At 39.5% G+C, this 72,089-nt stretch overlaps 2 protein-coding genes across 3 annotated transcripts; one reads left to right on the top strand and one right to left on the bottom strand.

Annotated features, from left to right (window-relative positions):
• The first annotated feature begins 24,856 nt into the window (after positions 1–24,856).
• On the top strand, positions 24,857–38,196 carry neil3 (nei-like DNA glycosylase 3). Its single transcript, XM_041944162.1, has 10 exons — positions 24,857–25,022; positions 25,115–25,224; positions 26,581–26,715; positions 27,108–27,321; positions 28,283–28,357; positions 29,456–29,622; positions 31,254–31,417; positions 32,926–33,349; positions 33,661–33,841; positions 34,492–38,196. Exons 1-10 carry the CDS (start codon positions 24,918–24,920, stop codon positions 34,672–34,674), a joined length of 1,758 nt encoding a protein of 585 aa, XP_041800096.1. The 5' UTR covers positions 24,857–24,917; the 3' UTR covers positions 34,675–38,196.
• aga (aspartylglucosaminidase) lies at positions 33,628–49,738 on the bottom strand. 2 transcript variants are annotated; one of them, XM_041944163.1, is made up of 9 exons: positions 49,441–49,738; positions 46,308–46,494; positions 43,328–43,440; positions 41,832–41,944; positions 39,974–40,082; positions 39,469–39,544; positions 38,935–39,042; positions 36,804–36,937; positions 33,628–35,183 (listed from the first exon to the last, which is right to left on the bottom strand). In XM_041944163.1, exons 1-9 carry the CDS (start codon positions 49,547–49,549, stop codon positions 35,089–35,091), a joined length of 1,044 nt encoding a protein of 347 aa, XP_041800097.1. In that variant the 5' UTR covers positions 49,550–49,738; the 3' UTR covers positions 33,628–35,088. The 2 variants fall into 2 exon arrangements, with proteins under 2 accessions (XP_041800097.1, XP_041800098.1); XM_041944164.1 differs by having other exon boundaries at positions 33,630–35,183; positions 46,308–46,461.
• Between the last annotated feature and the right edge of the window lie 22,351 nt (positions 49,739–72,089).

Raw genomic sequence — 72,089 nt, 5'->3', positions numbered from 1 at the left:
TATTGTTTAAATGAGCGCTCTTTCCACCAAATGCATCTGAGACTTCTGAGAGTGTTTACTGATGTTCTGCTATGTCTGCAAACACTCCCTGATAGTGAGTGTTGAAAATCCACCAAGTATTGGCGCCAAGTTTCTCCCCTGATCTCTGGACATGGTGTGAACATTAAGGCTGAGCAACATAAAAACTAAATTAAATTAGTAATGATTACGACAAGATGCTTTGACTTTGTTTTAAATATATGGCAGTCCTATTGTACTCAAGCTGCTTAAAGTAGATATTCTGAATCAAACATGAACTAAGAATTTCTTCTTGCCATCTCACGTTTCTCTGGAAACTTTTTTTAAAATGCTGAAATATAAATGAAATCGAAAACTGTGTCTGCAGTTACTGCAATTCATGTTGCAATTAATGAAACAATTGCATCATGTTTTTTGTCCTTAATGCGGTGCAGCTGTGGCAGCTATCCAGTAGAGACGATCATGTCAGTAGACTGACGCCTGCCCCGTGTGGCAGGAGATCTTCTGTTTTCCAGTGAAGACGTTTGTCCCAACCTGTTGAGAGATTTACAATCAGGATTTCAATATTCAGCATGTTGCAAGAGAATAACCTTTGATGTCACAATGACGAAACACAGCCCTCAATCGAAAGCTTTGCTCTGGTTTTCCGCTTCCCTTTTCTCTTGAGACGATTTGGCATTTACTTCTTCACTTCACGGTTTCTTATACTGTATCAACCGCTGAAGTTTTCTTAATAAAAATGTCTTTGAAGTCTGACTCAGATAAGATCAAACATTCCAATATAAAACTGTTGCAGAATTATTAAATGCAGAAAATATAAAAAAAAGAAAAACTATCCACTCGCTCTTTGTCTGAAATGGCATCAAAGCCTTCTCGCTCCCTCAGGTGTTGGCGTGAATGGGTAACAGCAGCATGATGGGACTTGTGCGTCAGTGACCGCCCGCTGCTGTCTGACAAAAGTCACGTGACCCCAACAAGTAAAGTTCTTACAATCAGAGTGAGTCTCAGTAGTGGCGGTGCAATTAATCAACAGGTTTGAAGAGCTTGAGGTTAATGAATGCCACAAAAACAAACAGCCAATCTGTCCAATGACACAAAAGCTAAGTGGTTGTTTCTGTAGCAACGCAGTTGCTCCGTGCTGAGCCACCCAGCAGTCTGTAGAAACATTCAACAGGGGCTCAGCATCGTCGTCAAGCTCTGGATAACAGCAGATAAAAATAGGTTTGTGTAGCAACACAGGACTCCATGTTTAATATTTCCACGGACGTAGTTGTTAAATAGATTCATAATAGTGGCTGAAATTGTACTTTGGCGTTGTCAGATCCTTTAAACAGAGTCTAGGCCTTCTGTTCAAAGAACAAGAACTGACTTCACTTCACGTCTAACTCTGATTTTTGCCCAGCTTGCACACTGTACATGCACTGCATGAAGCTGACAGGGCGTAGAGGCTGTTTTCATCCGAAAAGCACAGTGTGCCAACTAACTGCAGCTTAAATGAGGCTGTTTTTATTGGCTTCTTAGTGCTTGGCTCATGGAGAGTTTAGCTTGTGCAGGCATAGCCCGCAGTGTCTTAAATAGCTTGTGAGGTCCTGACTTCGCTTTCAACTTCACTAGTGAGTGAGTCGCTTTGTAATTATTTCAACCGCCAAACGATTATTTACATTCCATCTAATTGATAAAAGCTTCACCTCCACATGTGTTTGGGGTTTTTTACAACACTTCGTGATGCACGAGGTGCTACTAGCTCATACCAATGAACCCAAGTCATAGATCTACTGAATATGACTGTGGCATAAATGTGATGGGAGTTTTCATTTAGGAAGACCAAGGCTCCGCTACCTCATTTACAACTTAATGATTCAGTGGTAGGAGTCTGTATTTAATGAGAAAATAACTTGAGGGTAGCGTAAGTCAGATGCTGTCACTTTATGTGTAAAAGATGTGAACGGTGCGTTTACTATGCAGCACACACTCATCTCACAACACTCAGAGTACAGAAAGCCCTCCAGAAAAGTCCCCTGTAGACATTTCTGATGTGGAGTTGCCCAGAGGCAAAGAACATCAAACCTTTTCACCTTGCCGACGCATGACACTTGGGTCTATGTGATGATTATCGAGGATGAAGCCTGATGATGATGCTTCTGTACACTTTGTGGATATCTGGGACAAAGACAATACCTGCGCTTAAAAGCGTTTTACACCGTTTTGGCAAAGCGAGGTTTGCTGATCCTGCCGTCAGCATCAACTGTCACCATCACCATTATAGAGGTGCTCAATCAAAATATCAATAGGTTTACTTCAAGTGACAGATAGAAGGGAAAAGACAAGAAGGAATAAAATACAAGAGCAGAAAATTCCTTAAAAAAAAGTCTTTATTTCTATTAAAAGGGACGAGAAAGTGTGAAAGATCTGCATTTAATCAGTAAATAGGTTTTGTCAGTATATTTTTTAATTACTTACAATTCCAGATTGTCACAATTGTCCCAGCTTTGTGTTTTGTTAATATAATAATATAATATGATCAATATTGTTAACACATCTTCCCATCTTACTAAAGAAAGGATGATACAAGGTGAAGGAAACAATGAGAGAGGTCAAAAAAAAAGAAAAGAAAAGAAAAAGAAATAATTGCAGAAGTGATGAGGGGAACTTGTGTTTATGTAAGATTAAAACAGTGAGTGGCTGATGCAGCAGACCTGCTGTTCCACTCGTCAACATGCGCCACCTACAGACAGGAAAAGTAAGTGCAGCAGCTTTACTGCAGACCTGCAAATTGTTTGGTTTTTAACTAAATTGTTTAATTCTCCTCAAGCATTTTTTAGTTTTGAAGAGAACAAACAGGCCACTACTGTTTCCATTCTGATCCTATTGATGTATAATGGTGCAATGATGAAGTGTAATTCATCTACTGTTGCAGTGTTTGCTTAGACTTGAATGTAAATACACGGCACAGAGAGGCCCGAGACACATCCAGCCAAACCACATATTTCTTAAATGACTTTAACAATTCTGTGTTAGGATATGGATATAAATGCTTTATTACTTATTTCCTCATAAATGTCTAACATCTGCTTATATAAATGTCTGCCTTGAAAAAGAGCCAAATCTCCGTTCTCAGCAACAGAAATGTGAAATGCATTTGTGACCAGTCGAGCCTGAGGAAACTGTTACCCTAAGTGTTTTTACATGGAGACATCAGGAATCAACTGTCACGGTGGTACCGCATAGTCTAATGCATAAACCAGGGTCAAATATTATCATGGGTGAATATGTTTAACATTTTATGACGTAATTTTATGATGTAGTCATATAACCTTAAGTTAAATAACTTCCAGGCACTGCAGGGAGCTGTAGGGAGCTGTAGGGAGATACTGCATATAGAGCAGTTAAGAAGAATAAAGGCTACCACATCATTGTTCAACACCAGCCTTCTCGTTCCCACTGTTTGCATTTGTTTCCGAGGTTTCTGATGCTGTCAATCAGCCCATTTTGCTTGAGAAGAAGCTTTCCAAGGGTTTTGCCTCCTTTACTTACAGCAGATTTAGACACTTCCTTCATGGAAGCACTCAAACTATTCTTGTGGATGATTTAGACTTTATTGTCCCAGAGGAAGATTTGTTTTCACAGTCAATTCAACACAGAAACACACAGATATGGATACGGCAGAGAGTACGCAGAGTCTAAAAAAATACTTCATGCATCCCACCACACAACATCGTCAGTCTGTTCAATGCTGGGATGGCAGCAGGGACAAAACCCGTGTCCGAGAGTTTGGGTGTGAAGATGGTGCTTCACTAGTGTGCTATCATTAGCTCGTCCTATTGCAGTCTGGCCTTTGTTTCCCTATCTGATGCTGCAACTGCTGCAAGTTTGATGCAAAATTCATGTTAAACAAAGAGATCATAAACTTAAAATTCACATTGTACTCCTGCATTGGAACACTGCTTGTTTCTTCATAAAGATATATTGTACATTACAGGGCCAGGCTATCCAACACAGCTGACACCAGTTCACAAAAGCACCATGCACCAACAATAGATTGGGAGACATTTGATTTCAAGTACCTCGGACTGCAACTGGAATAAAGCTGAACACAACTTGAATTTACTCATTCCACTTCTTCACTCCTCTTACTTTCTGATGTTTTAAAAAATATCCTGGCCTGAATTTTTATGTCTAACGATGTGTTTGACTGAATCATCTTTCTTGTGATCTTGTTTATGTAACTTTATCATAGGTTTCGCTTTCAAAATAAATACAGGTTTTCAGCAGCTGTGGGAAAAATAACACAAAACAACAAGCCGCAGGACACGCTGCCCGTCATAAACCGCTTCACCGAGAAAAAAATAAACCAGCCGATATCTAGTGCAGCCAGAGAGAGAGAAGGTGAAATGAATTCTAAGATCAAGATACTTAATTTATATAAGATACTTAAAAATTAGATTATAGGACCGTTTGCTGCCTTCTGGGGAAAGAGAAGTTTCTTTTACTGCTGTGAAAACTTGAACCTGAATGGTGCTGCAAGTGGTGGTTTCCTAAGATAACCCACTAAGAGGTCCTCCATCCCCACGGAGACGGAGAGGTGGCAGTGCTGTGTGTGAGCAGTCAGGATCATCCACAGAGGGCAAAGCCAGACAGGCAGCAGTCACCTGCCAGGACCAGTCTCTCCAGGCATCACTCGGGTCAGCCAGGCACAATGAAGACCTGTGTGCTACCCAGTAACCACGGTAACACTTTACTGTAACTCCCAATGTTTAGTATGTATAAGTAGTCTATAAACCTTTAATACATAAGTGGTTAATAACTAACCCTGTCTCCTAGAGATTATGTTTATATACAACTAATTAGCCTTCATAATTACATTGTGCTGACAAACATAATCGCTGGATTATGTTCGGACTCGTTTGTTTGAGCTGGAGCTGGAGTCTCGGGGAGGAGGACGGGGTGGATGGTGGACGCACAGGGTGCAGGACTGAGGCACCAGAATCCAGGGTCCAGACTGGTTGGCCAGGGTTAAGGAAAGACTGTCATTGCTGCAGACTTTTTTTTTCTGTACTAAAACACACAATGACCTTTCACTAACATTTACCGAGTGCTGTCAGTTCCTCAACATAACCATGTTTAGTGAAAGAATGCTGTCGTCACTATGAGTGGAATACGTAGTCAGTAAACACAAGTTTGATATCAAAATTGTTGCGACTTGACAGACCTCATTATGTTAATACAGAATGTAATTGCTGTACATTATACCGTGTTATAAACCATTTATTCATTCAGTTTTGTATTTTGGAAACACAGAATGGTTAGCAATTAGCTACTCCTGGATTAAAATTAAGTGAGTCATATGTGTACGTGTAAACCTGATTAAAATCCTTATAATTATTAATGCAGTTTGATTCTAAGGTGACGCCCACTGTGGGTAGAGATTATTAGATTTTATTTTGTCATAGCCAGAAAGGTCAGGGTGATGTTGCACTTTTTCTTGTGTAAATATGCTGTAATTTGGTTGATTGTTTAACTATTTTGCATTCAAAAGTGAATCCTGTATGTGGTGAACCTAGACTGATGATAGAGCAGAGTTGATGTAAAAATGAACTCTGTGGGAGGAAGTATGCAGGGATTGGTGGTCTGCCACTGCTGGCACCGACTCAGAGTGTTTCCACTGGAGATGCCAAATGGTTGCAGGCTGTGCCAAGAGAAAGATGGATCAAAGCGACGGGCCGTGGTATTCCCATGTCTCTCATCACAGAAGGTAGACTCTGAAGGGGAACCTGGGAAAATCCGGAGGTGGGAACGGTTTCTGATTTGCTCTCTGAGCGGAGCTTCGACTCACCCGTGCTGCAAACCTCTGCGGTGCGTTTTCATTTAGATCAAAGGGCCCAACCCCAATTCCAAGCATGCAAACACAGTGAAACATCTGCAGCACAATCCGTGATATTTCCCCTGAGGATTTTCCAACTGGACATATTAAAACAAACTCCTTCTTGCTGTCAGCCACACCCCTGACCACTGGAGCTCTGACCGCTCTGTGTCCACATCTGTGCTGGTTTCAGAGGAAAATACCCAAGAATGGTCTTCTTAATCGTGAGAAAATGAGCACAGATTGTGCGATCTAGTTCTCTCCACCTCAACTGCAGTAGATAAAACACTGCAGCTCACTGACATATTTACAGCAACGGCAGGATGGGAAAAGTCACTTCTTCCAGTCAACATTACAAACACTTGTTTCTCATGCATATCAAGTGGCATTTTTTTATATACTTGAGGGATGATCTACCATATGCCGTCATGTGTTAAGATATTAACCAGATATTAAAACCACTAAATCTACACACAAAACATCTGCAATTATGTCACCCATCTGGCAAATTTCATTTATATATATTCGGAAAAAGATGATTTAATCACTCAATATGAGAGTGAATCATTTTTAATTGACATTTCTGTTCTGTATAAACCCCAGATGCACTATTAAAGGTCCAGTGTGTCAGATTTAGTGGCATCTAATGGTGAGGTTGCAGATTGCAACCAAATTAATGCTCCTCCCCTCAACCTTCCCGTATGGCAAAAATGTAAAATGCTCTCATTAGAGTCAGTGTTTGGTTTGTCCATTCTGGGCCACTGTAGAAACATGGCGGCGCAACATGGTGGCCTCAGGGGAAGAGGTCCCGCTTCCTCTGTAGGTATAAACAGCTCATTCTAGGGTACAGAAAATTCTTGTTTTCAGGTGATTATACAAAAATAACTGTGAATATTAAATGACATGTCTGCCAATAGATAGCCATAAATCCAACACACTGGTCCTTTAACACTCACTTCACTTGACAAGACAGAGGAGTCTATGTCACACCTGTAATTTCAATAGAAAAAAAACATCAGCACTTCAGTTCATATTAGTTTTGAGCATTTACACAAATCTATGAAGATATCTGTGCACTGAATCATCAGTCATCTGCTGCATAAAAGTACCTTCCTTGTCCTTGATCAGTTGAAATCAACTGGCAGGGATGATGCAACAGCCTGCACGTCTGTTCAAAGGCCCCCCCTCCCGCTTTCTTGGAGACTGTGTTGCTATGGAAATAGGCATCCTGGCTAGCACACAGGAGAGAGCGCCTCTATAAGCAGAGTAACTGCATGCAAACATCTCCCTCAGGCAACACATGAACGAGTCTGAAAAGCTGCCCGAGGGCATGGTGCTTGAAAGCGGGTCGTAATGCCGTCATATGTGGCAGGATTAACTTGTGAATGGCTCATATGCTGACTGCAGTGAAAGGGAAATTCTTTCATCTCTGTCCCTCTCTCTCACACATACTACATACAAACGACAGAGGGTGGTGAATGAAGTAGAATTGCGTGGACAACAAATGAGATTAAATCTAACCATCAACAGGTTTTCTCACTAAATTTGAACATTGCTCCATTTGAACATTGCATGCTATTGCGTGCAAAATCATGCACAGTGCGACTTGTGTGAATCTCTAAATTCAAGGCAACAAGTAAAAGATAAAATGAGTTAATCATTAAGAGTGGAAACTAGAGAATGCATTCTCTAAAGGAAATGCAATGTGACCGCTGGAAGCTAGCATTCATTGTTTGAAAAGCCTTGAGTGAAGCAGCAGCTAAAACAGACTGAAAATGTTTCGACACATTAACATCTGGCAGAGATAAACTGTCAGAGCTGTCTAACAGTTTATCACAGTGAGTTACGCATGTGTCTGCGACCATGACTGGAAAAAGTGAAATCAGACTCAAAATAAATATACTGTTTGTCCTATTTTCTCTGACAGACGGCTTTGTTACATGTAGACAGGGCGAAAGACATGCAGGAAAAACTGCCCCTATGCAACAAAACACTTGAGCTCAAGGTTCAATGAGCCTTCAGAGCATTCAGTTGCACCTCATGGGCGTCTTCAGCTGGCTCAGGTGTCGTGAACAAGAACTTCAGTAACAGCAAGTGGTTTCTGCTATTTCACTGGGAGCGACATCGTGAACGCCGTCTGCCTCCCTGAACTATCCCAAGAGGTCAAGAATGAGCTTCTGGGCTCTTTAGTTTAGGAATTTCAGTGAAGATCAGAGTCAAAATGATATCTGGCATAAGGTCGCGCTTTTGCGTCATATCACCTTTACATCCTCTTGTTGCTATAACTTCCGGGGAAACACAGGAAACACCAGATGATATGTTAGAGACGTAGGAAGAAGTTGGACAAAGTGCATAAAACATTAATACATTTCTTCTGAAGTCCCATCAGACAGAGTTTCATCAGCGATGGCGGTTGTTTAACAATGAAGACAACAACTCCCATGATCCCACGCTACCTCTTGTTGTCATCAAAAGACATCTTTTGTCTGTTTTGATTCAGAGACCCCAAACAACAGACATCACATGTGCATTCAAATGGCAAACAGCCATAAAGAGCAAAAAGGCAAAGGTGTTACTGGTGCTGATACCAGTTAACTGGTTTTATTTCAGTGTACCTCAGATTCAGGGTCTGTTTCAGGGACCCCTGTTTGCCAGTATGGCAGACAGAAAACTGGCTTGGTGATTTAAAGAGAGTGGGATTATGTTTTTCAGACTGCAGCTCTGGTCTGAGACTACACAACTGGTTGCCTGGCAACCGCACTGGCAGCTCCCGGAGCTGAAGTCTGTTCGGCTAAACCTTCCTGCACAGTGGGTTTCAACAGGAGGCCTTCCAAACACAAGTCAGACGTTTAATTTAAACAACTTAGATGAACATGATGTCAGTCTGGATTTTTAAAAGGCCATTAAGAGCCGACACACACACACACACACACACACACACACACACACACACACACACACACACGGATATTTAACTGGTGGTATGATGCTGCTGCAGCAAATAAGCTTTATGTAGATTCTCCATATTACCAGCAGTAGTAATACAGCCGAATTTATTCATGAAGACAGACATTTATAAAAGTCTTTGTGTTGATGTTTAGTTTAGCTAGCTTGCTTGGCAATGTTATATTGATGATACTGGTGGTCCCGTTGGGACGCTGTGCAAAACAAATAAAGCAGAATTTGATAATTTGCTCATCTTTTTTCCATATACTCAATTGAAAACAGCACAAACACAATATATTTAATGTTTGACCTCATCAGCTTCATTGATTTTTGTAAATATCTGCTTATTCTGAATTTGATGCAGCAACATGTTTCAAACAAGTTGGGACAGGAGCAACAAAAGACTGGGAAAGTTGTGGAACGCTCCAAAAACACCTGTTTGGAACATTCCACAGGTAAACAGGTTGATTTTTAACAGGTGATAGTATCATGATTGGGTATGAAAGGAGCATCCTGGAAAGGCTCAGTGGTTCACAAGCGAGGATGGATGGACGTTCACCACCACTTCAACCACCACTCATGGTTGGACAAAGGATTTTCTACATGGACTCAGGAACACTTCAGGAAATTGTTGTCAGTAAACAGTTCATTTGTAAATTATTACAATCAGTTTTTATGCATGTTTTACACAGAGGCCAACTTTTTTGGAGTCAGAGTTGAAATGAAATCTGTGCCCTTGCACTCGAGTCACATTTAGGCAACTTCTGACTTGTTGCTAGCCATGTGAACTAGCATGTAGCAATATAGCCTAAATATGGTAGAAAACAGATTTTATGAAGTAGTTTGTTGTTGATCCATATTTCATCACCCGCCACTGCATCATTTTTATGTATGTTTAAATCACTTAAGTGTCACATTTTACTAGAGCACTTTAAAACTCTGCTGTCAGGAAATGAGATCATATACTGAGTAGGTACAGTTTTTGACCCACATTGTGCTCTGCTGTCGAGTTCTATGCAGTTATTCTATTTTCTTCAAAGAAAATAAATGCACAAGTGAGTGTATGTCTTTATTGTTTCCATTTTGTAGCTTTGAGAAATGTCAAAATACAGACTGTGTAGTTTTGATTAGAGTAGTGCCAGACAGTATTATCAATTAATACGTATTATATGTGCTATATATTATATTTAAACAGGCCTGCATGGCAGGGGCTAAAAGGTCTAAAGATGATACATGCAAGGCAACTGTTCTCTCAAGTGCCACTTCAATGCACCTGGTGACACAGGATGCATCTGGTCCCATCTCTGACCTCTACTTTTCCTTTCATTTATCACAGTGCTTTTTCTTTTGATGTGAGGCCATTGCTCAGAGATAATGACACCATGCTTCAAGTTTAGTTTATAATATGAGGGGTGTATTTTTTTTTTTTCCTGCACTTGGCTCTGACATTATACACTATTGTGCTTGTGGGTGAGTGTTGAGACCTGGAAAATCTGCCCATTAAAATGCCCGCAGATATTTCAGGCCTCGTTAAAGACCTGCCGTCTGGTCAGAAGATGAATTCCGCCCACACCTTCCTCTTCTCTGTGTTTTCCTCTTTCTCTCTTTGTAATCATGCTCTCTCAGAGGTTTGATAATATGAAAGTGGATTGATAGTTCAAAGGGGCTCAGGATGCTACATCATTTCTCTGTGACCGTACGTGAGCAGAGTAGCAGTGTTTCCTCTCATTTAAGACTCTGTATACTGTTTATCTGCTTCTATCTGGCTTCATTCATTATCATTATGATTCATTTTTCATTTCTCTCACCACCTTTCTCCTTTTTGTTTCTTTCAATTTCTTGAATTAATGTGGTAGACTCTGTGTTGCACCAGTGTCACAATGTCCCCAGACTCAGCAATAAATGTGACAAGTAAAATATTAAAGAAAGAACAAAAACTGGTTTAAAAGAGTTAAAATGCTGCTTTTTATTTAGATAAAATGGTTAGCTGACAGCTGTCCAGTCATAAGTGTCATGTCATATATGATTGGAAAGCACTCGTTAAAAAAAACAACAACAACAAAAAAAATGACTAAAATACTCAAGCTGCGATGTGAAGATGTAATTACACACCACAGAACAAAAGTGAATAATCCTTACCACTAGCAGGACAGGAAAATAAATGGTTTGGCCTGAGAGTAGTGCCAGAAGATGCCTTATCTTCTGTACAAAGGCCATTTTAGACTTTATAATTCTAAGCTCAGTTTTTATCTGTGTATGCTGTAAGCCTGTATGTTAATGCTGATGTTACTATGCTACTTTTACATTGTATTAAGTCTCTGGCATCTCTAAATGCCGGTTACTTGAGGTTCTTCACCTTCAAACTGATATTTATTGCTAAAACACAGTTTGGTGTAAAATTACATTAAAGTTGGTAAATCAAACTTTTTACCCTCATGTATAAAGGGTATAGGGTAATTTCCAAGTACTAACTATTTCCAAATACTGCAGACACATTTTAAAATGACTATGACCCTGCCCACAAGAATATTTTTATATTGTAAGAACAAGTTAGCTTCAATAAACAGAAGAATGAAAACCTCTAGTACTATGAAGTATTTTAATAGATAATTCAAATGGAAGAGAGGAAAAAGAAAAAAAGGCAAATGACTGTGGGAGGAAGACTAAGATGAAGTTCTACCATCTGTGTTGGTGGCAGGAGTCGCACTGGGAAAGCACCTGTGTGAGACAGAGCCCATTATAGAGCCGTTACAAGGCCATTTCCACAGGGGGAAGACCACAAGTGGCCAATTAGATAATTACTGCATCCTTTGTCTCCATGTCTTCCCTTCTGCTTCTTGTTCTCTATCTCCAGCGCAGAACTGAAATTTTAAGCTTGAGCAAGAAACGCTTTAAAGGTCTCTGCTATTGGCCCAGCTGGATGCACAGGAAAAGCACAAGGGTTAAGGGTAGGAGAGGGAGAATGTCATTTGTCTTTGTCAGCACACCACAGGACTTGTTTACTCTCTTAACCCAAGTCATTACTACTGCAGACTGTGGAGAATAATTATGCCTGGATGCATCTAGATTGTAGCATGCACTCGGAACTGGCCATTTGTGGAACTAAATTACACTTTTCTCTTAATTTCAAGCATAGCCTCTTTCTCTTATTTATTTTAGTTTTCGTTTCAGTTCTAGATCTTTAACTTACTGTATGTTACAGTATGTTTAGATTCAGTGCCAAAGGCGGAAATAGTTTGACCTGGGTGTGGCGGTCAGGGTGGTGGTTGGACAATGTTTGACTTCTACGCTATATTTTGGTTTGAACAGTCATATTTAAACCTGCAATGACTGATGGTTTTTTTGGCCACTTGGGGGCAGCAGAAGCAAGTTGTGAGCACAGAGCTTACACAGACAGCTGCTTATTTACACATCCAGCAGTGGAGGAACATCATCATTCAGTTGGAGTGGCCACCTTATGAATGCAAGTCCAGCGTTCACTCTCTTTTAGCTCTGTTTTTGGTCTACACCAACTCCTGAGGGAAATATGAGGCTCTTTAGCTGCTAAATGTTGCACTTCTAGTCTCTAACGTCTGCCTGCTGTTTGGTACTGAGCATGGAGGGTTTTGGGAGCTTTTTTAAGCAGCGGCCACGTACACCTGCAAACAACGATGCAACAGCATTGAGGGTGAATAAAAAACAGAAAATGTACTAAACAATGAATGGAAACTTGCTATAAAAACTCAATGCAAAACAGACTCTCTGCAGGTTAATCACCACAAGAGACCACTTTCACATTGCCACATTAGTTTCACTTTTTCATTTGATGTATCATTAGAATGAAAATGTGAATTATAGCCTCTTCAAGGTAATACACAGCGCCATTAATTACACTTTGACCAAGAAGGGTTGCAGCTATAGCTCATGTTGAAGCTGACGAGCAAACTGAAAAACTCAAACTTTTAATACTTTAGTTTCATTTCATGTTTTGTGTGTTAAAACCACGGACAGTGAGGGATGTTATCGTCCCAAAGCAATGATCCTCACTGAAACAGACCAATTAAAATTCACACTGACACTGAGCACACCAGCTTCCCTGTCTGGCGAGTGAGGAGGTGTATCAAAGAATAATAGAAGATGAGGCTTGTTTTCCCTCATCTTCCCTTCCCTTCTGGGCCCCGTGACACTCAGTGATAAATAATAGAACTCAAATGCAGCCTGAGGCAGCCGAGAACACAGCAGCTCCCCAAAAATCAAGGCCTGAGATCAAAGGATTAGCTGTGGAAATCTATGCACAGGGCGAAGTAATGACCGTGCGCTTCGGTTGTGTGTACGTGTGGGAGTGTGTTTATCTCGGATCTGTGTAAGTGAGAGACAGAGAGACAAACAGAATTAAAAAGGCAAATGGTAGTTGTACCTGTCGCACTAATTGAGCCGCGACTGATTTGATTGTGTTGTTGTCGTCAGCCTGTTATCATATTATACTTAAATGAGATAGAGGCTGATAATGTTCTTGCATGGCTTTTGTCCACGTGCGAGGAGGGTGGAGTTTGTGTGTGTGTAACACATGCCTCATATTCACAAATGCTAATCAACTTAATCAACAAGTTAACATTATTCAAAGAAGAGGCTGCAGCCGTGCTAACGGCTCTGTGAGGCTGTACAGGTGCTTGCTCACATAAGCATGCTAGCAACACGTCAAAGTTCAGAGGGTCATTTTGTTCATCAGGTCTTTCCATGCTCACCATCTTAGCTTAGTGTTAGCATGCTAACTTTTGCACTAAACACAAACTACAGTTGAGGCTGATAGGAAAAATTCAATTTTGCATCTGGACACAAACCGAACACATTTCATAGCAATCCCTCCAATGGTTGTCAAGATATTTCACTCAGAACCACAAGTGCAGGCCTGCTACTGAGACAAGCAGAAGAGTCTGGGTAGACAAGACCAAAGTCCTCAAGGGACCAGCTGGACCACGAATGTCTGTACATAACTTCATGGCATTCCTTTCAATCTTCAGTCTGCAGCAAAGTGGTGGCCCAACCAGCAGACAAACATAGCCACGCCAGAAATTCATTTTTTAGCATTGTAGAAGTAAGTGAAGTGCATCTCATGAAAATATTAACAGTCTTCAGCAACTCATGTCACGCTGAAATGAGTCCGGCATCCTACATGTGACGTTTTGTATGTTCCCTTTAAGTCTAAGAATGCTCATTGAGGAAAATACTCAGGAGAAGATAAGAAGAGACAATGAAACAATAAATCACTGCTGCAATACAGTAGCAAGCTGTCCCAGCGTAGTGTGCAAAATAATTTACCTCCTGTGTCCAGGCTGAGCCTTGGTGCACTGTGAGGCAAACACAATTGTACTGTTTGTGTAATTGTATTCTGTATGTGTTTGCTCAAAGTCAGACATTTAACACTATATATATATATATGAAATAACTCTGATTCAGTTTGCTCCATTTTCACTGTGAGCTGCAAGCACATGTTAGCTTTGCAACCGACGGGTGACGTTCCTGCTGACCATTTCCACTTTTTCAGGATAATTCAGTTTACGTGTTCCGTTAAGTGGGAGGTTTTTTTTGTTTTTTTTTTGACCCTACAGGTTTCAAGCCTCTGGTGGGCCTGCCAAGGTACAAGCTGAGTCATCTTTGTGCTAAACAGTAAAATAGGATGACATAAAATACGAATAGGGATATCATCGGGTGGGAGGTTTTTCAGACGGTGACTCGTGTGGTTGTGAATGACAGCTGGAAGTCTGCTGTAAGCGTCTGTGATGTCAAATCGCAGATGGTCCTCAACATAAAGGAAACTGCTTTAGAATACACAGCTTTATTATGTAGAGAGTCTCTTCTGAATTGTGCCTGGATCATATACTTTGTTGTTATTAATTATGAATTATCAAGGGCTGAGGGCTGAAACATCTTTCGCATCAGAGCTTCTTATGGCAGGTTCAGGCTGGATAATGAAGGAGAACAAAACGCTCATTCAGACTGAATGTGAACCAGGCTGAAGTAGAGCTGGAGTTGAGAGAAAGTCTCAAAATATGCACTTAATTCCGCTGCAACATTCCTTTTGTAGTATCTGCTTCAAAAGAAATGTTTCAAAGAGCGTGTGAGTACCACAAACTGCATGAAATGAGGATTCAGGGCACCACATCAGTTATGCATATATGATCAAATCAATATCCAGTGCAGCGTCAGTCCCTCTTTTAAGAACTGGTTTGACTGAATGTCGAGCAGGACTCGTGTTCGGCAAGTTGCTTTAAACCACTAACCTGAGCTCCTGCAAGTGCAAAAAATGTCAGTGAGTTCATTGAGACCAAACCTTCTGTTCTGTTGTTTCTGCATGTCAGCGCTTTCATTAATAAAGATGTGAATAACAGCTCCTCATCAGTTATCACCAAGACAGATTTATGTGCATGTCTGTGCTCTGTGAATAAATTAACTCCTATTATGACGGGTACAGTAATCAGAATTTGTTACAGAGATTTAGGGATCCACCGACACGAGAATGTAGCCCGTTTAAAGTACATTTCAAGTTGGAGGTACTGTTTGTTTCTGCTCGAATGATTGGGATGATACTGTGCTGAAGTGCAGTTAAGAGATATTTAATCATATTACAATGCAGTATATTTATCTGACAAGCCTTGCTTTGCCTTCATTACATGCCACATGTAAGGCTCCATCCAATATTTTCTATTAATCTATCTATTTTCTCATCTTTAGACAGACAGAAATGGCTTAAAACTGTCATGACCGTGTATTAAAACCCCCAGATCGTCTCTCCAGCCTCCTAGGAAATGTTGCGTTAATCATTCAGTGTCATTTGGCAGAGGCTGGTTTGTTTGGAATTAATAAACAGGGAGCTCTGCAAAATTATCTGTGAGACAAGATGCAATTACGAATCGTATTTTCCCTCAAATCAAGCGGGAGGCATGTTCAGAATTTCTGCTAAAAAAAAAATAAAAATGCATCTCCCTTTTGACATTTTTTAAATAGGCTTGTTTTTCAGACATTAGTGCTGATTGATTGAGGAAAAAGTTTTAAGATTTAATCAGGAGCAATCTAATCTTTGGCTGCATTTACTGTTTACAGTCTACATAATTATAACTATTTTATTAGCCAATTGTAATAAATCTACAGGAATTAAACTTGGCAACACATAGTGTTAAAACACACATATGAATATGGATGTAACCTTACTATTACTCAGTGTCACACAAGGTGGAAAAATAGAAAAATGGAAATGGGACTATTTTATCTTGATGGAGTGCACACATTAAAATAAAGACGAATATTAGAGCATGGAACTGTATTTTTGACCTTTGGGAGCAAAATAAATTAATGGTGTCTCAATTGGGAACATTACATGAATGAAACAGCAAAGACCCTGAGCAAAAGGCTGAATGAACACTGGAAGCAAACAGCTGCTGCTTCCTCATCAAATTCAGAATTCAAGTCAAGGTTCTTGTGATCGCTTACAGAGCTTCGCATGGTCAGACACCTACAGCTACTGCTCAGTCGGTCCGGAAGGTCTTCTGATCAGTGCTGGTTGGATGCTCCAGGCTTCAAACTAAAGGAAACTGAGCTTTTGAGGTTGTGGCTCCTAAACTTTTCTCTCTCTTCTGTTCGCCTTCATGTCACTTTTGAATTTATTTCTACTCTGTGGTGTTTTTACTCTTTGTATCCTTCTCAAGCCTCTGTCTGCTGCCTATTTTTTGCCCCTTGGCAGCATTTTGTGTAGTGCTGGAAGACACTAAATAAATAACATCACTTAGATCATAGAGGTGACTCATACCAAACACAACAAACCATCGCTGAACTGAGGCATATTACAACCTCTCCCCCCTGCAACTACTTGTTGTCACATGACTGCGACTGCTGAAAGAAGACTGGAAGATGCAGTTAAAAGATCTCAAAGCTAGTTAGTGGACCCTTGGCTTAAATTGTTTTGTTCAAGTTCTTTCATTCACCACACTGGCAAATTAAAATGTCTGTTTAAAGCATCTGTTTGTTCCATCCTGGCATCATCATGGATTGATGCTCAAAAGATCAATACAATTACGACAAGTGATTGAATCAACATTGTTCAAATAGAGTGTGGCCGATCAGAAAGAACAATAATACTACCTGGAATTCCTCTTTTTTTTTTTGCCTCTTGGCAGCTCCGAGGTCAGTGTCACCTGCAGAACAGGACCCTGGCCATGGCTTGCCTACTTAACACCCCCTGAAAATGCTGTATTTGCTGGCCTCCAGTTTGATAGCTCTTCATCTTGCTGCAGTGAAGTACAGGCCGACTTCAGGACCAGCAGATATCGCTGATGGATGTGCTTACATCCCTGACCTCAGCTAACCACACCTATCAGTGGCCCTGGGGGTGGTCAGAGGCCAGAGATCCTGGGCTGGTCTGACAACATTATGCTCACTGAGATAGCTTCATGTCCATTACTCCAAGTGCCATCATTTACATCAAATTAAATGCGCTATTATCATATTACTCTAACAGCACACTATGCACTGTATGGGGGTAATAGAGATTACAGTATTGATGTCAGTTGAAAATTAAGTTTTCCTTCTGACAGCAGCGTTTGGATGAGCTCAAAGAGCTGCACGTCTAATGCAGCTGCTCTGATGCCTGATGCTGCACCAATTCTCCCAGTGACAAGCGAAGCCTGGTGAGAGTGGTGGGGAAGAAATCACTGGTTTTGTCCAATTCCTTCCAGAGGAGAGCGCCACTGATGAAGAAGGGAACGCTGCCACCTAGGGGAGAAATATGGTAACGCCAGACTGTAGCTTTTCCTTGCAGCCATTTTGTTCTGAATGAATTCATCTCTATCGTGTCAAAAGCCAGCAGCTAACTTGGCTTTTGTGTCTCGCTATTGACGGAGCTCCAGGGGGTCTGTGTATCTGCTGCTTTAGCCTTTCTGACAACAATTTGCCCCTTTGGCTGCCTCTGGCACGTGTGTGTGAGTGTTTCTGTGATGTGTGTGCTGTTTTGTTGCAGCGACCGGCTTCACACTAAAAGAATGAGGGTTAGTTGTTGCCTGCTTTCCAGGTCATCCCGTGGTGACTTCACACGCTTCCCCCGCCCTGTTCAGCTGGCCTCTCTATCTCCCAGCAGGCCTCCGAGTCTGAAAGGTGCTGCGTGTAAGCTGAGTGCTGGGATGTGGTTTGATGTGGTGAACTGGGCCGGCGGAAGCAGCTCACTGCAAAAAATGATCATCTTAACAAGTCTTTTTTTAAGTTTTCTTGAAAAAATGCTGTCCTGAGATGATTTCTCTTTATTCTGCAGCAATTTAAATCACAGTAAAGACTCTGACCGCATTATTTAGGTTGCATTGACTTTAAATTGCAGCAGAAACCAGTCAAATTATTTCTCGCCTCTGGTTTCTTAGTAATTTATTACTTTTACAAAACAAATCAAAAATGATAAGAGTCAAAAGTTGGTATGGGATTTAAAGATAAATGGACGTCTTATGTAATGAGTAACATGACTTCTGTCATTCACACAGATGAAACAGAGCTCTTCAGGATGTCTCCAGCTGAGAGGCCAAACAAGAGGGACTTTCTTACGAAAGTATTGAGGGACTGAGGGTGTGTTCAGGATGGAGCGCTGGAGTAGAGGGAGTCGCTCCATGTTTTTTCCTCACAGAATGTGTGCTACCATTCACAACCCTTATCCGGTGAAAACACTGGCGGAACAATATCCTCCAGGCACGATGACACAATGAACACATTATATATGATGTGCATTTAATACCCCCTGCAGATTAGGCTGTAGGAGCTGCAGTCGATGGAAAAAATGGACTGCACTTTGAGGGGACTTTTGAGGATGGAAATATTTTTAAAGATAACAGGAGAAGTCGATAACATGATGTTCAGACACAGAACGTCGTTTGTGTTGCGGGACTTTTACGCCTTTCTATCTCCATCACATTCTACATTTTCATTTAAAATTATCCTCTACTAGTTACATTTCATTCACCTTAAATTTCCAGATTGCCACCATCACTGGCAGCGTCCAGTGACAGTAATGTGAATGTATGCAGTGCCACTGCACTACAGGATGTTCCTGGAATTATAAAGTATTGTTAAGATGTGCGAGATGTGAACCAGGGAGAAAAGCCAGAAGTTATATTTCCTGAATATCAGAAACATCCTTTCCACATTATAAATACTGTAGATTATTCACATTTGGATGGTGGCAAATGAGACACTTTAAAAATAGCATTATTAGCAGTCATCAGTTCCTGCCAAGCCGGTGGAGACAGACATTGAAATGTGACCCTGGCGCCGCAAGTACTTTTGAAATCCCAGTTGCATAGCAACGCATCTCCATCTGCAGTTAAGCTTCCCTCCACCAAAGAAACAACTGTCATTTCTGCTTTACAGGCACTTTCATACATAAAACTTTCCCAGAGAAAAACATAAACACCATTCAGTTTGAAGATTTCTGTTTCCACATATATTTATAACTGTAGCTAGTGTGGAAACAGTACATCTGTGTTGCTTTTATTTTATGATTATGAGAAACTAACAATCAGTTTTTTCTCTTTACAGTCCGTAGCAAGTCAGTATTTTAAAAGGAATATTCAATCCCCTCACATCAAGGTAACTTGACAAGTGATTTTTATTTAGTTTACAAATATTTTGCTATACGGCAGAAATAAGAGAATAAATCCTTTGACAGTAATACAAATCACATAGTTGAAATTCCAACATACCTTATAGTGTTCAACAAATTAATAATGCACTGTGAGTCAATAGGCAGCTCATTGCTTTATGCTCCACTTCCCAGCAGTTGAATAGGTTCTTGATTCTCATTTAACAAATGAAATCTTATTCCACTTCAGACCTCATGAAGTATTCATCAAACAGCCACCACAGACAGAGCTGCAGCTTATGAACCAGGTGTGTTATACGTTGTAATATCCTCCCACACAATCTGCATGTACACACGCAAACATCCCATGAATACAGACACATGTGAAGTATGTAGCCATATATGTTTGTGAGAAGTGCATACTGTAGGGGTGTGTCCACAGATAGAGACATATACAGGTGTGTCAGAGTTGCACAGTGACTAACAATTAGGAGACTATTAGGAGGATGAGAAGATGTTTACAAGTCTCAAGACAGTTTGATTCATCTGCTAGGAGTCCCTTAATGGTTCAATGAAGTTTGTGGATTGGAGTTGCTGTGCGAGCTTGTGCTTTAATTCATAGTACCCTTAAGATAAGAGTTATTTGTTGTAAGAAAATCACGATTTCGTCCAAACGTCCGGAAGCCAGGCTTTAAGGTTCCCTTCAGGTATGTCCACACACATGAAGAGCTCAGCAGCCAGCAGTAGCAGAGCTGCTGCACTGGGCACAGTGAACGATTGCCAGATGAGATTTTGTGTAGTTACTCAAATCTTTTACATAAGCACATCGGTCAAATGGCCGGCCGAAATTGGTACTTACTTCTTCAAAAGGTCATTCATTTGTTTGAATCAAACCGAATCAAACATCTTTCATCCAACTGTAACCAAAAAGTGAACTCGGAGGAGACACAACAGGTGAATTAGGAAAAATTTCCTAAGTCACAGACATCACCAATAAACTTCCCCAATTGATTTCTTACATTAAGACAATTATTTTTTGCATTACAAGTTTTAGGTTTTTTTTCTTGAATAAGCAAATAATTTCTGATCTAATGAAATATGCTAATATGCATAATTTCCAGAACTGAAGTCTGAACAATGGATAAAGCCAGGATGAAAATTCTTGATTCATTTTGTTGACATATTATAAAGGTTTTTACAGAGGAAATGTTAGATATTATTTGTATTCCTTCATAAATCAAAAAAATACTGTTAACAGCCATAAAGCGATCGATTTTCACCTCCTTCGGATGAATAAAATGATACATAAATGAGGCTATCAATGATATATGAACAAACCCTTTTGTGAAATCCTTCAGAATATAGAATGGAATAAAACTGGAGAGTAAAATTCCATACAAAAATAAGTGTCACCATGAAACTTTCCCAGTTGATGACTTACATTAAGACAGTTATTTCTTTTGTATTACAAGTATTCTGAAATGCTATGTTTGAACATGCAAATGGTACCTTCTGTATTAAATATGCACTAAATTGCATAACAGAAATCTGAATTTAAATGAACACGTGTATTTTTGACATTTTCTCTCCTCTAATCTAAAAAAAGCTTAAAATTGACCAGTGTATAAACAATGTTTTCACTTTTAGTGTCTCCCCTCAACTCAAACTGCCCAATACTTTTCTGTGAGGGTTCTGACATTTTGCACTGTGATAATCACACAGATGTTTGACAGCAGACATTTAAAGTCTTCTCAGGTGGACAAATTACAGTTGCTGAATTTTTGGAATCACCACTGCACCCCTAAAATGCCTGGATGTAATAGCTATTTATATAAGGTAAGACCATTTCCAATATTTATGCAGCAATGATTGCATGCAATAGTCACTGAAGGTATGATTATCCAATCAGAGAAAACAACAGCACGTCAGTAGTTGCACATGATTATTGTTGTACATTTAGGTCAGTATATATTATGTTCATGTCATCATCATGTCATCAAATAAGTTAAACAAGTTGTTGCAGAAGTATAAGAGAGTGTGATTCCAGGTGTACAATACTTCACTCAGCACACAGGTCCTCACACACATGCATGCACACCCCTGTTTGTACATGCAGCAGGTAAAGTTGTCCAAATCCACATTCTGAGGATCCACTTTGGTTTTTTGCTGTGCGCCACACCTGAGAGAACGGGGCATTTATCTTGACACAACTTGACACCCCTCCCCCCAGTGCTCATCAGTTTGCCAGCCGCGCCTGGATGATCATCTAGATCCTGGAATACTGCACTTCTGTAGCTGAACTTTTTCCATTTTAGCTGACAAACTGCAGGCCCTGTGTTGCTCGCTCCATCGAGTCTGCGGTTGGGTTTAGTCGCAGAGGTTTCACCGAGTAAAAATCCCTTTTAGGATGTTTAAGAGCCTATAGTTTGCCCTTTCCTGTACCCAGTCAACGTACATGTCACTGTCTTGATCTTGTAGCAACACAAAATGAAGACAGGGTTTTCTTGGTGAGGGCTGGTCTGGGGCCACATCAACAACGAAAAGTGTCATAGTTCAAACTGTTGCACAAAGCAACGCAGGAACAACAGCAACACACTGTCAGTGCAAAGGGAGCATGGAGGATGTACAGCAGACAGGAGGGTGAAAATATCACAGCAAATTAGCTGTGAAGAAGTGTTTATGCTTGAAAAACATGGTGAACGGCGCAGTGTCATACATATATTATGTTGCACAGCAGTTGCCTATTGGATGTAGGGAGTTCAATGCAGTGAACCAGTTTACCACAAAGTGATTAAAATGAATAGAGTGGAATACAGTAAAAGAAAAAGTATGAAAGGTGGTATTGAAGCGTGAGTCTGTCCTTAGCTGCTCATTCAATGTAAGTTGAATAGACAGAAACATAGCAAGCATTGGGTCCAACATTACAAAATAAGATGTTTATCTGTAAGTTAGTTGCTGTACTTACCCACTTTTCTGTTTGCTTGTGCTTGATTATTTTCTCAGCAGTGTCATGTAACCTTCACGTTTATCCCACGTTTTAACCTTTGACCAGACATTGTTCTACCCTTCACTGCAAACACAATGTAGAACTTCACAGACTGTAAGTGCTCTAAAAGTTGCACAGATATGAACATGGAATATATGTATTAATACATCTGTCTGTCGTCTTTTTGGTCATTGCGGTCATTTTCAAAAATAATCTTATGTCATAGAAATAATCCAAATACAATAAACAGCAGTATACAACTAAAATGGACTAAATGGTAAGTGTGTGTTATTTGCTGAAGTGAATGCAAGACAGTGCTTTAATTCAGTATGACTGTACATGCAGTACATGAATCCTTTATCTTGTCCTCTGCTCTATTAGCTAACATGCAGCTAATGCTGCTTTTTTAAAAATCTTTAAGTTGTTTAAAGTCTTTTTGTCATCAGAAATCTGGCTTTTCATGTACTGTCCTGAAAAGGAAAAACATTAAAACTGAGCCTCAACCATTTGAGCCTCATCAGATGACATGGCGTGGAGCTTGTCCTTGAATCTTTCATATGTCTCATTCCACGGGGGGAACAGAACTCTGCAGACACATAGGGGAACATTTCTTTCTTTTATTCTGGGATACTGCAGGCCCCAAGGCAGGAGAGGGGACCGCAAGAGGGCAGAATCCGTTTTTTAGCAACTTGGATTGAATTACATTGTAAGTCCTTGGGTGAGACCCAGCTTCAAGTGCCCCACTTCCCTTGGAGCCAATGAGAGAGAGAGCAGCTTCATACTTTAATACACATTATTGCTGAGTGCTGCCTTTTTTGAAGAGGGCATGGCTGCACACTTGGCTGGAGAGCGTGGAGTCTATCTATTTTTATCTGGGCCCACAGACGGGTTTCTGGATGGTAAAACTGCAGAGCAAACAAGTTGCTGCAATTACGCAAGCAAGCCATGCAGAAAATCTTTTGACAATAATGCAAATTATAATTCCTATGATTTTTTTTCAGCCAGATGGGACACCTTAAATGAACATGGGAAAGTAAGGAAGGAAGTATGATTAGGCCACAAGGCTCACATCTGGCAGTTAAATTCAACCTGGGATGGTGGTATAATGGATGGAGTTAGGGGGACATTTCAAAGACATTTTGAAGTCAACAAGTTAAATGAAAGTCAAAATTTGGTTCAGTACCTACTTACAGTACTCTTTAGCTCTTGAGTTTCAACTACTATGTTATCATATGATCACTGTATGTGTGTGTGTGTGTGTGTGTGGATTAGTGATGCTAAAAATAAAGTATGTATTTCAATTTAAACTTAAAAACAAAAGCATGTTGAAAATGTCATCTATCTATCTATCTATCTATCTATCTATCTATCTATCTATCTATCTATCTATCTATCTATCTATCTATCTATCTATCTGTCTTTATACTGAAACAAAAAAACTCATTATATTTCAGGTTACATCACAAACATGTCTTTGTGTGGGCTGCAGGATTAACAATGGTACTCTAGCGCCCTCAAGTGGAGGATAAAGGAAATTACCCATACCCACAAATATGCGACAGATCATTTACAACAAAAGCACATCATGGGGAATAGCATTTGGTTTAATCAAGAAGGATAAATTAAAATTGAGAAATGATGCATGACATTTGAAAATAGCATGTGGGTGGCTTTTGTCTGAATCAAAAAATAGAGCTATAAAATCACCATTTAGGCATTTATTTTCACTATAAAAGAATAAAAATGGACAAATACAAAGCTAAATGGTAAATTCAGCATTCAACCAGCATCAAGAGCAAACGTGCAGACATGGATTAAAATGAATAATATCCAAGTAAAAAAAGTGCAGTCATTCTCAAATATAAAATCGGTTTTGTTTGTTGTTGGAGTAAGCTTTGAAATGTCTGAAATATGAAAAAATCTAATTGAATTAGAGTGCCAGATCTTTAGAAAACATCACAATTTAAAATACTTTAAAAGACTGGGAAAGAGTTGATAACAGCTGGTATCTACAAATTTGGTTTACATGTTATTTTGGACTGAAACCTGAGCTACAAAATAAATGAAATAAAGATATTATTTGATTATAAGGCATTTACTGAATTTTTTAATTCATGTATATGTTTTGATCTTTTCCTCCCTATGATTTTAGTTTCTACTAAAATTAATTTAAAAAAAAGTAATACATAGGTCTACAGTAGTCTACGTACAGTACATTGGCAATTTACATAATAAAAGCATTTATAAGCCATCTGTGCATTAAGTATTGCAGTGTTACTAGTTGCTTAATTTCCAATAAAATCACGTTGAAAAAAAAACATATTTTTTAAAAATATCGACCACTTTCACTGAAGATAATCGGGTTAATGCACCTTGAGTTTGCTCTTATTCGAGCAGCGCCTATTTCCGGATACAAACCGTACCACGCATGCGCAAACTTAAACCGTGTGGCGGGTAATCGAGACGACAACAAACTGTGTTGTAAGCTAGTAGAGTGCTTTTAAAGTCTGAATTAGAGGATGGTTGAAGGTCCAGGCTGCACATTAAACGGAGAGAAAATCCATTCGAAAGTCCAGAAAGGACAGAAATTAAAAGAGACCAGAGGCAGTTTGATAACTTCGGCGGTAAGTTATGTTGTTATTCTGCGTAGCATGTTATCGTCAAGCTAACGTAACCCGTTGCTGCTACGTGCTAACCTGTGTGCGTTTGTTTACAGAAAAACAGCTCCAAGGAAAATGTCTTCCACAGTCTTTGTGGTTGTCAGTACACCGGTGTTGACACTTTGGGAAAGGAGCTCTTCATGTACTTCGGTGTAAGAGCCTTGAGGTAAGTCAGCCAGTATGTGCAGTCACCATATCTCCAAGTAACTCCTGTCTTAGCCAATGCTAACGGGGGCTTTGGGGTTACGCCAAACGCTGTTACCTGTTAAATTATGTGGCCTGAGTGGGAATTTCAGTTATATTGGAACTGCGGCGTTTTCTATAATACTTAGTCAAATGTTATTTTGACTGCTGTTCTAAACACCGTGTCTTCATCATATTTAGGGTCGCTCATTTTGATAGCTGTCATTTCGGTGTACGAAAATCTTCGACCCGTCAGCTTTAGTGACGTTTGAGGATCAGTTGCATTATATTGAGAGGTGATGTGTTACAGCGTTTCTGCAGCCCAGACATGTCACAGCACACTACAGCTAGTCTAAGCAAAAATAAGGTCAAAATCACAAAAAGTATTAAAGTATGATTATGATTAAAAATATTTGCAGTGGCAATATAGCTGAAAATTCAAATCTGATGCAATACCTGTTAATACTTTAAGCATTTGTAAATATTTGTTCTCAATCTTTTCACTTAATTTGACTTTAATTAAATGTTAAATTTGTGTTTTGTTGTGGTGAAGGAGCATATTGGAAAAAAAGGCCAAAAAAACCCAAATGACCCTTACACTTATTTTCATTGATCACTGTAAGAAGGGGTGACCAATATTGATAAAGTTCTCTGTCTCTATATGTAGATAGAAGTAGATGAGAACTACAGTCTCTTGAAACTCAATTGAGAAACTGCTTATGAACAAAATAACTAGACAGGATTTTCTGTTTTTGACCAATCTAGTGAATCAAATACCCAGTAAATCCAAACACATTGTTTTGAATGAATATCATGAATGCAGAAAATGCAAAAACATAGCATGGTCAAAATTCAGTCATTGATTTGCAGCAAAATGGTCAAATACAGCCAGAGATATTACAAGGAATAACTGCAACTGCAAAACAGTGTCATGCAGCTATAATTTTAAACAGTTGACAAATTTGTGCTCTCTTCATCAGTACCAAATCATAATTTAACTATATTTAGAGTTAGTTGTTTTAATCTTTAAAAACAACAACAAATCAATCAGTCCTCTTTATAACACTGATTAATATATATATAGCTGTATTGGTGTGAGCAAGCAGGTAGGGATGTTAGTGCCTTGCGTGAGAGCACCTCAGCAGTTTGTGTGGCTATTGATAGGCACACACAAGCTATTGCTAAGTTGGAGCCTGTGACATTTCTATTACACAATGGAGTCTCCAACCACCAGGCACCCCTTCTGTCATTTTTCTGTCAAGTCTTATATAAAGTCAGACATACTATCTTTAAATTTGTCTTTTCTTTCCTTATTTCTTTTATGCTCACATCCTTTTAGAGTCCACTTTGGTATGAATGGATCAATGCGTATAAACCCTGCTGAGAGGAAGGATAGGACTGGCTCCATACCAGCACTGGAAATCCACCTGAGTAACGACATTGTGTGCTTCTTTGACAGCACTGTGGAAATAAGGTAACGGGGACACCAGCATAGCCTAGATAGATTGAGGTGACAGAAGTTCACCTTGGGGTATGAGTCTCATTCAGTGAGTATGTCCTACATTAGGCTGTGTCTGAAGACAGTGGCTATTGTTGCATGAAAAACAGTCTTTCTGGCTTGACATTTGTCCTGTTCATTGACTGAAAGGTCCTGGTGTACTGTTCAGTAGCCTGACAGACACTTATTTCTACTGTCTGAAAATTTCACCTATGCTATCCTATCTCATAACAAACAAACTGAAATAAAATATATATATTAAAAAAACTATTTTGAAATGTATAATTTCAAGAAGCACCAGTTGACCTTGTGGCAGCAGCCATATATTTTCTGAATTCTTCCAGTACTATAAAATTGTGTGCTTGCAGGTTGACAGAGGACTGTGAGCAAAGGGTGAGGGCTATGGAGAGTCAGGATGTGTGCTCACCCAAGTTCAGCTTCTCCCGCTCTGAGGAGGCAGTGAGAAGCCAAAGTAGCAGGATGCTCTGTGACGTTCTCCTAGACCAGGCCGTCATGCCAGGAGTCGGCAACATCATTAAAAACGAAGCACTGTTTGACTCGGGCCTCCACCCAGCCGTGAAGGTATGGAAAAGATGATGGATTGTGTTCAGCACAGGAACAAAAAAGGGGGTAAAAATGCAAGAAAACTCTTGCAGAAAAAGTTTAAGCCCTTGTATTATGGAGTGATGCACTGCAATGAGGAGGGTGAAACAAGGGAAAGACAAACAAGCGCATTGCGGCACATATATGCCTTCCCCTCGGTGTACTTTGGAAATGGAAATGATTTTCATTTATTTTTATGAATGTTTTTGTCTGCATTGAGAGTCAAACAGGGGTTTCCCTCTGATTTATAATATATTATGCATTACATAACACCATTCAACTACTTTCTATTTCTGATATGAGAACCATATTACATGAAATGTGAAAAATCCAACCCATAACATCGCTCTTAGGGAGTATTTTCATTAAGAAAACTATAGAAGAAAAATGTGATTTTAGAGTGACCTATTCACTGCCAGTAAGAGACACTTTGCAGCATGAATACTTCTATTACTCAGTTATTACCGGGGGCTCTGCTCTGCTCCCCTTAGAAAGTATTAGATGGGGTATAAGAATATAGCACATTGGACCAAAACATTAATCTAGGACTTTTGGCCCCTTCTTTTGGGACCACTGATTTTTTTTATGAGCCTTTCCTCCATTATCGAGCCCCTAGGTGTCCTGAAAGAGCTACAAGTGGTGTGTGTTTGTGTGCTTTAGATCCTTTTTTACACAGTCTGCACCAGAGTCAGGTCCTTGTTTCCTGGACTGCAAGTGTTGGGAAAAACATTGTATGTCATTTTTCTCCACTGCATTTTATATCCAGTCCACATCCAGTTTTACAGTCATGTCAGGCATTTTTATTGTTTATTTGCTTGTATTATTGATTTGCTGACTGTGAAGCGCCCTTCATCTCTGTTTTGAAATGAAGAGCTATACAAATAAGGTGTATTCACTCCCTGGCTGTGAACTATAACTAACTGTGCTGCTTCTTTCTTAGGTTCAGCAACTGACAGACGAGCAGATCCACCACTTGGTGAAGATGACGCGTGATTTCACTCTCCTGTTTTACAAGGTAACACGTTTGTACATCAATATAAAAAGCATATTTATTTAAAATAGCTTTGGTAGCAATCCTAGATTTATATGTACTAGGGCTAGGGATGGCAAATTTTATTTTCAATTCCGATTTGGGCTACTAGCAATTAGAAAACAACATAATCGAGATAAAACAGTCATTGGGCCACTTTCCATTTGGGAGCAATGCTGTCTTGTTATAAAACCAGCACACCCCTTTCCTTTATACCAGTGCGCTTTTGCCCCTCCTTAAAAGTCCAAACTCACTGTCAGCCAGGCTGTGGCAAGATGACGGAAAGGGAGCCTTTGGTCAACAAGAAAGGTAAAACCAATTTGGCTTTAGACAGGAAGATATGATATGGCACACAGGTGCGCACAACAAAAGCGTGCGCGCGCGTGCACACACACACACATATACACTCTTACATACACAGTTAACTTATGTTGGGAGAGTAGGCAGGGACAGTCGTTACGCACTGTGGCAGTCCCAAAACCTGGAATAAGTTAGTCAGTTTGCAGCGAATATATAGGCTATCTACAGCGATGACTGTGTACGTAACATGCCCAGAGCTGACTGTGTGTTGCTTGTCGCAAAGAGTGTCTAATACTGACTGAGTTAGAGAAAACTCAGGGAATGGTGAGGCCCATGATGCTGCCATTTATTGATTCTTTTATTTTTTAGTTGAATTATATTTGAATTTTGAGGAAATCCAGTGTTAAAAAGACTTTCTTTCAAAAAAGTTCAGTATGTGTGATGTTTCCAAAGTCAGTGAGTAATTGTGTTAAATCATCGTGATCTTAATGTTGAGCAAAGTAATTGTGATTATGATGTTTGCCGTAAACAAGCAGGCCAGACTTGTATTTGTGGGTATTTCGCTGACACCTCATTTAGACTGACTTGCAATAATGAATTAACTTAAAATCCTGCATTGCTCTGGAAGGCGAGTGAAAGTCAATGCTCCACTGCCTAGAGAATAGATAAAACAAATATTCCTGTTCATGCATAATAGACAAGTAAGAAAGGTGAATGTTTTTTCTTGTTCTCTTCATCCACATCTTTTTATTCACCCTTGTTTGCCTTCCTCATCTCGATCAGTGTCGCAAATCTGGCTCTCCTCTCTACAAACATTACAAAGTCTACAAGCGTCCCCAGTGTGGCCAGTGCTTTCATGTCATCACAGTCTGTCGTCTAGGAGACAACGGCAGGATGACTTACTTCTGCGAGAGCTGTCAGAAAGGAGATCCCAGCAAGGTTGATATCAGGTAGAAACCCTCATAGACATTTGCCACTTTGACTGAAAAGATAATGTCTTGCATTCTTGTCAGGACTGTTTCAATCTTTGTTTGGCTGTTGCTCAGAAATGTTTAATTCCAATAACGTCCCAGCACCTGAAGTAAGATAAAAGACTAAAACAAACACTTTTTGCTTTGCCCCTTTTCCAGTAAAGGGATACCACAATTCTATTCTACTTACTATGGATATTGATTATATATTCATTAAATAATTACTAGTTCCAGTGTAGGATAAAACATTTTTGTAGGGCTTTGATTCTTCTAAATAAAATAGATTTTAATAGATGAAGTTCTTTGTTCTCTATATTTAATAGTAATTATTATTAGTGAAGCAGTCATTGGTAGTGATTGGTATTGGTATTCTTTGTTGTCAGGCTCCCTCCAACAATGCTCAAACAGTATGAATAACAAAATCGTGTAAGTAAAAATTAGAATCTAAGACTAACACCACAAAGCAACATTTTAAAGCTAGGTGTAATTTTTCAAAACCTAGTCTTTGCAGAAAGTTCCAAAGCCTTTTAGATAATACGTTTAAATTTATAGAGGCCATCTTTGCAGGCAGATGGGCTTGGCAGGGAGTGGGAAGTGTTATGGGGGAAAATTAATGCGCATATAAGGCTGTGTTTGCCAGACAGGGCACAGGCTCAACACCTCCTGGGTTGTGTTTGAGCAAAGCTTTGTGAAGGGTTAGAGCCTAAAGCCCTTACAATGCATTACACAGCTGATAAAGCAATCTGTGAGGAAAGTTTCCTTAAAGCCACTGCTACTTTCCTCCTCCATGACTGTTGGCATTGCAGATTTGCCTTCTTGTCAAACATAGTGGAGCTTCATGTCAGAGTGCCAACGTGTATGCTTAGAGCAATTATATGAAACACACTGCATATCTTCATCCTCTGCCTGAACTGCAAATGTTTGTCTAGTTAAAGTTTTCTCTTTTCCTGTATTTGCTATAATCGGGTTACAATAATAGCTGCTGAATAATTCATATATATTGCTCATTTTGCACTTGCAGTTCCAAGACTAATTGCTTGTAATATAAGTAATTAAGTAAATTTATGTTATTTGTTCTCACATTATAAATTATGATATTATATATTAAGTATTTCTCATCTTAAAGCATAAACTGTAAAGTAATAAAATGAAATAGTAATTTATGTAATATTTCTGTGAATGGAAGTTTTCTAGGATGTTTTTAAGGGAAGTTAAGCTCAGGAAATTTGGACGTTTTGCTCATTGTGTTTGTGTCATTTGTTCAACAAACCTTCAATACAATGTTAAATGAGTCAACTCATTTAATTAAGTAAGGGTTGTTTCTACTTTCTACTGTGACACGGCCAATAAAGCCTGAGCAAATCACCCCTATATTTCCATTTTATTCCTGTTCTTTCCCATACATTCTTGTTAATTCCCATACAGAGTTTCCACCTTGAACATGGCCATAATTTTCTAACCCTAGTGTGCACAAAGGGAAACTGAGTTCTATTTCTACACAGTAACATTATTTCTGCCTCAGTGCACATGTTTTATTAATTAGTAAGCCTGTTTTAGCAACAAAAGTTCATTAGGATCACCATTGTCACTGTTGTGTTTCCATTATTCAGTAAGCTTCCAGTCAGAAACAGCCTGATTGGCTGGGCCTACAATGAGAGAACCAATGATAATGTGGCTAAGAAGGAGGAAGAGGACTGGACCTGTCAACTCTGCACACTCATCAACCAGCCAGCAGCCAAAGCCTGTGATGCATGCCTCACTCCAAGACCTGAGGGTGAGCGGAATGTTTTTTTACAATCACTGAATTTAATGGGGCGTCAGAATGTCCTTGTTAGCAAGAGATAAAATAATAGTAGCTGTAGTTTTGCTCTTTAGATGAACGATACCATGTACTATCGACGATTAAGTACTTCTGAGCAAGGCACCAAACAGCAAGCTGTTGAGGAGACATTGCTGACTTGTGTGTGTCAGTGTGTGTGTGTCAGTGTGTGTGTGTCAGTGTGTGTGTGTCAGTGTGTGTGTGTGTGTGTTTGTGTGTGTGTTGTGCTAGTAATGAGCGTGTTTCTCGGTTGGCCTTTTTTCTTGACTATCTTGAGATAAATTACGGCAATAGTGAACTGTTGTTGAAAGAAATGTCCTTGCGATCTCTCTGTTGCAACCACCAGACTGCAGTTGAATGGTCTGCTATGTATTTGCTGTATTTAATAGTTTTTATTTTTTTAGGATTATGTTCCCAAATGTGAAATAAAATCACATTTTTTATGATAGCTGTTTGGACAGCTGTATGAGAATCGCTGAAGCCTACAGTTTTCCCAAGGTTCAGTTTATGCTGACGATTTTGTGACGATCATATGTCAGCATTACATTATGGCATTGATTCCTGCACTTACATAATGTTCTCATTACAGAGAATTTGGACAAGACAGAAACGTGCATTTTCAGGCATCTGGATACGTTTGTAGTACCTTTCAAAGTATTTGAGATTTGAAATGAATTGAAACTGCTTTGTAGAGATCATTTTTCACTTAGACATTTGTTTTTTTTCTGTTGATTAATGGACAAAAAAAACCCAATCCCCTCTTTATTCTACTATAAAAAAAACCTTTTACAGAGCCTGTACTTGTAACCACCTGAGATTTAACGGTGTTGTTCTGAACCATGCAAAATGGGAATAAATACAAATCCAGTCGACCTACCAATGTACACCTGCATTTTTATACTGCTAAGTGTGAGTGTTAGATGATCTTGTCCTTTAAAATCTGTGGAAATGAATGATGATTTATTTCTCTAGGGAAGGTTGATAATGCACACATTCTTTTTCAGTACCCTCATGATTTGCATTTGTACTCTCATCTTGTACTTTGACCACTGAGCTGCTCCACTAAAACAGCTGGGGGTTAAGTGCCTTGCTCAAGGGTACTGTACACTAATGGTAGTTTTTGAGGAATGGAACAGTAATACTTATTCACTCCCAGGTAATGACCTTTATGTCAGACATTGTAGTTCACCATTACTGAAAACATGTACTTGTTTTCAAAGTTGTATTATATAGGGGCTCATTTTACAGAATTTTGCATGAGGGCATCTTCAGCACAGCTGATTGTTTGGCATTTTATTTGACGACACAGCGCAGCAGTCTGGTGCTTACTGGTAAATTTTATGGCAAACCAACCACTTAAAGCTAACAACAAGCTGAATTTTATGAGAGCAGCCAGTGCATCAGAATAAGCTGCAGCTGCTGAACATGAAATGAGTTTTCTCACCCTGGCTCCATCTCCACAGCCCACAAAGACAACATTAGCGCTGAAGCATCACCCTTCACTGCTGACTTGATTGACTTGATTAAATACCCCTGCACTGCCTTCAAGAAGCCACAAGAGGAGCTCAAAGTCAACTGGAGGTCTGCATTTGGGACTTCCACCCTTGTTTTCTCTGACTTGAGCAAGAAGCCAAAGCCTGTAAACTCCCCACTCTGCCCAGCCGGCAGTCATTTGAATTCCTTGGCGGCAGAGCGAGGTTTATATAAATACAGTGTCTGCCAAGGGACAACAAGCCCCAATTATGCCTCTGGTGGCTGGCAGAGGCAAAGTGCCGAGCTCTCCAATGGGGAATCACTGGCCTCCTACAGTCACCCATCCAAGAAAATGAGAATTGATCACAGTCCCTTTCCCAGTAACAATGCTCAAAATGGAACCCCCAACTCATGGTGAGTGAATTGCTCGCTTGGCTATTCATGACTAAGTTTATAATAAGAGAAGTTTTTTGCAACTTCATGGAGATAAGTGGGATAAAAAAGCATCTGACTGTGGAATTTTTAATGCAGCATTGTTAAAAAAGCTCAGATTGACGAATAGCATAGTAGGATACCATGCAGATGCGACTGGTCCTAACACATATCACCACACACGGGTGAAGAGAGGTTGTTTGCTCACTAATAAGGGTTGATGTGACAGGTATACTTGTGCTTTATTTTCAATTTATTTCAAACTAATAAGACTGTTTCTTCGGCTCTGTCAGTACACGGAAAATAGATGCGACAAGCCGCAGCTCCTCCATTTCTTCCAATCCCAGTGCTCCATGTTGTGCATCCCATCGTCGTCCAACTGTCCTCAGAGTGGTCCACAAGGAGGGGGAGAATAAGGGACGACAGTTCTACGCCTGCTCACTTCCCAGAGAGACTAAATGTAACTTCTTTGAGGTAAAAATGATCTCTTTTCTCTTGAATATCTTTAGTTTTAGCCTTTGGTTTTAAACATTGTAGTATGTTAGCATCAACTGTAAATGCATGAAATAAAAGTTTAAAAATACAACCCTGATTCCAAAAAAAGTTGGGATGCTCATTAAAACATTAACACAGAATGCAATTACCATCATGATACTATCACTTGTTACCAATGAGGCCGTTTACCTGTGGGCTCTACCAAACAGGTGTTTTTGGAGCATTCCACAGCTTTCCGAATCTTTTGTTGCTCCTGTCCCAACATGTTTGAAATGTGTTGCTGCATCAAATTCAGAATATGTATTTGTAGAATGCATTTCTAAAAATCAAAGAAGCTGATGAGGTAAAACATTAAATACATTGTCTTTGTGCTACTTTCAATTGAGTATAAAAGATAAGGTATAACTTTATTTATCCCTCACCAGGGAAATGATGTTGTTACAGACAGCAGTAATAGCAAGAATAAAGAAGATGTAGAAAAAAGGAATACAAAATAAAAATGAACTACATGTATACACACACACACAGGGATTAGCAAGTTATCACATTCTGTTTTATGTTTTACACAACATCTCAACCTTTTGGAATCTCATTTGTAAGTTAATAAAACCTTATTCTCTCTGTTGCAGTGGGCTGACTTGCACTTCCCTTTTTGTCACCATGGGAAACGCTGTTTAATGAGGACGGTCCTGAAACTAGGACCCAACAACGGCCGGAATTTCTACACCTGCAGCTTTCAAAAGGGTAAACAGTGTGACTTTTTCCAGTGGGCAGACAATGGACCAGGGGTGTCCAGCCTCCCTGGTTGTTAATGTGTTTTTGCAATGCATCACTTCCAAGTGAAACCCGATGCCTATATGTTCACATAAATCAAAATAGAACGGGACCCAATAACTCTAACCTTCATGATATTTGCACAACGTACTGAACCACACATGTAATGGAGAATGTCTTTCAGATCACACCACTTGTTTGTACAAAAACATTGTACCTAATCAAATGTCTAGTTGCATTTTATTTGTATCCTGTCCTATCAGTGCCCATCTGTTAAAGAAGTATGAAAAATGTGATAATCTAGACAAGTTAAAGCAGCAAAAAGTAAAATTTTGTGAGTTTCACATGAGTTTTTAATTACATTTTATTTCTGAATTAAAACCAAAATCATCAACATAAAAACAGTATTAATTTATTGACGTATATAAGAGGTGCACACAAACATACACCATTTAAAAGCAGTCCACAGACTTCAGGAGTGGTGTATCCGAGTTTGATACCATGTAGTGGAACTGGGAGAAGCCAGGGACTTTGCTACAGGCTGCACCTTCAAAGAGCAAAACATTATGTTACAGGTCAAACGAAGTTTGTATCACCTTTGCATTAAGGCCCTATTTAATGCTAGTATTAAATGATATCAGTATGATCTGTATAAAGATCTGCCATTCAAATACTAACAAGCCTAATCACATGCACTGTATTACACCTGTTCATCTACATGTTTTACTATCTGCATCACGTGCTGATGTAATTATTCATACACACTGTAAAGTGGGCAATAAGTGTGGAAGTGGCAACACAAACATTTTAGTTGTGGGGTGAATAGATAAAATAAAAATACGGGGTGTTGAGTGTTGAGTATTAAAAGTTGAAAGGGTTATCTTAAAGGTAATCTGTGTTTTAGACTATTAGGAGCACTGTGAATCACTTTTTGAGTCAACCCCCCCCCCCTTTGTCTCCTGCACATTGCACACACCTTCTTTCTCATTCAACTGACCTACAGGTGGCAGTAACTCGCCAAGATGTGCAGCAATGTGTAAACAAATGCAGTGAATAAGATAGCAAGCTGTTGAACATGGCTGTAAACAATGCAGGGTTTAAAATGCCTGAACATTCAGCTTTGCACATGTTTTGTGAGGAAAGAAATGCAATCAAACATGTTTGTTAGACCTCAAGTATACACACAATGCACTCGTAACAGTGGACGTAAACCAAACTTTCGTCTGTTTCCAAGAACACTCCACAGGGCACCTTCATGAGTTTTTTGACAGACGCAAGCGGAGTGGCATGGCACTTTAGCTGCCACACTGTTGTCATGAGAACAAAACAATTACCAGGTAGAACAGATTGTGCTGGGGTTCCAGTGAAGACTGGATGTCAAACTTCAGATTAGAAGACAGTTTAATGAAACTGGGGTATTATCTGTACAGTTAAAATTATGTTGACACATTTACCATTAATCTACATAAATCTTTGGCCATCTAGTTTCAAACCTTTTGAAGGCTGTACTGTATGTTGCGCACTTGTCTCCTCAGGTTGTGTGAAAACCTTTTAAAGCAAATTCAAATTAATTACATCAAGTCTGACTTGACTTGCACTTATACTTATTGTCATAGTGCCAGTCCACATGAAATGCCCCCCCATTTAAGAGATTGTTAAATGTAAAATATTTTGTTGATGGCATTACAGTAGCAAGACCACACAGAAAATTGGTTATTTGTATATACATAATTGGAAGTCAGGACTAGTTTGGGTCAGTTTTAAAGCCGATGTCCTACAAGCATGTGAAAATCTAATAATATTCTAATATTTTTAATTCTAATTACATTCTAATGATGGCCATTTAAAAAGAAGCAGTAAACTGTTATGATTACAGCAACCAGTTATTTGTACATATTGATATTTTATCTGTTCAGGCATAATTTACACTGGATTCTCTCATTTTTTTACTGAAAATTACAATAAGGAAGTATAAATGCATAGTATGTAATAGCTTTCAGGCAAATACAAATACTCATAGAAACTGAAAGAAAAAGCTATTAAAAAAAGACTGCCCTTATCAATATGTCCATGTGTATACATCTGCTTGTCAGCATTTCTCTGCATGTGTGTGTGTAACTTGGTTGCATTTGGCATAACAAAGGCAGGTGTGAACCTTAACACTCACCATAATGGCCTGTTGTGTTAGCACAGATGATGGCTCCAAAGAATTCTGAGTAATGCCTCTTGATTCTGGAAATGGCCGTCTTGCAGGCTGCCGAGGGATCGGCCCCGGTCCTCATCAGCTCCACGGCCAAGTAACTGTTGGCAGGATTACATGAAGTACACATGAGGCGAGCTAAGGAGTGCTGTCAGGGCCACCAACCAGGATGATGATGGGGATGTGCATGTGATTATGGCGTGGGATAAATCTGATGCAAACAAATCTCAATGTCAAGAAACAGTGATTAAATATGATCCAAAAATTCAGTATTTCCACTCTCACTCACTAATTTACCATCACTGCAAAGCAAATGACTGGCTCTGACATTAACTCCATTACCCTGAGGTCAAATGTACAAAACAATGAGCGACACGTTGCAATTTCCTAAAATTGACTTCTGTAAAAGTTTGTATTTTAGCGTGTGAAATGTGTAGTAGGGCTGCACGACTGGACGAATATATTGGTTATTGAGTGCATCACCAGTTTTTGTTGGAGTGGAGGAGAGCTGCTGCCCAGCGACAGACTTGCGTACAGCGAGTTAACAGTGTGTAGAGCCAGAATAATTTTTGATCTAACTCAATGAACTGAGGGTTTATTTAGATCAAACCTGAGTTGGTGATTGTTGGAACAGTGGAAAGACTAACCAAGGTCGTTTCTGTCTGTTTTATTTTATTTCTGTCGTGTTTGAATGAAGTCTGTCTTATGATGAGTTATATAAAGGCAGTGAAGCTTGTCTTGGTGAATGAGAGAAACTTGAATTCAAAAGGTTGTATTTTTCTGTTTTTTGGGGAAAATAGATGTAAGAAGAGTTTATTCATTAGACCAAGAAAAGCTAACAGCTGGGGGTACACACACAAAATTGTCGAATATTGGAAATCGCTAGAAGATGTTGACGCATCGTCCAACCCTAATGTGCAGACACCTGATTCCTAAATGAATACTTCTGACAGGAGATGTCTCATGGCAGCTGTTATTTTTCACACAACATAGTGAGCAAATTTGTGCAAAATTTCCCTTTTTGGAATGTGGTACTTTTCATTTGAATGTATCTCATAACACTCGTTAAAAGTATTTTTTTTTTATTTTTGGACCATTCCGACATACAGAAACAGGACAGATGCATTTTTAAAATGGCTCATTGCTAGTGATGATGTGTTACTTATACATTTTGACAGCGATGTCCATGGGAAGCCTTGCAACCACACTTGCTCAGAAAAATGTGGGCATGGAGAATGAATGATAAACAGTCTGCAGTCCAGTAGTAGCAAGGTCTTCTTGAAAAATGCATCCCCCAATAGTTCAAGGAAGTGACTGAGAAAGCTGTGATTGAAATAGGCATCCCTGAGGTGTGGTTGTGTGTGACTGAATGTCAAGCTGAGTGCAAAAAAAAAAAGGTGTGTGCACTCGCCAAACTATCCTGGAAAAATAATAAATCTTTAAAAAAAACCAACCCCTTCTGAGATTGCCTTACTCTCACAGCCTGGAAACAAACAGCAGCTTAAGTGAAATCTCGCCTCTTCTGTGGAATGTACAAATGACAGTTTTGGGCCAATGTAGTCACGCCTCCACTCTTTATAATGCTATTGTTGCACTTGCAGCAAGAGGCTGACACCAGAAATTGGCTGTTTAAAATGTACACGTGTCACAGATATCAATATTCTTTGAAACACTATTCTTCTGTCAAGGAAAAAAGCCATGTAACAGACTTATTATTCAAAAAGGTGGCCGGGAAATAAACCCTGGTTAGGACGCACCAGGGAGCTGAGGTCCAGTCAGCATGTCTCATTTAAATGCAACATTGTTGAAAAATCATATTACAATAATTTATTATAAATAATGATCCATCTGAAGTTCTCTGAGGTAGAAACCATATCTGCTCACACTGAAAAATAAACCCTCTCACATACTTTATGGATTCTTTTTTATTTTTCTTGGACAAATAAACACGTAGGTGTAGGATTCTTTTTAAATATCCTATTTTATGGCTTTGAGACAAATTTTCTTCCATACCGTGACTCAAGGTAACAACACGAGGAAAGGAATTTTTAATTTAATAGGCCTTTCGTTACATACAAAAGGAAGATGGGTGAGGTACCTTGGCAGAAAGCGCATCATAATGTCTCCATCTCCCGTAGCGGCAGCACCACCAGCTGAACTATCTGCATAGGCCCCTGCCCCAACGATAGGAGAGTCCCCGACACGCCTGCAGGACAGCAGTATGACCAGGGCTTAAACATTATACCAATACTTCATGTTCATGTGTTCTTTAACTGGATTTTTAATTCTAGACTATAAAATAGTCGCTGCTTCTGTGCTGTAAAGCTCAGATCTGCAGCATCATCTCGTTTATTTATTATTGCAATGCACTGTGGAACCTTTTCAACCACTGGGAAAAATCCTTAAATCTAAAACTTAAGTACTCAAAAATGCAGTTATTGTTGTTTGTTATTAAGAAGCTCTCTCCAAAGCTCCCATATACTGAAATGAAAAGAAGTCATAAAACCATAGAAAAAAAAAACTTGATTATTTTTTACGTTCCCAAAGGCTAAGAACAAACATCCTTACAAAACATTTTTATGCTCACTTTTTTTTTTTTTTTCTCAACATCTACCATGCATAATCCACATACCCTGGAACTTTGTGAGTCAGTCCGTTGGTGGATGTACCAGCAGCCACGTGACCATCTTGATCAAGCACAATCATCCCTGGTACAAACACAAAAGAGGCGGTAGTGAAACCTCAGCCATCATGAGCTTATCCTAGGAGCTAACAAAGTCCTTTCAAGCCCTCTCTGAGTTAGTGCTTAGCCTGCTGAAGGTTTTTGTGAGCGTAACACTAAATTCCTCGCAGCTGCAGACGCCCTGATCAATACATAAGTCTAGCTCAGACGACATTAAAAAGGAGCCAGGTGAGAAATTTTTATAGATTTGATCTTTTGACAGGAGCACAAATTCAAGGCCTGAAAGCTTAACTGTTCCCTGCTAACCTCTGCTTCACTACATCTGTCTCATGTTACACTGCTAAACTCTGTCACATATCCCTGTCTAGGTTCAATGAAGTGCCTTAATACTAAACCATATAGAAACGCCAGAGGAGAGCTGCCTTCACATTCCATATTAACAGATAAAACATACCAATGGTGTCATGGGAGCGCGTGTTAGCATGCTGTGCCCCCCTGTTCTGGTTCAGTGTCGCCTTGGGCTTGTAGGGTCCGCAGGACTTGGAGGCATCTGGAAAGACATTCTTTTGACAGGAGATAAAACGTCATCGTGTTGCACAACACCATGATCGCTTAATTTGATTATTCTATAAGGACGCAGGCAAGACTTGTAGTGAATAGCAAGCATTTATGGTGGTGTAATGAAATAAAACTATTCTTATTAATTCCCATTAATGAAGAGTAAGGAGTTTGGTTTGAAATCTCTAAAATTTTGTTTCCAGTCATTGATATGAGCAAAACATCCCAGTGTAGACTCCTGCTGCAGCCAAAAATCATATTTTACTGAGACAGACAGCCAGCTGTACCCAGTGTCTAGTGTAATTTGACCGAAGGTTTCCCTGTCACTACCTCAAGGTGTCTTCTCTGCTCTTATGAGTGACTGCGTTTAGCAGCTTGACCTGCAGGGATGTGTGAACAGTCAGCTCTCCTCCTTTGATGTTACAGTGGAATTCCTGGTAAAAAATGTCAAACTTGTGGTTCGAGTTGAGTGGTAACAAACATGGACTTGAAACCACAAAAGGTAAATGTTAAAACAAAGGTCGTTCCATATAGAATGCGTGTCTGTACCAGCATTACCTTTTTCTAGGGCGTCATGCCATCAATAAACCAAAGTTGGGATCAACTACTTTGTTTTATTAAAGTGCCTGTGCATTATTCATAAAGCAAAGTCTGTTATATTCCGTATCTTGAAGGTGAAGGTAAAACCCTTGAAAACACTTTCTTTTGTTATAAAAAATTCAGATATAGTTGTTGTGAGCTCGACAACAATCTGAAATTTTATGAAAATATGAAAGACTGCCAAAGGGATTGTACAATTTATGGAAGTATTGAATGCCTGCATGCATGGAGACCTGCTGTGTTCTCTCCAGTGGCAAACAAAGTTTTCACATCCTTTACTTTACGTAAAAGTACTAATTCACACTGAAAATACTTGACTACAAGTACAAGTTCAAAACCTTACTTAAGTAAAATGATATAAGTATTATAAGCAAAATGTCCTAAAAGTATAAAAAGTAAAAGTACTCATTTTGCAGTAAGATGCTCCCTGTCATTAATATCACTGCTGCATTAAAGTGCATGTAGTATTTTACTGCTGTAGATGTTTAAGGTTGAGCTAGTTTTAAATACTTTCTATACTGTTCGGCAAATTAATCTACAGCAATGCATCATAGTCTATAAGATCATCATGTGGTTGTAGCATTGCTGCCCCTGTGATATTTGATATTTGTCTGCAGGATGTGTTGAAGTAGAAGGATGAAGTTGCATAAAACTGAAATAATTAAGTCCATGTACCAAGTTGTGCTTGTTGTTTCAAATCGATCAGTTTTGGTAAATGTATTGAGAGTGTTAAGTACAATGATTTGGCTTTGTGGAAAACTCTGAGCTGGTCTCATCCTCACCGACTGTCGAGGTGACCTTGAACAAAGCAAAGTTTCATAGTGAAGCTGCTCAGTGACCATCGATAGAGGACCGGTATTGTACTGGGCAGCCCCGAGTGTAAAATGGTGTAAATTCAATCAATAGGACGCTGCATGCTCCCTCTGGTACGATATCAGACTTGAAAGGAAGAAATAAACCTTATTCTGGAGATTTTGAGGCGTTATTGAGGAAGTTTTAAAGTATAGCAACGAACCAGAGCTGCAGGGCGTCACCTCTACCACAAAAGCCGACTTTTTGTGAACTACTTTAGTATGCCTGTCAATTTCCCCGCTTAATATCAATCTTTCAGAAGCAGCACGCCTGTAGCCAACACAAGTGAGAAAAACACACACCTTTCGATAATTAGGTTGGCAGTTGCCCTTCAGCCACTGTGAGAAAATATTCATAGATTTGTTGGTAGTCAGGTCTTCTGCGACGAAGCCCATGTTTTCAGCAAACACAGAGGCTATAAAGAGAGAAGTAATACTTTCAGGTCAAGTTACACATTCTGGGCCACGCTGACCTTGGGTTATAAGAAAACAAAGGGTCACAAACAAAGCGGGAACTGGAGGCAGTCTCATCTCATTTTGGGCTCGTAGCTTTGGCTTGTGAGGGAGGACACGTCTCAGATCTGCTGAGCAGCAGTGACCTTACGGACTGACCGTTCAATCAAGATGAGCATTTCATGAATTAAATTTCACTGGGAAAGAAGACATTTTTCTTAGGATTTCTTGATATATAAGCCAAATTATTTGATTTAGGACATGTTTCACAGTGGAATTAAAAAGTTTCAATACTGGCCTTCGGTTTCCTTGTGATAGCTTACAGAGAGGTGTGCTCCTCTTCTTCTTCTATTCATTTACTGCTCTCATAAAAAAAAAAAAACGCTCTCTTGTAGTATATTTCAATACATTCCACGTAGCTCTGACACATGCAATCAGCGCTGTTAATGATTAAAGCTTCTTCAAGTGTTGGGGAAAAAAACTTAATATAACATAAATGCCCTAAAATGCCATAATGTGACAAGTGCCTGCTCAACATAGCTAATGTGTCATCTTAAAACATAATTTATTCCTTTTTTTTTTTACTTCAAATTGTACTCAACTGCATGTAAAAGCACTTGGAGAAAGTGTTAAATCTCTGTTGGCCGGGTTTACATACTGTTTGTAATAATAGTGATTATTATAGTAATATTACCTTTACTCGTGTAACAAAAGTTATATAATGAAATTTAAAACAGGAATAGAATGCCATTATTAATGTACAATACGACGTAGCAGTAAAAAATATGGATGAAAACAGATTACAGAGAAAGTAGAACGTAAGATAGTACATAAACCCAATGTAATAATAATAAAGATTACACAGAAAATTACACAGCATGCATAAAATCAAGTAAAATATAATAAAAACAACAGTATGTTTTTTTTAGTGACTGGATTTCAACATGTTATAGGACCACTGTGCAGGATTTGGTGGCATCCAGCAGTGAGGTCGCCGATAGCGACCAACTGAATACCACTCGCCTCCCCCTCCACGTCCGAGCGTGTAGGAGAGTACGGTGGCCATGAAGAAAACAAAAGGCGCTTTCTAGAGCCTGTGTTTGGTTTGTATGTTCAGGGCTACTGTAGAAACATCAAGCATCAAGCCCCTCTGTTCATATGAAGAGCTCATTCTATGGTAAAAACAAAAACACTTCTTATTTTCAGGTGATTACGCACTAAAAAATACTTATTATATATTAGTAATATTACATTGTTATATTCCATCTCTCCCAATACACCCCCCCTAAATCTTTTAAGATCACCCATGATTTTTTTTACTTTTGTGGACAGTGCTCCACACATACCTGACTCTCCGACCAGCAGCGTGTGGTCAGTTCGCTCCATCACAGCTCTCGCTACCCCGATGGCATTCTTGATTCTTCTCAGATCTGCAACTGCACCCACCTCCATTGTATCCCTGGTCACAAAGAATACACAGAAAGAAGACATTACTACTGGTTTCCTGCCTGTTTAAAGGTCCCCTGCGGAGCTTTCTCTGTTCGCACATCCACGATTCCTTTCCTCGCCTCCTCTCCTCGCGTCTTAGTCCGTCCCACCTGAGATGCGAAGAGAGGAGGCGCGGCAGCAGGCGTTTAACAAAATGAGCCGTCGTTTTAAGGCGACATCAGTTAAATGTGACGCGTGGCACATCTTCGTCATCTGTCCGTCGTTTCGTTCGAGCCTACGGCTGCATTACGATCTGTGTCAGATGAGCACAACAGCGTTCATGACAACTTATAAATTCACTTTCAGTTCAACTGACTGTGGAATAATGTGAGTAGAAACTCCTCTGTTTACAGCCATCAGAAACTTTTGTTTTTCAGATGCCAGACAAACACAAATACGACTGGCTTTGGGTTATTATTGCCATTAAGGTTACGATAATACTGCCATATATTAGATGTGATAACTTTGAGCATTTCATCATCAGTCTCTGTAATAAATTATCTCAAATAATTGATTTCAAATGTACCCTACAGTCCCAACTGCAACACAAACGGTGAAGGGCAGAAAGTTTGATTGCGGGTTTGATCTTATTAAATAACGAATACAATTTCTGAATATAGAAGCAACACGAAGACTGGCAGAGTCCTGCTCCTGCCATGGTTTGCATATTCTAGCTGTGGGCGACGCCTTGCTCGTGCATTCCAACTCATAACTCAAGCCTCCTCGCTCCTCTTCCCTTGAGATTCGTTTTAGGAAGATGGCACGCCGAGATCAATTTCTGGGTCACAGGCAGGAGGACCGAGGAGACGAGGAGGCACAAAACAGAGGCCCGAGAAGAGCCCAAACTTTCAAGTCCAAATCGCCTTTGCAGCCATTCCGTGAGGAGGGAAACGCATTCGTCACATTTGTTGGACCTCGAGGATGCACGCAATGTGTTCTGGCAACGCTGAATGTGAACATAACTTTTGTTTGTTTACAAGAAGACTCCACAGGGCACCTTTAAAGACGCAGCGGGTGATCCATCTCCTTTACAAACCTGGTGACTAGTGCAAACTGCAACTGCCTCTACCAGCCCCCACCTCCCCGGCTCCACGCCCCTGATAAATAGCTGGCCAGTGATTAACAGAAATACTTTCCATAACGTGGATGATTAAGCAAATCAGACCAACAATGATGAAAGCAGTGTCATTTTGTTTCAGAAGCTGTGCTTGTTTGAGAGATTATTTGTACCTCTTGCAAATTGTGGTTGAGTTTAGCTAATTAGCGCAATGAGTCAAGCCCGTAAAATGCTACTCAGGCTAACATTGCAGTCCCCAATGCCTGATATGTATAAATTGGCTAATTACAAAGAAAAATAAAAACATTCTTAACAGTGTAATGCAATTTATGAGAAATGGCCTGTAATAAATGCTCTGTTAATGCAGTAGCATAATGTTCAGGTTTGTTAGTGTCAGTGAAGATGGCTGAATTCGAGCTTTTTTTTTTTTTTTTTGAGGCTGTAGCTTGTGATGATGTAATGAGTTGCATTGTAGAGAGAGAGAGAGAGAGAGCTTCAAATATTTATCCACCCCAACAAACTAAAGTCTCCAGAACTGCCATATTCTCCCAGACGCCACATCAAAAATTGAACACTATATGTAACTTTCTAAGTTTTTACAGAAGCCGTATTTATTGCAGGGCTGTTCTGCTGGATTGCATTAAACTGTACAGGTGTTTCGATTCTGCTCAGCCAAAATGTGCCGGTACTGTATTTCTTATGCGGCTATATTGGATTCTGTGAGGGAGACTATCTTCTCCCCACAATGTATTCATGACTATGTAACCAAAAAAAAAAAAAAAGTCAATTTTCCTGCAAAATGGAAGAAGGAACATTCCACAGAGTAATAACAAACAGCGTGCTGCTTTGTCTGTCGCGGTGAGCTGACATTTGCCTTCCACGATAACTTCTGAGTGTGTAAATGTTTGTACTCAAGGACTTAATAACTGCACGCTTTCAGATCCTAATGAGAATCTTAATTTGTGCTTTATTAAAGAAAGGCTGGCTGGAAAGGTCAACCGGTTATTGCTGTAAATGTTAAAGATGCAGCACCGTCACATGCTGTAAGACAGTTACACAATATGTTGACAGCTGTAGGCTCCTAATTAGACTGGTCGAGATTTAGGCTATTTTCAATTAAGTGTGCTTCATTTCTGATTTGAAAAAACAGCCACAAACATTTCTCTGTTCATACAAAGCTCTTTCTTGCTTAAAATGAAGGGAATTCAGAAAAAGAGCACTGCTGGAGATTCAAGCTTTTACTAATTGTGCCAAAACATAAGATTTCGCCAAAATAAAACCGGGCCTGCTCGGTCTCACACAGCTGCTCTTAGGTTGTGCACATTTTCCATGCTGCCGATTTTTACTGCCTCATTGCAAATATTTTTTTACTACATGGTGTTGCACAACCGCTCAACATAATGGTCAACACTTCGCATCCTCTGCACGACCTGCTAATCAGACAGCAGTGTTTTCAGCCAGAGGCTTCTTCAGCGCTGCTGTGGCAAGAGCTGCTGGAGAAAGTCACTCCTCCCACTGCAAAAATGCTGTGCAATGACTCCCCTCGGTGCAAGAGAGGAGGCTTATCGTCTGAGGGACTTTGCACATTCACCCTTATTTTGCACTCTTAGTTCTAAATCTATTTTTTTAGCATTATTTTTTTTTTGTAGTGTTTTTACTTTATCTCATGTCAGCTTAATGTAAGTTGGGTGTGTTTTGTGACGTGTGAATTGCTGCTGCAACACACGTCTATCTGTCATTTCCTATTTTTGCTTTTAATAACAGCGGAGCTCCATGGTTACCCGTTCATGATCATGGCATCCAGCGTGGTCTCTCCAGACTCATCTGGGCTCCCGCCATAGCCTACGCTGCCGTCACACTGCTCCATTTCACAGCGGGCACAGCCTCTCTCCACCGCATCCAGCACTGATCCACCGGACTGCAGGGCACTCCACGCTGAACACAGTGAAACAATCAGGACACGATGCACTACAAAACAGACGTCATACCCAGGAGAGGAAGTAAACAGTGAAAACAGTCAAATGATATTACAGTTTTCACCTCATCTCGGGAGAGGGAGGTAGCGTCACTGCAAATCTAGATTTAACTAAAATAAAAAAAAAACTGACTGCTGAGACAGAACGTTTGTGTTCTGAGGAAACACTTATGTGACACATTTAAACATCCTGTTTTATAACAATCGTGACAGCTATTGTTAAATTACCTGATAGCGCAAAACACATTTTGCGACCCAGATATTGCTGCGGTTGAGTGTAATATGCAATAAATCTGGAGTGAATTAGGGTTCAGGAGGGGAACACTAATAAATCTCCCGGCTCACCTGTGCTTTCTTGGAGATTGTGATTTTAAACTGTTTCAAATGTGCGGGGTAAATAATTTAATCTGTTTGCTTACTTTACATATCAGATGAGGGCAGATGAGTTTAAGGTTCAGATAGATGACCAGTACAATAGATTCCTGATGAATGGTGAATGTGAGCTGCTGACAAGCATTTGGTCCCTGATCCCCCAAGTGCCCATGGGGGATCAAAATACCAACTGGTAGCACTGTCACCAGCTTGCCACTAAATTCTCAGACCATTGCACTGAGTTCAGCAGGATACTACCACAAATTCCTCCTCTTATCATTTTATGATTTATCCATCTATAAATTCTGCTCCTCTGCCATCTTTGGTAAGTGCTCATGTCTCAGGATATAATTCCTTTTATATATATATATATATATATATATATATATATATATATATATATATATATATATATATATATATATATATATATATATATATATATATATATATATCAGACTCAGCATTACAATCTTTTTCACTTAGAAAATGCAGCAGAATGGAAGAGGAGATTAGCCTGCTATTGTCAGCTGCTCCTGTAAGCCCCCAAAGGGAAAGAGATCTGCATGGGCGGATCAATAGTAGTGGCTCACAGACTACACTTTTAAATATCTACCCGCAGAACAGATAGCTGGGTACATTTTTCATTTTCATACCCACCTGGGGGAAAAGAGGCGATGTACATCTGATAAATTAAAGGGTATCCATCTATCAAATGGGGAGATTTTTTCGGCGAATTTAATCACCTACAGGTTTGATGTGTTGCTTGAGATGTTTTGAACACCAGTTCTATCATTTTTTCGTGTTAAGCTGTGCACCTGGTGGAAATCCACTTGACAGATAAGTCACAAGCAATGCTGAAATATTTTCAGTTTCAATTTGAACATGTCCAATGTATCATCCTGGAGGAAATCAAATAGCGTGGAGGCACTCCTGGCAATGGCAGTTATGTATGAAGCCTAGTGGGTTCTGCCCATTTCCTCTCCTCATCTATGAGTCTGATCTTATACACTGGTATGCTTAAGCTGGTGTGGAGCCACAAGTATACAGCAAAAAAAAAAAAAAAAGGATTTTATAATAGTGTGAGGGGGAAATCCTTATAATACTGGTTATAGAGCCTGCCAGGGATTGCACTCCAGCACACACACATACACACTCTCTCACTGTCTGTCTCTTCAGGTGATGGAAAATTGTTTGGTTTCAATCTTGCAGGCATTAATAAATGTTAGAACCAGACGAAAATATACATCTAGGATTGCAGCTAATTATTTTCAGTATCAATCAATCTGCTGGTCATTTTCTTCATTAACTGATTCATTGTTTGGTCACTAAAGTTGATGACAGTAAAAAATGCCCTTCACAGTGCCCTAAAGCCAAAGGAGATGTCTTAAACTTTTTTTTGTTTGTTTGTTGACTGATAGTCCAAACCTGATGAGATCTCATTTACTGTTATACATGACAGAGGGAAGCACATTTGAGAGGCTGGACCTGGGGAAAGGCTGACATATTTAATTGATTAATGACTCAAACAATGAATCCGTTATTAAAATAGTCGCCAGCTAATTTTCTGTTGATGGACTAATCGTTCCAGCTCTGAAACAATCCGCCAGAATTCTAATCAGGAATGAAATGAAAAAAATAAGCACAAACTACAACTGCTGCTCTGCAACTAACACGACTGATGCATTTCAGATGAGACCCTAGAAAAACAAATCATATCAGGCTGTCAGCAGGAGGACAGATGACATCCCACCTCTGCCTCTCTCTCAAATGTCATGGTTCACACCTCGCACTGCAAACTTAAATAACTGTACATGGTATGTATACATCCATTTGAATATGAGGCTCAATAACCAGCATAATGAGAATTTTCCCAGCATAATAACACTTTTGAGACCATTAAAGATAGAAGATGCTATTTGGCCGTGACACCAATACAGATACCTAATGGTTAATCTGGTGTCTAAACTACTGTTTTTAGCTCCAAATAAGAGAAAGAGTAAAAAAACAAATACTTCAAGTACATTTACTCAAGTACTGAACAGTACAAATTCAAGATACTTGTGCTTTGCTGGACTATTTACATTTTATGTAATTTTATACTTCTACTCCACTACACTAGTCTGACAGCTTCAGTTATTATCAGATTGAGATTTTTGAAGATTCCTGGTTCTCACAGGACAGAGAAGCTACAAAAATGTGATGATTTTATGAAATATTATGTATTGCTGTGGATTAAACTACCAAACGGTATATAAAGTAGCTCTAGTGATATTAATTCAAAAACATGATTGCAATCATGAGCACTTTTGCTTTCGATACAGTAAGTTATTTTTTCTGCTAAAACAAAGTGTTAGTTGATTGAGGTTTTGTATGCAGGTCTCTAACTTTTAGTGGAGTACAAAAGGGCATCTCAGTACTTCTCCCACCGCTGGGTTTCGGATGGCGTTATTTGCTTGTCACCAGATTTTGGCCCCAGTGTCACATGACTGAACTCTAGACAGAATGAAACTTTCCCAGTTCAAACACACGTAAACACGCAGTGAAAGAGTCCCCGTTGATCCTACCTGCAGCCGTTGCATTCTTGAATGGCCACGTGTTGATCACGACAGGTAGCGATCCACGCGCAAGTGGAAATTGTAACGTTAAAGCAGAAATCAGGAGCGATATTAACATTTTGCCCTGACCAAACGTTGCATGAACATTACAACGACACACAGTTAAGGGCTGCTATTCTTCCTATTTCCTATCCAATTGTAATGTCCCAGCAGACTGCCAAACAGCAGGCTGCTACATCTAATATCTTGTTACGATTATTCCCTGTAGAGAAACGCCGGACTTTCGATTAATGAACGTTACATTTAAACTTCCTTGTTGTGTCACGTGCTTAATGGGCGGGGTTGTCATTAAAGGGACAGTACAAATTCGTCGGAGCAGGAGAAAGTAGGTCGTATACTTGTGGTATATGCCTTTACGATACAAATAACTAAACAATTCAGGTAACTGTTGTACTGTACATGTATTTTAGCAATGCCTATAGCCTGTTCAGTATCAGTATTCTGGTCCAAACTGTTTCGACACTTGTGTCTTTTTGGAAATTTGGTACAAATAATTGTGGAAAACTAACTATAATACCCTGGAAGTAATTCTTGTTTTCAGTTAGTTATAATCATGACAGCTAACGTTTTGAAATAGCTGGTAATGTCATCAAATATATAGAAGCTAGTAATGCCTGAATGAGGACTGAGCTAAGCTTGCTAATGAGACAGAAAATGGTTGGTTCCACTTGTTAGCCACACATTACCCTGTACTCGTTAATAGCATTGTGGTAAATTTCTACAATTAAACTTTACATTTTTTGCCAATGTAATTTTATGTCTGTAGGCTAATGCCCGCAATCATGCTAGTTTTAAATGCCAAATGTCAGCATATTAGCATCTCATAGTTGCTATGCTAAGTGAAGGAACATAGGCTGTTGCCGTGTGATGGTTTCCAGCCACCAGTGGTGGCCCTGAGGACGAAGAAAGAACTTATTTCTCATCTTTACAGCAGCCATGTTGACATGCCACAGCAGGAATAGCACAGGTTTAGTCATTGATTTCATTCAGTTTAGCTGAGCCATGCAGCTAGCTAAATGCTATAGCTTACTGGGACACATAAAGAAGCTAAGTCATCATTAACAAAATGATTTCACCTGTGCTTTTCCTGCCATGCCAATGCAAAATGTCTGCCATCAGAAAGGTGTATTGACTTTAATGGGAATGATGTTTTCAGATGAAGTTTTGCTTTACATTGCTGACAATGACTTTTTTCCCCCTCCTCTTAGATTGCTGAGATGTCCACCATCCCTCCGGTGAGTTGATATTTTCAACATTCTTCCGTAAAAGAGATAAATGAGCGCTGAGTACTTAACAGCACTTACAGGACTAGTAGCATCCAATCATACAGGTGTGCAGGGTGGCCTTTGTAACCTGGCAGTTTTCGCTGGTTGCCTCCATTATTCACACCAGAGTGCTCAGACTTGACCACTTCAGGGCAGAAGCTGGAACCTGTCTATGCCGTTAGCAGCCTGGGATCGTGGAGACTTTTCTCAAGGGATTCAGTCACCGCGGAGATGCCCGGAAACCGAGGTAAGTGTTTGCCGCTTGTGCTTTTACAGTCGCAGGTGTTGCTTCTTGCGCTTTCAGTAAATGTCTTGGCTCAGGTCAACGTGCATGTGCTTGGCAAATGTCAGCAAGCTGACTAAGCTGCCCTCGTTGCTGGCTGCTCTTCTTCCCGTTTTAGCTCTTCTGCCGTTTGTTTGACACCGATTCAGTTTGTTAAAGGCATGAATTTGTTGCAAGGTCTGCTTGGAATTGATGTCACAGGGTCTTCTGTCTGCTTCTCTATCAAACTAGCCTCTGCATCTACAGGTCAGCCTAGCAATGCGTAGTTATTTTCAAAGGTATTGATTGAAAAAAATAATGTCACATTCAAGCTGTTTCATTTAGTTTCTGTTGGGCAGATGTGTTATTCCTTCATGCTGTTGATATCTGTTGTGAAATATCTAATTTTTACTTGATGATACTTGCTAGTTTGGTCTAAGGCATTGTTTTCCCTCATTATTTTGAGGGAGTCCCTATTTTCCCACTGCAAACCAGGCATAGAGGACAGTACTGTCTATCGGTTTATGGATGTAAATGGAATTATTTATGAGTAATATTGGCCTCATTGAAAACAAGGTTATACTCACTCAATTTGAAGTCACAATCAAATGTTTTGTCCACATACTTATGGTTCTTCAGATAAGTGTAGCAAAATATGTTTAAGTCTTGGCTTTATGTGCTTAACTGATCACTCATTTGGTTAGTTTTCAAGCCAGTGAGGGCACCTTGATTGCTTCAAGGAGCAACATGTACTGCTTGCATCTGCATTTAGTTGTACAACATTTTTCTTGTATAAAGATGCCATTGGTAGCTTGCTGCTTGTTCATCTGAGAGTAGTTTCCATTAGGAACAGAGCCTGTACTCTGTACTGTACAGCCACAATAATCAGACAGCTGCTTGACGTGTCTGAAGTGATGTTAACAAAGTACATCAAAAACTGATGAAAGCTGAAAGTCCGAATATTGTCCCAATTCAGAGGCTGCCTAAAGTATATGCTCCACAAAGGTCTGTCTTTTAGAAGATCTCAGGTGAAATGGGATCAAGCAGGAGACCAAAACTAGCAAGGTAAATTTCATAATCCTTTACACATTATGACATTTCACATGAACACATGATGGACAAATAGCAAATAGTGCAACAAGTTGATGATCATAATCATAATGAAAAAAAAATGAAGTCAGTGAGATAAAAATACTTTCAAGAGCACCTAAATTACTGGCAAATATCTAGTTGATTAGTTGACCAAAGTGTAAGTTTTACTCTGACTCAGTCAAAGTTAAGGTTGTACCTCAGACAGATATGGATCATCATAACATGAAAATGACAGTTCTGAAAGAAGCATATAGTTAAAGGTTTTATTTTCCACAGTATAAAGGCATGCAGGAAATAGAAGATGACCCCCTTTGTAATGGAATATAGTGTAGCCCAAATATATCATGATTGATTACTTTATTTGTCTGTCTGCTCCTTTTTATAGTATACAATCAATACAGAAGCCCAGAAAAGTCTTTTTTTCACAGAGTGTGTATCAAACAGTGGCAGTTCAGTTTTAGTCCTGTGTAAATCTGCGCTCCACTCCTTGTTTTCCCTGCTGGATGCTGTTCATAAAAATAAATTACATGACTGTCTAACACAGTTCACTCATACCTGCTGCTCAATGGAGAGATTATCGACCTATCAAAGAATGATCAAATGATGAATGCAAACCTTTAAACTTAATGGTTTGAATTTTGATCACAAGTCACACATCAAGCTAAAATTCCCTTGGAGAACCGTTTTGGCATGAAGTCATCAGTTAAGTGTCGCCTTCAATCATTTAAGGATATAAATCTATCCCATTGTACCATCAGTCCTTTCCTCATCTCCTCCGATTTACCTCCCGGTAAGAAGCAGTTGATTGTGACAGAGTGAAGGAAACGGGCTGTGGTGAAAAGTTCTGGCATGCTCTCCAAGTCATACCATATGGCACTGCCTTGACACTACATACCTCATGCTGGGTCTGGAATTTATCTTTCAAGTTCCTGGAATAACATATTCCAGCAGAGGAGGCAAAGTGTCCCTCAGAACAGAAAGCTTGATAGAACTGGATCCACTCATTTTGTACCAAACAAGAACAAAGCATGGACCACACGGGGAAACTAACAATATAGTCTAACCTTGAGACGTGGACGCCGACAACGTGCCCTCTTTTACATTATTCATATGAAAAATACAATTTTCACTTATATTTTATTCATTGGTTTTTCCTTAAACAATGGGAAGTCCTAGTGTGATTTTGACAGGGGTATCTGACGGGGAGAAAATGGATGACAGAGAAAGAGAGTATTATTACTTTCACCTGTGTTATTGATCGAAATTAAAGAACAGCAGCTAAAAGAATAGCTTTTTAATAATAACTTCATCAATCACCGATGTCCTTTCAACTTGTTTCATAATGTCCTTCATAGCAGTCTCAGAGGGCACGCACAATGTCAGTATGGGTGAGCACAGTGGCATCTCAAGCAATGCATGTGTAGATATCCAAACCTCGACACTGCTGCATGCAATACCTGATGGACAATATCTGCGTTGTGATTGACAGCTGCTGACAAAATGTTGTTGCAACATACAGTGGGTGATTCAAACTGTAGCCCTAGTGATACTGGATTTTTGAGGCAGATACCAGACAGACAGAGAGTTTTTACAAAAGCATTGCACTAATAATATGTCAGCAAATAGTCTTTTTTCAATTTTTTACATAACACCCTGTACATAAGCATTTTGTATTGTAACACATGTACTGAGCAGGACATTTTGTACAACCAAAAAAGTTGAGACACTGTGTAAAATGTAAATAAAAACAAAATGCAATCATGTGTTTGCCAGCAACGGTTTTACAAAGAATTGAACCTCGCTCCATCCTCGCTTGTGAACGACTGAGCCTTTCAACAATGCCCCTTTCATACCCAATCATGATAATATCACCTGTTACCAATGAACCTGTTTACCTGTGGAAATGTTCTAAACAGGTGTTTTCAGAGCATTCCACAACTTTCCCAGTCTGTTGTTGCTCCTGTCCCAACATGTTTGAAACGTATTGCTGCATCCAAATTCAGAATAAGCAGATATTTACAAAAATATATCAAGCTGATGAGCTAAAACATTGGATGTCTTTGTGCTGTTTTCAATTGAGTATATGTCATAAAAGGTTTAGCAAGTTTTCACATTCTGTTCTATTTATCTTTTACATAGCGGCCGACATCCAGTAGCAACAGTATATTTCTACTGTGTTCTATCTTATCTACATTAACCTGATAGAAAGCATTATTGTATTAGTACAGACAAAACAGTTATCTTGGTTTTTGGCCATTTTAAAGCCAGATAGATGCTGTACACTGTTTGGTTTCTTAAAAGAAATGGTATTGTCGAAGTTTTGATGTTTCTGAATATAAATGGTGGGAAACAGCTCCTTTGCTAGGAGTAGAAATAAGGAGACCTTATCCGTTACATTCTTACTCTTTCATGGTGAACAAATGAGAATCTAGTTATGATGGCATGATCTGGAGGACATAATTTAGTACTTTATTATTCATTTTGATATTGAACTTGAAATTCTTCATGGGCCTGTTGAAGTTGGAGATGCTGAGGACGAACAGTCGAATACCATCTCAGTAAAATTATTATGTTGTCGGATTGTTTTTTTCTTACAAAATTCCACTGAAATCCCAAGAGTTTTTCTAATTATCTTGAAAAGTCAGTTAGCTCTTTTTGTAAGTTCTTCCATGGTGTCCAAAACAGATGGTGCGAAGGTCTGTCCAGAGACTTGACTTTGTAACACAGTTGCAAACGGAGAAGTTCAGATGGCAGCGTTGACAGGTCTGTTGAAAGACGAGTCAACTTTGAAAGGCGATGAATGAGGTAAAATGTCAGCTAAGTAAGCTGCGATACCAGCTGTCAGCCACAAGAAGAAGAAAAAAAATCTCACTGATGGCTGGCACGAGACGAAATATTCTGCCGAACAGATCTGTCTTCAGAGAAAACTCAACCTAAATCTATCAAACAACACTAGCTGATAAAGTACCTCAACCAAAAGTTTTTTTTTCATGAAGTTTCAAAAAATCCTGGAAGAATTGTCCAATTTTTTACCTTTAAAGCATAGCCAAGAAATCCCAATTACCTAGCTAATTGCTAATTTATTTTGCACACCTTTTCTCTGACGTTAAGTGACCAACTGTGCTATTCACCGCTCATTCATTAAACAATTGTTGGGATGCCTGCTACTTAAAAGTTTTCTAGTTTTTGTCAATGTGAACACCTTGTTTATACAAGTGAATGAACATTTAGTTGATTTACAAAGAGTGTTGCATCGGTAATATGCAAAATGATCATCTATTTTTTATGGAGTACCTGTTCTTATTCTAAATATTCTTGCACAATAACAAAACTGTACAGCCAAAAAACCAACCTGAAAAGGAAGTGATCGAATTTATTTCTATTATTCCCAAATCTAATTTCAATGCAAACGTCTTCTGCTCAGAAATATTGAGGGGGAAGAATATAAAGCGCCCCCTGGCTCTTACTTGGCGGCAGCGGCTGGCTCCTCATTATGCTCATGTTTTCAGCCAGCTTTAGAATGAAAGTCACGTAAACACCTACATTGCATTTTACTGTATATATAATTCCTCTTGTCAAAACACTATCCTATATGGAGTTCTACATACTATGCACATACATTAAAAATGTCAATGTCATTCAATAACAAGACTTCATTTGACCTGATCCATTGAACAAACCATTCAATTTTTTATTTTTTTTTAAACATCCTGTCATGTCAGCTCTCGAGATCATGTTAGCAAATCTGCATAGTCAGTCAGCCATCTACAGAGGCTTCAGGAGCTTAGATACAGCTGTATTATTTGTGATTGAATGTTTGAGACTCCTGCAAACTAGGATTTGAGGCCATTCAGTGTTTGCTTTTTCATTTAGTTGAAGCTTGCTGAACAGACTGTCAGACATGCCGGATTAAAGATAAATCCATGCATGCACTTCGAACTAACAGCCAGACTTCTAACAAGCAGGAAGACGGTGCCCAGTTAGATGTCATGTACACTGCAGCTCCAGGGGAAATATGGGCAAGTTTCACAGCAGAGAATACTGTACAGTGTGGACCACAGCATGGTTTGTTGTCATGATCCAGTCCTGTCTGTGGGTGGATGAATGCTTGGAAGAAACTTGCAGCCCGCTGAGCTCAATATTCCAGGAATAAAGAGCCTGTTTTTTGTGTGTACAGCGGGACCCAGTGTACTCTCTTACATCTGCTTTCAAGTTTGATTTCAGGTAATTGTACCATGAAATATTTGAAAGCTTTCCTGAACTTAATTTGGTGCAAGTACAATATTTCCTTAGCTGTGAACATTCTTCCTTTTTTACATTATGCAGCATCCCTTTTGTCAGATCTGTTTTTGTTAGCATCATGGACTCGATAATTGGTAGTGTTTCGGTAACACTCCCTTAATGGCATGCAGTCCAGACATATTTTTTATTCTCTGGCATGTGTTTGTGTACAAAAAGTGTGAACTGACGATTTATTTTCCATGGTATTACCAGCATATGTCTTAAAACAATATAGGAAAATGTATAATCTCAACCTAATCAGCGTGTATGTCCATTTTACACTGCACTCTCTAGTGTTTGTAGAAAGGTCTAATGCACTCTTTTGTATGCCGCAGTTTTATGATAAATGATGCAATAAGTTGTAGCTTGTTTTGCTGAATATGAAAAATGGCAACAGGAAATAAGGCATTAGTCTTATTTATTCTTCATTTCACTTAAAGGAGATTCGTCTCTCAGGAATCAATTTGAATAAAGTTGAACAAAGAACACCCCCGAGCACATCAATGAAAAAGAATGGACTTGGGGATTAACTTGGAAAAAAATACATTAAAAGTCCCTGCAAAGTTACATCTGGGACAAGGTTCCTTAATTCTATTACGCACATTTCTCTGCTGCTCTTTCCATTTATCGAAATCACTCCTCACTGCTCTTTTTGTTGTCACAACTGATCAATTTAAACATCTCGGTAAAGGATTTAGATGCACTCCACATACTGCGGGTCTATTAAAGTCGCTCTGCTGAGAGGGGAAAATGCTGTTTAGACAAAGGGAAGTGACAGAGCGGTGCTCATCAGTAGCTTTAGTGATCCAGCTAAGCCAATCACAATGTAATTGTGCCTCTGATCCAGAGGATGGGGCTGAAGCATTAACCACACAGTGCTGTTCTGCTACTCTGTTTATGACAGAGTGCGTCCAGTGATAAAGCAGCAGTCTTGCACTTGCATTACAATTTTCAAATTGAATTGCAGCTCACATCTAGACTGCTACATACTTCTATACTTCTACCTACTCCAAGTGGCTAAGGTCTAGTTGACAGCCAAGTGGTGTGTCTGAATTGTTTGAGTAACAATAAAGCCACTATAAAAAGCATAATACAAAATGAGCTGGATGCTGGACTATTCTACTGAAAAGGGAGTGCTGCCACATGGAAAACTCCAGGATTCTTCCAGTACACTGGATCCCACTACTGCAAATTCTGATCCCTGAACATCTTCAGAAGATGTTTAAGGGGGTTTTGAGATGTCTTTAGAAGAGAAAACGTCTTGGTAAATGTATCACAAAACCACAGGTATTACTCTGGAGATTTAAATTCCTCTTCACGCATAAGAGAGCAAGAAGAGGCACTTTTTCCAGCATTGGCAGGGCCACGTCTGTCTTTTCTTTTTCTCTCTCTATTCCCTGATGCCTGAGAAGGCCTGATAAGACACATAAGTGTCTGGGGAGGGGTAACCTCAGCATGCTGAGGTGGGATTCAAATTGTTTGATGGATTGGCTGATTAACTGTTATTTTTATTTTATTTTTTTTAACTCGCTGGTGTTGCTATGGGACGCTGGCCTTTGAAGTTGTGATGGTGCTGCCATTCCAGCTTGTCTGCCAAGACACTGTGTGTGATGGTAGGGATTAAATTATTTCTGTCATTGTATTACTGGCAGACACATAGTTGGCTCTCAAGCACAGCTACTGTAGGGCCACTCTCAAGGCTGTAGTGGCAGAGCTATGTTGAGAACTTATTTCTGTTGCAGAAAATCTACGTGAATTTTTTCATGTGAAAACTGCGATACAGAATACTAGATTGCAGCAAAAAAAGGAACAATCAAACAGCGTTAATTACTTATATGCCGATTCATTTTGTCCTCAGGACCAAACAACCCGTAATAAATAAACATTCTTTAATTAGGTGAAATTAAAGAACGCTTGCCAATGTACTTAAAGGAAATGTCTCTTTATGTGTTTTCTAGATGCCTGCAAAACTCAGACATGAAAAAAACCATAAAGGCCAATGTAAATTGCTACTTCAAAAATATGACCACATACCTATGACACAAATATATGATGTTCCATTGAATGATATAAAAGATGCATTTTTTTCACTATTGTAGACAGACGTGCATTGCAGGTTTTAAGTTATTTGGAATGGTTAAGCAAAACACATTTCAATCAAAAATTCCTACTGAAGATGCAAGCAACAATCAAACAGAAGTAAATACTGTATTTGTGGGGCATGCTCGGTGCAGTGGTATTTAAAGCAGAAAGACAGTGTGGGATTGACTGAAAATAAACAACATTCATGGTATGGAAGGAACACGTCACCCAGTGTGGCTTATTGATATGTTTCTGGCACAGAGGAGTAAGCTCTAGAGGCTTTGGCTACACAGACGATACTCAGTGGATCAATCAATCATTGGTTTTGGTCTTATTGTGCCTTTAGGATAAGCCTTATTCTTTACAGTAAGCCTTACAGTCATTAAACTCTCCAAAATACCACATTTTATTCCACTACCTTTTATTAACTGCCCTGATGGAGGCAAAATAGCTGCTAACATTTGCATTGTTGTGCAACTTGTTTCATTTTGATGGAGTTGTATTGAAGCACTGAACGCTGCACCACTCTGCACTTTGCTGTTCTCAACATTAGAACACAACGCCAAGGAGGACAACACGTAAGAGCTTTTAACGAGTTGAAAACTGGAACTTGCTTGCCGGAGTATATATTTGCTCACGCATCACCTTCATATCAGTAGTGTTACTTTCCAACACGTAATCAGAGCACAGTATCTGTTATTTGCATTTTAAGACATCGTGTCTTGATGAGTTTGGGGTCAAGGGCCTTTGTCAATGACTTTATATCAGTGTTTCTCTAAAGAAGTAACACTTGGAAGCCCTCAGTCACTTGCTCACAGAGGGAATACAGCCTCCCATTAGGGATTGAGCCAACTACCTTATTAATTAGCCTTTGCAGCTTTAGGCCAACCTGCTAACCCATTTAATGAGTAAATAATTGCTTCTTAGGTCTTATGTCATCATGTCTTTTATTAATATGGGAAGTTATCTCAAAATTACTCTTGAACCCTCGGAGTGCCAAAACGAATTTGGAGCAGGGGAGAATTTGGCCCAAAGATCCTTCTTTGGGCTATAAATCTTGGAGGATTGGTTCCAAAATAAGATAAATTCCGATTTGATTCCTTAAGGATTTTAAGAATTGTCGACAGACTTTTTGACAGGGGATTGTTATCAAATAATTGGAAAAGTACATCCAATTTAAATATCTTTCTAGAACTTTTACAAACAGATAAATGAAACATTTGGCTCCCTTTCAGTTGTTCACTGTCATTCCTTTTACCGTACCTTGTTTTTACTTTCAAACCTGCACACCACTGGGCCTAATAGTTCATTAATTTCGCTGAAAACTAATTTATTTAACTCTTTTTATACAAATAATAATGACCATACAAAGTACAGAGAGTCACAGTGATAAAAAGATACTTTATCAGCCCCCAGGTTTAAACTATCATGAGCAGCAGAGAAAAGCAGGTAATTCTAGCAACTCATATCATTTTACATGTTAACCCCTCTTTGAACAAACATCTGATGCCTGAGTGGATCTTGCTAAGCGTCATGGCCATTCTTCTTCCATTGCTAATCAATAGCTTGTCTTTCTTGGTCTATAGCTGACTTGTGATTGATGTATTACAAATCAATGAGGGCTTCTATGAAGTTGATATCTTTGGTAGACTGCACTGATGTAATATCATTGTGTCAGTGTTGAGCTGAGTTCCTCTGCAGTCAATCATGTCATGAAATTGATGGTTACGCATTCCGGGACTGTTTGGATGTATGTCAGTATTAGGAAGGTGTGGTGTGGGAAGTTGTACGTTTTTAAAAAGGCCAAAATATGTCTCTCATATTAGCCTCGATATAGTTACACTTTGACGGTATACAAGGAGATTTAAAGTGAATAACTGTACCATTATTCATATAACACTGGACAGAGTAGCCTATTGTCAGTTTAGTAAGATTTTGGTAGCAACTGTGTAATCCATTGTAATAATTCATGCTGTCAGCAGTTTGGATGAGATCATGATGTTGTTAAGTAACTTGTTAAGTCAGTTTCGACTCTACAGCTCAGATAATGTGACCTAGAAAACACACAAAAGCACTAAAAGTTAGGGAAGTGCATCTGTTTCAATCACCTTCTCGCCTTATAAAATCTGCACTTCATTTAGCCGGTAAAGTAATGACTGTCAGTGGGTTTGTAAATAACCTACTTAGAGAAAATTATGTTGGAAAATGTGCTAATTAACAGCAACAATGCTTATACTGGCAGTGTAAAACCCTCTAATCCTTGTCCTCTAAAGCTTAATGCTTGTCTTTAATACTTCGGGGGCCATTCTCTAACATTATAAGGGTTAGGGAATCATTTCTGTAGTGTTTGTGCCTGATTGCTGGTGCCCAAAAAAAATAATGCCTATATTCATGCTGCACGACCCTTTAGATAAATATGTCCAGTATTAAATAAGAAAGCATGGAAGCATGATGCAGTTCATGCTACGCATCAGCAGAAAGTGTTACAGCAAGTGCATCTGCACACCTTTTTTTTCTCCAAACGTAATTCAGATGTTTAAATTAGGAATCTTTTGAAAATAATAAAATATAACTTTGGAATAATAATAATAATAATAATAATAATAATAATAATAATAATAAATAGACAAAATATCTAAGCAATTAGGAAAAAGATTATAGCCCTAACACACATATTATGCTATATTTAGTGATTTCATTGTCGTTTTTACATGATTTTTATGAGAAGTAATTTTCAGTTGTAGACTGAGCATCACCAAGCATTATACATTCATCCCAGGAATTTCAATCAAAGAATAACAGAAAGGTACAATTTTTTATCAACCCTGACAGTTGTCTTCTTGAGGAGCCTTGTCTTTTGAACCCCTTCAACATGTGACAGTGCACAGGTACAGATAATAATTTAACAGGAAGGCTGTTGGCAAGCGACCGTGTATCTCTGGACAGTTCTGAACTGCAGAAAATGCTCTTTTGCTGCTATTCATGCTGATGTCTCACAGCTATGACAACAGCTGCTTTTTGACTGGCTGGCTATGAAGCAATTTGTCAAGACTCCTGACAACTTAGACTAGAAATTCTGCAATGGAGGAATGTAAGTGTCAGTTCAAGCCTTGTAAAGTAGACAGGCAACAATGAGTCAAGATCTGGTGCTAAAGACTGGATGAATTTCTGACCTGAAGGACTGATCCTGTGGATGTGAAATTGTTTTGGTCTAAGCTAAAACACATCAGTGATGGACATGCAGGAAGATTTGTCTTTTGAGAGAGAAATCGCTTGTGTGGAAGATACAGTTTAAGTATGAGACAAGTGCTGAAATTAATAGCCTATTAATTAGTTGATTAATAAGCACTTAATCTACAACCTTTTTTTTTGCTTTCAATTAATTAGTTATTTGGAAGGCAAATAGTACCAAGCTTTCTCTGGTTCCAGCTTCACAAATTTTAGGACTTGCTGCTTTCCCTGTTTCATATCATTGTTTTATACCAGTATTGTTTTATTTAACAAAGAATTCAATGAAATATTTTCCCTCTTTGGACTGTTAGGCAGGTGAAATCCAGCAATTTAAAGGATTGCTTGTTGATTACTTGTGGCCACTACCGACCGGTTAAAAGGAGCAAGGAGTTAACAATCAATAAAATCGGCCTTTTTTAAAATTGTGAAGCACTGCAACCACGAGAAGTCTTTAAGCATACAGTAGGCTGATGGGTCCAGTAGTATGCAAGATTAGCTGCCGACAGAAACACACACGCACAATGAAATGCATGATTACCTCCAGGCTTATACAGAGATAATAACTATTATTTGCCACTTTGGTATGTTCTGTACATACAGTATGTGTGTATATATGTGGGTGTGCTTTCTCAAGGCCAACTGTTGCACTCTGTCTTTGTCCTTCTTTCTTTTCAGAAATAGTTGCTGTAATGAAATATTGATTAGATTGTTCACTGTCTATGGCCGTTTGTGAAAGCTATCATAATTCAGACACAAGTCAGTTGTTTGAATGTTTCATATTTTAGAAATAGTTTATCAGTGTCAATGAAATGACATTTTTGTGTTTTTTATTGAAGGACAGATGCAAGTCATACAATGTACAACTTGAAGCAGTGTTTTTCCTTTCATTTTCCTATTCTCTAAGAAACAAACACCTCCTCACCCCCTCCCACCCCTGCCTTGAAATTCCATGAAGATACAAGTTTAGCCCTCAATGACATTGATTCCATGTAAGGAAGTAAAGTACAGCAGAAAATAAAATTAAAAGAAAACAATAAAATTTTAGGAAAAGGAAAAGGCCATTTGAATAAATAACACTAAGTAACAGTGCATGAGAGCAACCACAATATACAAATAGTGTAATGAGGGTGCAGGGTTGCAAATTAGTTTCTAGATAGGACTCCCAGAACTAAGATCAAATTTTAAGAGTAGAAAGAACTATTTAGTTTTGAATGTATGCCAGGATGGGGACAGAGTGAGAGACGAGCATGTTAAAGGTAGAAATGGTGTTGAATGGCAGGATTTGGCCTCCAACACCTGTTGACACTTGTTAGTCTGGGGTGCATGCATCCAATATGCCAGTTTCTGTATGTTAGCCACCCAATAGTAATATAAAAGATTTGGTATGGCCAGCCCACCTCGAGACTGATTCCCCTGGAGCACTGCCCTGCCAATCCTTGGAATCCTGCTGTTCCATATAAATGCTCTAATGGTTTGATTTATAGAACAAAAAAAGAAGGATTTTGGTATGAAGAGGGGAAGATATTGAAAGTTTGACACATTGTATTTTACTGACCACTGATATGGGTGAAATATTCCATCTTTGGCAGTCAAACTTAATCTGAGACAGCAGGAGGGTCAAATTTGCTTTAAGAGTTAAGTCTAAAAAACAGTTTATATTAACTCTGACATGTTTGCGTCTGGATTTAGCCAGATTAAAGGATGTATTAGCTTGTTGGAGCTGTAGGGCTTTTCTGAATGTTAAGTTTGTATTCTGAACTGGCACCAAAATTTTGCAGAATAGAGATGATCCTCGTGATGCTTTCCACAGTGTCTGTCACATAAAATAAAGTATCATCCACATATACAGTAGGTACACCCTGTATTCGGTTCCATCACATTTAATATGACGGAGAGCAGGGGAGATCTTGCGTATAATCCACAGAGGCTCGAAGCCAGTGCAACAAAGAAGAGGAGACAAAGGACAACCCTGCAGTGTGTTCTATGTGATATCAGGAAATAAATAGACCATGTGTTATTGGTGCAGATGTCGGCTTCAGGGGAAGAGTAAGAAAATGAATCCATGCACCCAACCCATTACCAAACCAAATATTTGTAGTACTGTGAATAAATATCTCCATTTGACTTTGTCAGATGCTTTCTCTGCATCTTGTTGAGGTTAATAAATTTGTCCATGGAGGCGGCTATAGGGTAGCAAAATGCTCGGTCTAATAAGAGGAGGAAGTTAAGTCTCCACTGGGGAGGGTCTCTCCTTAGAATAGCAAAAGAGAGACTGTTGTACAAGAGAGTGTTAGTACAGCAAGATTGGAAATAGCAATCACCAGATAATCTGAGGAGACTACAGCTGGAAAAAGTGTTTTCTCTGTAAAAAAAAAAAAATCTATGGAAAAGGCAGTGATGAATGTGGGCAAAACAAGGAAACTTCAGCATTTGGATTGTTAAATGATCTTTCCGATGTTTGGCTAATGCCGGTGTTCCCAAAGATTATTAGGGAGACGGTGGAAGGAGGACAGAGGTGTGTTGGCGAAACCAATATAATAGGAATTTGGAGTGTAGACATTCAAGACTTTCTTCCTTCTTGTTTCCTGTTAAAAAAGAAAAAGATCTCGGCTGTCAGATAGTGATAAAGAACCCTTGACCGCTTATTTGGATTGTTCATACCTCTTACATTCCAGGTGATCAATCTGATTGGAATAGCTGTGATAGCCCTCCTGACATGCTCATTCTCTATTGCTGTTCGTCCAATTTGGTTAACTTGGTGTAGGATTTGTGGTGCAGGGTAGAAGCCACTGCCCAGGATCTGTAAAGGGGTCCTGAGCCTCCATTTTCTCAGATATGGACCCTCAGATTCAGTCCTCTAGAACAATTCTCAAAGTCCTCAATGGTCCATGGAGTCAATGCATTGACGATGAGAATCAGTTGTTTTTCTAATATTAATCCAGGGAAGATTGGACTAAGGGCTGTGTTCAGAGCGTTGATCATCATCGGAGAGTGTTGCGCTTTGATCCGTGATAAGGCTCGAGTGAAGTCTTTCCAGGTCCACAGGCAGTTTGGAACCTGCGTCAGAGCATTCTTCTAACATGGTGGTGCCCTTATCCACAGCGGCGTGGTCGGCAAAAGTAGTTGTCAACATCTTTTCTAGTTCATAAGCCATTTGTTTCAAAAAATTAAAGTAAAAAGTCCCAGGCCGATAAATAACAGAATAGTTGGCACTTGAAAATATCTGGCGATAAGTACTGAAAAAGCACCAGAGCCACCTCTTGCCCTTGCGTTCTCCCTTATGTTAAACTGGAAATCTCATGAAATGCCATGACAGACTGAGATGAAAGAAAAGGAAATACCATACGTCCTTTGCTGTATTGAGTTCTCGAACGCTGCCTTTATGGGATATAATTGGTGTGCCTTATCTTCATAGATAACATAATGGCTCAAATGTCGCGTTTCAAAGTCATTTTCACTCCACGGGGTGTTTAAAAACACTTGGGATGGAAAATTGGATAGAATTTATGGCAAAGTAATCAAATCAGCCTCAGTATCTTCTGAGCACTGACCACTGTTACCACTGCTTCCTAGAACACAACCAGTTCAATTGAAGTTAATTAGAATGAATGTAGGAGGAATTATTTGGACGATTGAGACAAATAACCAATCTGTGCTCTGCAATTGAATTGTTTTGTTGGCAATAGAGCTTCCAATCAGGGTTGGACACCTCTCCTCTCCCTGCTGACTTCAGATACCAAAAGACAATGTACGCTCATTTGCTTAGTAAAGATTTTTTTAGCCATGCTGATTTCCAAATTCAATTTAAGGCCAATTTCTTGCCAAGCAAAATAAAAGGTCCTCTGGAGTGCTGAGAGTCCCTGTTTTGATCATTGTTTTCTTTCAGGTTGGAGAGAGAATTATTGATTTGGATTCAAATGAAGCTGTTGTGAAGCGAGAGGTCTATTTGTCGAAACTCGCTGGCGTGCGTCACTCCTGATAATGAGGAAGCATAATGAAGCATGTTAACTCTGCGTTCCGTCATCATCAAAGTCTTCAGCGACAGCACTTTGATTGGCACCTGTCGCAGAATCAATGGAATTGACTAACATTTATGCCTTGCCATCTGTTTTATTGTTGTGCAGTATGAACGAGTGGGAAGCAGCTATGATAATTCCCTTCTTCTGTCATTTTTTCCTGACAGTTTCAGGAGCCTAAATGAGCATATTTTGCAGTGGAGGACTATGTCATTTCCAGCTCTCCACACAGATGAAATGATGCATAATGTCATGTTGCAGAGAGCTTGAAAAATCACGTCGATGTTCAAAGCTCCCTGTGTGCTTTAACACACAGCGAGAGTGCTTGTCCATCAACCTATCTCCATGGCAAAATCACAATGAACTGCGTTACACAAATGAACTTAGGTTTATCTCCATAGGTAAAAGAGGAGGTGTGCCGTTGTTGGATGAACCAGGATGATGTGGCATACAGATGAAACAGTTGAGTTAGTCCTCCCATGAGAGGCTATCCCTTAGATCTTTAATTAGGGCAAGAGAAGACAGGAAAATGTAATCAATCCTCTCACCTCTGGGGTTTCTGTACTGGGAATCTGCAATAATGCATATTCCCGTGGGACAGTATTTTCATCAATATTCTATTTAACAAAGCTTTTTTTTTTGTAATCATAGATCTCACTTAACAGTTTCGTAGATCACCAAAACTGAAATTTAGAAATAACAATTTGTGAAGTCTCCATACAGCTTTGTTGCATCACACCTGATTACTGTAAATTGTGAACAAAATAATGACGATAATAAACCAAAAGCAGATGGTGATATTTGATATAGCTTTAACAACTGGCTCATAACCAGGAGACTTGCTCTTATTCCACACATTGTGACATAGATCAACTAAAGGCAACACATTCTTTTGCAAAAGGACACTGAAGTTGTTGCAAAACCACTTGCTGTTTATGAGGACACAGCGAGGTTGTGTTATAGTCCTAATTAATGCGTGCGGAGGATTGAAGCTTCCATTTATGCCACAAGACATTTGGGATAACTTTAATTTATGGAGTACAGAGAGAACTGGTGCTCTGACACAAGCAGCAGGGGGTCTTTGAAAGCGGGCGGCATTTTGCTGTGAAAGAGCTTTGAACATCTCTCCCTAAAGCAGGGCAGGAATCAAAAGCAAAGGCTAATGCGCCTTATGCACCACAGTGTTCCATATCCAAAATTGTCTCGAACTGTTCATTATTCACAACAAATCCTTGTTAGGTTAGGTGCATGTCTGACATGGCAACAGGCGGCTTCTTATGGTTTTCCTAACTGGGGAGTTACATGTTCCCTTTTGATTATTACAAACTTATTCATTCATTCATACATTCCACGTTCATGTAAATCTCAGAGAATCTTTGAGGGCATTTCCTGATTTCCTGTGATGTCAATAATACTGTTAAAACAGAGTAAATACACACAAACATAGTTAAAGAGAAAACTCACAACAACAGAACACAATTAATTTACTTAGTTTGTAATCATGGTTTTAAATTGACCTGTAGTTTGTTTTATGAAGAAGTGATGTCTAACAGTATGCTGCCATCGAGGGCTCTTTAAAGAAATAGGAATGAACGCCTGTCAGGCCTTACTGTTAGAGATGGCCACCCAGCCTTTTCATACAAGATGTAATGATGAGTAGAATAACTGTCACCAGTAACACATCTTAGGGCAAAGTGATGAACTGAATCTCAGGGTTAGAGTGGAGGCAGAGGCATGTCTATAGATAACATCACCATAATCCAAGATTGACAAGGAGATTACCTCAATTATCCTCTTCCTACAGTGCACAGGAAAATTTGATCGGTTTCTGCGCAGATATCCATTTTTTCGTCAATGTGAAATTTGAACGCAAGTATTTGATTTAGCCAGACACCAAGATATTTGTACTCTGAGACTCTCGCAATCCTGTGTCCATTCCAAGTGGTCGTATGCAAACTATTGTCCACAATATCTCTGGCTTGAGAGAATAGCATTTATTTAGTCTTGTTTGCAATTCAAAATTAAAAAAGTGCTACTTGCAATGTGTGCAGTATTAGCAAAGCAATACAGAATTGTATCATCCCCACAAAGAGGATGTGATACTGTTAATATAATGTAACATGTGTCACTATACAACTGCAGTCCTCCAAATTTGCTTGAATTTGAGTGGTTAAGCTAAATTGTGTTGTTAAGCTGGAATGTGTGTCTGTAGTGCTGTTTCCAGCTCGGTGCTGTCTGACCCTCTGCTACCCCCCGCAGAGCAACAAAGATGTTGTTGTTCTTGTCAGATGCTCACAGCAGCTAATTAGAGAGGGACCAACATTCGACAGAACCAATAACATTGCCATAGGTAGTTTAAAATAATCAAATCATGTCCGCTTTCAGTGGACTTGTAAATAATATGTACTTCAAAGATATTCCACAAATAAAAACCTTAGAAACCGCTGTGAGTCAAAGTATACGTGACAGAACTCCTCACGAAGGTAAAGTAAATTGATAGAGATCAAGCACACGATGCTGTGCTACTTCGACTGATGGCAACGCTAATGAGAACTCCCACTGTAGGAGCAGCATCTCTGAGGATGAAAGTTTGGTTTACACATGTAAACACTCACATCAGTGACTAGATATCCAGTAATTGTGTGGGAACAAGATGTCACGCAGGAGCATGTGTCTGCCCTCGCTGCCAGAGTGCAAAATGGTTCATTTTGACGCCACAGGGAGTTCAACGAGTGTTATTAATGATGGCAAGTGCTGATCGCAGGCTTAGGAACCATTAATTCAGATGTTAATTACATGAACTTGAGACCAAACGTGAGCTGTACTATCTCATGATACAATGATGAATGCCCTCGATGGACAAAATGACTGCTGATGGTGTCGGCCACACTTATCTCTGTGGTTTTGCATTGGAGAGAAACAAACTGAATAGCTGTGTAATTGAAACTGCGAGCAAACCTTATGATCTGTGAAATTCCAAATGTAGCCTTGTGAGGTGCAGCTGGTAACTGTTTTTATCTGGATGAGCCTGAGGAGTTAAGTAAACTTCATTAAGCCTTTTTTTACTTCTGTAAGAGCTGAATACAGCTGAAAGTTACTCCCTCCACACTTTACCCTACCATAAAATCAGTGCCTTAGTTAAAATAAAACAGCCCAGAATCTGTATTAAAATGTGTTTTCCCTTTGGCCCATTCCAGTTCTGTTTGGATGGCTTGAGAATATGTTTGGATAAAATGTGAATAAAATATCCCATTTCCAATTTCTTGGGGTTGGCGCTGCGCCAGGCAGCCGCAGTCTTTAGTGGTTTTTGTCTTTTGTTTAGATTTCTATTGTTCTAGGAAAACAAAAGCACATGTATTCTGTAATCTAATGAATGCCAATGAGGTCATTTGTTGCTGTACATTCAATTTCTAATTAAGTGCGATGAATTCTGAGGATTAAATACCTTACACTGCTGCAGGTTATTGACAGAACATGATTGAGCAGGCAGCGGTGCCAAGAAGTTACTCAAAATAACTTACAGAAAATTATACATTCATATTCTATTTCACAACTCTAAGATAATTTGAGTGTAATGTGATCTTGGCAGAGAGTTCAGCAGAAAGCACCATTAATTAATTAAAAGGTTCAAGCATTTTCTAGTTTTCAGACCAGGTTTAACAGGTTGAAACTCGAGAAAGCTGTGAATACAAAACCAGTAACACAAAGCAAATACTGCCTTGTTCCTTTAGAACAGCTGCACACAGGTTGATGTATATACTGTTTTATACCAGTTAACCTTCCCACCAAATAATCAGCTTAAACTTAGACGTACATGTAAGAGTTGGGCACATGATTACATCCTGACATCAGTGACTGGAGTCTTGATTTTCTTCTCAAACGCACTCAAACACAGAGAAGGTCTTTTTAAAGTGTTCATCAACGATAAAGAATAAAACTTCTAACACCTTCCCCAGTAAATTAATGGAAAATGAAAGTCGCGAGCCAAAATGCACATCTAACATTTTCAGACCGTTTCATCTAAAAATTGTTGCCAGGAATAATTTTTGAGTTCTATGTTTTATTGGAATTTCAGTCTGTATGTAATTTATATTTATAAATATTACACACATAACACGTTTATTACCTGCTTTTTTAACTGGTTTGATGGTACTGGCTTTTGGCGGCGTGAAGTGTCACATGATTTTGCCAGAGCAGGCAGCATATCTCACATTGTTTATTCCTCCCCTACCTGCAGTCACATAAGGAGGCTCCTAGTGAGGTATCCTAGAGGAAGGGAGCTACCTTCAAAATGACATAAAGCGATGGTGTCTTCCTTTGGGCTAAAGTATTTCATGTTGACAGAAATAACTTCAGCTTTTCCTGGCTGGAGCATTAATGTGTATTCTTAAATCAAGCACCATTTCCCCTTTAAGAAAAAGATACTTTTCTACAGTTATCCAAGTTTCACGTCGAAACATATTGTATATACACCACAAGCCCTTCGGCGTCTGAGTGGTTTGAGTATTTTTATCTGAATGCAGTTCTCGAGGGGAGTGAGACTGCCGAACGCCCACACAGCCTCTCTGACAGCCTTCAAACTAAGCAACAGCTCTGAAGCCAGGATGCACCACCTCAGTTTGTGGCATTGCAGCGCACCCGCTTTGACGGTCTTATTGCAAATGGATGCCCCCCTCACACACATGCAAACACACACACCCACTCACACAGAGTCAATGACATCAAGTGCTGATAGTGCGCCTGCAACCAAAAACTGCTGAAAAGTGACCCTGGTTGTGCCCTTGTCACCGACTCGGAGTAACAAGTGAATGGAAATTGGTTTTACCTGAGTCAGGTAATCATTACTAAATGAATTTGCTCCTGAGCCAAGGGTATAAGTGGGATAAATATATATCTCTGAGATGAATACAAATTTCACTTATGTAATGAAAGGCAGGCTGGTTATTGATTTTGGAGGTTACACTCTGCATGCTTTTCATCACTCGCCTGTACCACATTAGAATGATGAGTTTTCAATTTGGCAGGTGTTTACATGAAACTGTCAACAATTATAGCAATGAGGATTTTAATGTTTTGTTATGTTTTCTGCGGTCCTGCAGGTCCTCCCGTCCAGTGCAGATATGCAAATCATTTTTCTTCCATGCATGCATAATGAGCATAAATGCGAATGTTGTCCCCATGTTGATTTTTCCAACCCGTGTTTTTGTGCACCGTCATCATCATAGCAGACACCCATCACCTTCATTATCATCATCATCTCCACTGTCATCATCTGCATTCTAATCATCATTATAATCAGAGATATCATAATTATTACCATTGCGACTGTACGGATGGCACAATCATTTCTATTGTCGCGCGCTAATAAAGTGGCAGTGATTCATTTCTCCGTGGCTCTGACTGTGTTCATTACGCCTCAATAACAGATGGACCCTGTTAACTGCACACGTCTGACGACTGCTGAAGTGTCGGCTTCAGCACACGGAGCAGCTGGGAGGACATGGCCCGTGTTTCAGAGCTGGTCCGTGCTCTTCAATAATTCAACCCTTCCAGCTGTCTCATATCAGGCCCAAAGCTCCACGGCCTCCAAGCTCACATCAGAGATATACCCGGGCTCTGCAGTGGACCAACTATAAGTGGACCCTTACACCAGCGTTGCTTAAAAATCAATGTCTTAAACTGCTGTGTGAGACCTGCTATACGAAGCCTCAATGCTGCACAGCATAGCCACAACGTTTATTTAAAATAAACTTTCTCATAGTCACAATTCATTTTAACTAATTCTCTCTAAGTATTGAACGTATAAGTCTTTTTTTTTTCCACGCAAGGCAGACTTTTTTGTAATTCGAGATATCTTTAATTATTGACTGGTGCCCTGAAGGAGAGTGGTTAAAGACCCTTGAATTTATTTTTTCTCCTATAGGCTTCCTGGAAGAAGAGAATGGATCTATGGATGTGGCATCCTGGTGAGATGAAAGTCTAATTATCTCTCAAGAAAACGAGTGGAAAGGCTTTTTAATTAGGACCCGACCGAATCCGCGCGCTGAGAATTTGTACATTGTGATGGATGGTGTGTGCATCTCCTTAGTGACTGCAGACAGAATAATAATCTGACGAAGGGGAGTGGACTGTGTAAAGCAGGGTGGCCAGTGAATGAGAAACCAGGGGGAGGAAAGTGTTCGGCGGAGGAGGGGAAAACCCAAGGTGCGGTTGAAGGGGAAATAGGAGGGGTGTACTCGGGAGTACAGAGGTTGGGGTAAGACTAAGGGAGGTGTGTGAGGCCTGATCACATGATTCATGAGGCAGACAGCGGTGAAAAAGAGGGGTAGGAGTCGGAGAGCGAGCGATTACGGAGAGAGAGAGAAATAA

Source organism: Chelmon rostratus, chromosome 9 (assembly GCF_017976325.1).
Source record: "Chelmon rostratus isolate fCheRos1 chromosome 9, fCheRos1.pri, whole genome shotgun sequence".
Taxonomy (NCBI): Eukaryota; Metazoa; Chordata; class Actinopteri; order Chaetodontiformes; family Chaetodontidae; genus Chelmon; species Chelmon rostratus.
Note: the sequence above shows the minus strand (reverse complement) of the source record. Positions and strands in the feature narration are given on the sequence as shown.

Coding starts and splice junctions, on each gene's coding strand:
- neil3 (XM_041944162.1), top strand. CDS start 24,918: ATGGTTGAAGGTCCAGGCTGCACATTAAACGGAGAGAAAATCCATTCG. Junction 27,322..28,282: donor GCCTCCACCCAGCCGTGAAG/GTATGGAAAAGA, acceptor CTTCTTTCTTAG/GTTCAGCAACTGACAGACGA. Junction 33,842..34,491: donor CTAAATGTAACTTCTTTGAG/GTAAAAATGATC, acceptor TCTCTGTTGCAG/TGGGCTGACTTGCACTTCCC.
- aga (XM_041944163.1), bottom strand. CDS start 49,549: ATGTTAATATCGCTCCTGATTTCTGCTTTAACGTTACAATTTCCACTT. Junction 41,945..43,327: donor GCTGCTGGTCGGAGAGTCAG/GTATGTGTGGAG, acceptor CTCTCTTTATAG/CCTCTGTGTTTGCTGAAAAC. Junction 39,545..39,973: donor GCGCTCCCATGACACCATTG/GTATGTTTTATC, acceptor TGTTTGTACCAG/GGATGATTGTGCTTGATCAA.